Below are 60948 nucleotides of genomic sequence, written 5' to 3'. Positions count from 1 at the left end.
AATGAGTGTAGAGTCTACAATGTTATGAGACGGAACCCACTGCCTCTCCTCAGGACCATATCCTACCCAGTCCACCAGATACTGTTTACCTCGACCCCTGTTGCGAACCGCCAGCAACTGCTTGACCTTGTATACCGGACCGCCTTCAATCACTTCTGGGGGTGGCGTAGGGGTAGCGGCTGGAACCATTGAACTCTCCTTGACGGGCTTGACCCGGCTCACATGGAAGGTGGGGTGAACACGGAGGGATCGGGGCAGGCGAAGGCGAACTGCTGCAGGACCGATGAGCTTGATGATGGGAAACGGGCCCACGAACCGCGGCGCCAGCTTCTTGGAAGGGACTTTAAGGTGTAGATCTCTGGCGGAGAGCCACACTCTCTGTCCTGGCTGGTAGGCGGGGGCGGGTCGTCTCTTGCGGTCCACCGTTTTCTTCACTCTGTCCCCTTGGCGAATCAATACCTGCGTGGCGGCTGCCCAGATGCGGTGGCAGCGGCGAACCATGGCATGGGCGGAGGGCACAGACACCTCCAACTCGTTGTCTGCGAAAACAGGGGGCTGGTAACCAAATGCACACTTGAATGGTGACATACCTGTGGCCGAGGTGGGCAGTAGGTTGTGGGCATACTCGACCCAGACCAGGTGTTTACTCCATGTCGAGGGATTCTGGGAGACCAGACACCGGAGGCCGGTTTCAAGCTGCTGGTTTAGGCGTTCGGTCTGGCCGTTGGCCTCCGGGTGGTAACCCGAGGTCAGGCTGGCCTTAGCTCCGATGAGCCGGCAGAACTCCCTCCAGAACCGGGAGACGAACTGGGGACCCCGGTCTGAGACAATGTCTTTGGGAAATCCGTGAACCTTAAAAACATTGTTCATCATGATCTCCGCCGTTTCTTTGGCGGAGGGCAGTTTTGGCAGAGCGATGAATCGAACCATCTTGGAAAATCTGTCCACCACTGTGAGGACAGTGGTGTTACCTTGAGAGACCGGAAGCCCCGTGACGAAGTCTACCGAGATGTCGGACCACGGTCTGGAGGGGATGGGAAGTGGCTGCAAAAGACCCATGCGTGACCCGGAGGACGTCTTGTTTCGGGCACAGACCGAACAAGCCTCTACGTATTCCCGGACCTCCGGTTCCATGGAGGGCCACCAGAACCTCCGGGAGATAGCGAACATCGTTCTTCGAACTCCCGGATGGCAGGAAAGCAGCGTGGTGTGGGCCCAGTGGATCACCTGTGGGCGCAATTCAACTGGGACAAACAAACGATTATCTGGGCACCCACTAGGTGATGGGACCTCACCATTAGCCTGCTCAACCTCATTTTCTATCTGCCAAGTCAGTGCTCCAACCACACAGGTAAGTGGGAGGATCGTTTCTGGGTCCTTGGCAACAGGTTCAGGGTCGAAGAGACGAGACAGGGCGTCTGGCTTGACGTTCTTGGACCCCGGCCTGTATGAGAGAGAAAAAGAGAATCTGTTAAAAAATAGCGCCCACCTGGCCTGGCGAGAATTGAGTCTTTTGGCTTTCTTGATGTATTCCAGATTTTTATGATCAGTCCAGACAATGAATGGATGTTCAGCACCCTCGAGCCAGTGTCTCCACTCTTCCAGCGCGAGTTTGACCGCCAGCAACTCCCGGTTACCAACGTCGTAGTTCTGCTCCGCCTTGGATAGCCGCCGTGACAGGAAGGCACAAGGATGCACCTTACCATCCTGCTCTGACCGCTGGGAGAGGATGGCCCCGACTCCTTCGTTGGAGGCGTCCACCTCTACCACGAACTGTCGTTGAGGGTCAGGCAGGGTGAGGATGGGAGCCGAGGTAAAGCGGTGCTTGAGGATCCGAAACGCAGCATCAGCTTCAGGAGACCACTGGAACTGCACCTTTGTGGAGGTAAGAGCATGGAGAGGGGAAGCTATTGCGCTGAAGCCTCTGATGAACCGCCTGTAAAAGTTAGCAAACCCAAGGAACTGCTGAACCTTTTTGCGGCTATCAGGTGTAGGCCACTCGACCACAGCGCTAATTTTAGCCGGGTCCATCTGCACACTTCCAGGGGCTACGATGAAGCCCAGGAAGGAGACAGTGTCGGCATGGAATTCACTTTTTTCTGCTTTGACATATAGTTTATTTTCTAGCAGTCTTTTCAGTACCTGAGTTACATGGTCTTGGTGTTTTTTCAGGTCAGAGGAGTAGATAAGTATGTCATCTAAATAAACATACACGAAATGGTCAAGAAAGTCTCTTAACACGTCATTTATCATAGCCTGGAAAACAGCAGGAGCATTTGTGAGACCAAAAGGTAGGTCCAAGGGAACCAGAAGGTCTTGGATAGGAGCTGCCAGCCCCTTCAGGAACACGTCGTATAAGGCCGTTGTATTCCAGCCACTCTCCGCCGACAAAGTGCGGAAACGGATAGCGTAATCACAAACGGAGTCGCTGCCCTGTCTCAGCCCGCTCAGCTCCCCAGCTTTCTCCCTGTCGGTCGTTACCGGGTCGAAAGTTTTCTGCAGCGCCGCTTCAAAGTCTGTGAGGGATTGGCAAACTGGCGAATCCCGGGCCCACTCTGCCGAGGCCCATGCCTTGGCTCTTCCGGTAAGGTGGGAAATCATAAAGGCAATCTTGGCTCGGTTAGAAGGAAAAGCATTGGGGTTTAGTTCATAGTGTATGGAGCAGTCTATGAGAAATGTTTTGCATAATCCTAATTCACCAGCGAATCGTGCTGGTGGGGCTAACTTGCATCCCGCTCCAACGACTGGCACAGTCAGGACGGGAACCACGGGTGTAGCATCCGCTGCTACTGGAGGCTCGGGTGCTGTAATTGTCAGTTGCACCAGACAATCGTTCAGGCTCTGAAGTTGTGTCGAGAGAATCCCCATCTGGGATGCCATAGCGGTCTGGAATTCCTCCTGACGGGAGAGCCGGGCTTCTTGGGCTTGCAGGACTGCCGTGAGTTGTGTCATCCCTGCTGAGTCCCTACTGGCCGAAGTGTAATGTCAGGCCTGGACTGGAATGAGGACTCAGAAGCAGAGAATATCACGTACCAGCACACTTTATTGATTTCAGAACCTCAATGCAGAGTGACAAACAAGAAGGCTATGAAAATCTCACTAACTATATCTATATAATAATATAATACTTGGCAAGCAATAACTGGGGAAAAAGAACTTCCTAATAAATACAAAACATACACTAGAAAAAGAAAAAACTTTTAAACATAAACCACTCCCGAAGGAGGACAAACAAATGGAAAGAGCAAGAAATCAAAAGCGCTCCCGAAGGAGGAAAACCAAACTACTAATAAATGGGGCAAAAGAAAAGGCTCACCTAAACAGGAGGCTCAACAAACTAACTAAATCTCTCTTAACATAAATCGCTCCAAAAGGGAGGAAGAAAAACAGTTTACAAACAACACAAAACAAAGCTAAACTGGAAAACTTTAACAAACAAAAAATCACTCTCAAGGAGGAAACCGAAAACAACTTACGTGGCGTAGCAAGAAACTCTTTGGCAAAAACGACAATGACTGTGGGTAAGGCTTAAGTGCACGAACAAGAACGAAACACTTCGGCACAAGACAAAGGGGAGACGCAGACTACAAGCACATGAGGGTGAAGGGAACAGGTGGAAACAATCAGAGACAATCAGACCGGTGACACATGAGGAAAGGCAAGTGACCTGAAACGAGAGGAGAGTTAGGATTTCAAAATAAAACAGGAAGTTACGAGACAAAAACCCCAAGACAAGACAAACCTCACCGCGGTGTGACACCTCCAGCATTGGTTGAATGAAGATCTATCCTACCTACTATGCTTAACTCGAGCTACCCTCAGTCACATCCTCAATTGTTGTATAGGAAGTCTCTTCCAACTTATGTACACATGGAGACACAACCAATTACCGAAAAAGTCCAGGTGGGGAACAGGGAAAGAGGGCCTCCTCCTTTGACTAGGAGTGGTCAGTTGGAGCAAGCCCATGACTGAGAAATGCTGGTGGATGTAGTCCAGGGGCTTACATTCCTATCACAAACTGTCACTACCACCCAAAGACCAGGCCGGATATTCTGCTTCAACACCTTGCGTGTTGTTTACTTCGTAGAATTGAAAGTATCCTGGGAGGATGCTGTTGATGAAGTGAATGAGAGGAAGAGGCTGTGGTATACAGACATGGCATTTGAGGCAGAGCAACGTTGCTGTGGAGGTCGGTTGCAGGGTTTTTATCGCAACATCCACCGTCGGGTTGCTAATTGGACTAGGTGATGATGCTTAGGTACACATCTGATGATATGTCACTAATGTCCACTGATGGTCACTAATATCTGCTAGTGGTTGTCAACTTATCATCAAACTGATGCGGAAGACCTTCAAACGTTCAAGGGATATTCCCCATTTTATCCTATGTTCTAAAACAAATTGTCCACTTATGAACACGAAGGAGACAATGCTTGGACTATATACGAAACAGAGCAGGCTTTCATGACCAAGAATACATGTAAATAACCATTGAAAATATATTATGCAAACACATAATATATACAGTATACATGAATATATATACAAAAAAACTTAACATATATAGTAATTGTATAACTGCAAATATCCTCTGGCATAATTGCTGCTACAAATTTACGATTGAAGACTGAGATAAGATTTTGGACAGATTCCATCTGTCCAAAAGACTGGAGCCTGCAGAGCTACCATAATGATAGTACAAAAGACTGTTGAAATCTCAAATATATTCAGATGACAATGATAAAAAATACTTTTCAATTAACTGACTATCAAAATGCTCCCGGTAATTCTCACATTTAAGTCAGACTATTATTTATAATATAGGTTTCTGTTAGACAGATCAAATGATATAGGTTGTTTCAACATGTTCATCTTGTCAAATTTTTGTGTAATTATCATAGTGTTAATTAAGAAACAAAAACACAAAGGCCTCGGGTGGTTCTTTACACAATATTATTTTGTCAACATCTACATATATTGACTCTTACCAAACAGGAAAGCCATACATTCTCAGCGAGGATGCATTTCTATGTAGTAGAACAGGTATTGACATGCTGAGAATGTTAATAGATGGGTATAAACTCTTGATTGACGACAACCTGTCAGTGAGTTATGTCACTGAAGTCCCTCCTCTTTTTGTTATATCCCTGAAATACTCCTGTTTTTCTTGCTCTAACTCACATCGGTGTGTCCGGGCAAATATAGCTACTACTGCCTGTCTTGGCTCCAGTCTGATAATACAAGCAGAAAAATACCTTCACTTCAGGTAAGCAAATAAAACTATATATGTTAATGAGAATATCTGATAATCTTTTCTTTTTTTTCTATAAGTTGTACATTTATATTTGATGGTGATCTACTAGATTGTAATGAAAAGGATTTGCATATATACCAAGTCATCAGTGCCTTCTTTTTTGTTCCGTGTATTCCCACTGGACAGCCTGATGGGACATATAGTACATCTAGGTGTAATTAACCTGAACAACTTATATCTGATTCAACTCTTTTCCTGTTTTTTTGCCCTCCACCCTCTGTCGGTTTTCAGAGAATCATGGTGAGAATTTTATGCAAAACCATCATGAAGTTTATTATTCACACACTGAGAATGTTATCAGACAGGTGCTGATGTCTGATCATTGCTGGCATTAATAGCATGTCACTAAAGTCACTCCTCTTTTAGTTTTGTCGCTTAAATACCCACGCCCATACTGCTTGTGTCGTTTATATTGTCTCATCTGTTCGGTCACATATATGTTGCATGAGATCTCTCTTGAAAACCGTCTGATGTATGCAGCAGTCTGATTATACAAGCAGAAACTTTTTTACAGGTAAAAATGTTTTTATTATTTTCTTTCTTTCCTTCTTTCTTTTCAGCAATTATTGCAAACTCTTTGGCCTCTGTTGAAACCAAGTCAAAAGTACGTATATACTTTTGTCTCCAGTTGTAAGTTGAAATTGACATTGTAATTAGGGATGCACCAACATAGAAATTCTTAGCCGATACCGACCGATAACTCTTTTCCTGTTTTTCTGCCCTCCACCTTCTGTTGGTTTTCAGAGCATCAAACGTTCTCACCATGTCCAACCAGCCCATGCAAAACCACCATGAAGGGGCCTACATGTCTCTGATGAGAGGCTTGAAAGAGCTGGACATCCGTGGCCAAAGTGTTCCCAGCGAACTGGTTCTGACTGGAGACCATGCCTTGCCTTTGGCAATGAACAGCAAAGGCCAGGTCATGATTGCTGCGTCTCTGTACGGCAGTGGAAGGGTTGTAGTTCTGGGTCATGAGAGTTACCTGTGGAAGCTCCCAGCTCTTGTAGAGAATGCTCTGATCTGGCTGAAAGGAGATGGATCCGACAACCTGTCTGTAGGGGTCCATAAAAATGTCATGTTGGTCGCTGAGAACCTCAGCAAATCCAGCTTCCAAGCCAAAGTGGTGGGGGCCTTTAGTGATAATCTGGGGGTTGGTGTGTATGTGACAGATACCTACAGTGTGGGTGCACACAAGAAGGATCTAGTTGCATTTATGAAAGCTGGAGGAGGAGTGTTAATAGCAGGTCAGGCGTGGAGCTGGGCTGCAAGTCACCCAAAAGAGAACACACTGCTTCTGTTTGAAGGGAACAAGGTTTCTGGAGTGGCAGGGATCTACTTCTCTCATCATTACAGTGACGCAGAGTACCTGCCTGTCTATCCTAAAATTCCATCCTCCTGGAAGGCTGTAGTGTGAGTGAATACACTTATTGATTATTGCACATTTGGAAAGATTTCCCTTTGTAAACAGACAACTCTTATTTGAAAAGTTTCTGCACATTTATGAAATTTTTAACAATAATGAATATAACACTGAAGCTATCACTGAATTGTTTTCATTATATTATAATACCAATTTATATTAAAATATATTAATCATAGTAAATTAATATTATTCATCCTTCAACATTTTGGCAATAATTTTTAGATAGATTTGTGATAAAGACTAATTATATTTTTATAGAAACAATAAATTATTAAACATAATAATAATATTTTGAACTAATACTACAATAACTGGCTGTTTGTTAGGGTAATAATTATTTGTTAGGATGCTTACAGTGTAACTTTACCATTCCCTGGTTATTTTTGTCTTCAATGCATGTTACCATTTGTAAGAAAGATTACCTGGGGTATTGCACGATTAAAGATTACTTTTTTACTAAGTTAATTATATATTGTATTTGTGTATTTGATTGTACTCGATAGCACTGAACCAACATTTTGTTTAAAATAAACTAGGATTACCTGCAGTTCTGTCTCTGCCAACCAGTGAAATTTCAGTCAACATACATTTTCCAATCTAATTTGAGGTCAACGTGACCTTAACCTTAGACCACCTTCTCAATTCATGCTTGAGTTGAATTTAATGTTTGTACTAAATTTGAATAAATTTACAAGAATGGGTTGGATAACCCGAAAAACATAATTCCTCTGCCCCATGGCTGTTGTCGGCACAGATGCATAAAGAAGATGACACTTAGCAGGTTCTTTAATCCTATGATTTTCTGAATCTTTCATTTGCATATTGTCTTTCCCCTTTCAAATACAGAAACAGAGAGGATTTTGAGGATGACTTGGAGTTCTTACTCAAGGGGGTTTCAGAGTTCGACATCCAAGAGGGAGCGGCACTTTCAGAGGTTCTGGTCCATGGCTCTCTAGCCTTTCCCATTGGGACCACAGAGAATGGAGACGCGTTCCTGGCAGGAGCCTACTATGGACAGGGACGGGTCATTTTGATTTCACATGAAGCACTTCTTGCACGAGAGGTAAAGCCTACACTAATCATTTGACTTAGAACTGCCTTCTTAAGTCAAAATGAGAATATGATGAGAATTTTCTCAATTAGTGCAGGCATACAATTATCATGTGTAGATAGTATGATTATAGATAGAATGATAGAATTATTTTCCATTTCTATCTCGTGAAATGTTTCTGGGATGTCTAGGATGCGTATCAATGTTGATTAACTACAGTTACTATAATTCTTATAATTACAGCCAATGACGCAATTTTGGAGTAATGCCGTTCACTGGTTGGATGAAGGCCGGAATGGGGTCATTGGGGTATTGCACGATCAAGCCTTAGGAACCCTCAGCAAGTCAGGGTTAAAGTGTGAGAAGACAAACTTCAGGAAAGACCTGAGTGTATTCGTGTGCACAGCATACCGCGAAGATCACATGGAGGATATCCAGAACTTTGTGGCAGAGGGAGGAGGCCTTCTGATTGGTGGACATGCCTGGTACTGGGCACACACACACTGTGGACAAAACCCATTAACAGATTTCGTAGGTACGATAATGCACCAGCTGCACAGTTCAATATATAATAACACAATGCATCCTATCTATTGAAGGTACTGCTGTACAAATCTACATGGTGTTGTTTTAACTCATATCAGATGTTGTGCAATAATGCTTAAAAAGTGATACCATAGAATGGTGTGCCTTTTGGCATTCAATAAATTTGGTTATCAAAATAAAATATTAAACATTAATATTTAAAATATTTATATTAAATCATAACTTTAATTGGTTAAAGTTACCTCAGGGCACGACCCTTCAAAGGAAGGGAAAAGATAGCCAATTTATTGGGTAAGATCAGTCTCATTTGATCTAGTTCAAATAGAAATCTCAATATTTACTATTAAAGATTATATAATGAACAGTGAAGGTTATGGAGTTCTTGCCAGTGTAGCGGTTGGCAAAATTCACTTATGCAACATTAATGAAAGAACATTTGTGAAAGAAAAACATTTATTATAAAGTATAAAAACACAAATTACTAACAACGTATTAACTTAACAAAGATATGTATGTGAGTGTGGATGTAAATCAGGGTGTTCTCAAAATGGTGGCTTGATAAAGTTCATACTTTATGCATGCCTTAAAACTGGCCCCATAAGAAAGCAGCCCCCCCCCCCCTTCTTCTGAAGTTGCTTTACGACCGATAGCGGGAGAAGGTTTAACTAGGTGAAGTGATATGCGTGTGTCTGTGTAGGTGTTAAATCAGAGAATGCAAGAGTCAGAGGGATATGCGAAGAAAGCCTGTGAAGAGCATTACAAACTAACCTTACTTATAAACACAATATCACTACACATATCAAACCTATAAACACCACACAGAATAAACAAATAAACAGTCTTGCTTAGCTAAGTTTAATTATTAAGCCCAGTTTTGTTACCAGTCATTGAAAAGGGAGAAAGGAAGTTGCTGTTCAGTTCGCAGTTCTGTGAAGGCTTCTTGTTGGTCGTAGGATTTTTGCATTCGTGGTTCTGTTGAGCTTTGGGGGTCAGTTGCTGGTTCGAAGTTTTTACCTGCAGGACATCAAGTCGCTGCTAGGAGTTTGGTAGAGCCTGATTTGAGAGGAGGTTTCCTCGACTGAGTTCGAAAGGCTTTCTAAAAGGAAAAACCATGCTTGTTTTCAGGCTTTGACTACACATATAGGCTGAAGAGTAGGCCTTTAGTATCACAGAAACACTGTTCCAACACAAACACAACACAAAACTAATCCAATTACATCCTCCGATAATTGAGAGACACAATTGCAGCCCTTTTGACATAAGCAAACAAACACACACACACACACACACACACACACAACACACACACACACTTTGGGTGAGAGACAGGGTTTACCCTGGACAGGTTACCAGCCCATTGCAGGTCAGACACACCTATGGTAATTTATCTATGCATGTCTCAAGACTGTGGGAGGAAGCTGGAGAACCTGTAGAAAACACACACTGAAAAAAAACACTGATAGAACTCTGCTGGGGTAACAGCTCTGTGCCAGGCATTACATTGCTGCATATCAATTGTTGCAAGAACAGAGAGGCAGCACAGGTACAGCATACACAGAGAGGAGAGTCAACTTTCTGGATGCCTGCATGGTTACAAGCTTGATGTTCATCATAAGACATCACCTTCTTTAATAGAACATTGGACAGGTGCGAGCAAGGAGGTTTCAGAAGGTATACAGCCATTTAATAAGCATTTCTTAAATAAACTTATTGGGGCTATAACGTGTCAGCCAGCTGTTGGTTCAATGACAATATTGCAGTTTAATGCAGCAGAATATATTTAATGACAAGCCAAAGTCAAATGTGTATGTTTATTAACTCTCAAAGATGACAAGCCAATTACCCACAGAATCAATCGAATCAAGAAACCTGTGTTAACTTGAGGAAACTGTGGGCTTGGAGAAGAGTGGCTGGAAATGCACAAGGATCCTCACAACATTGCAAGGGAGCTGAATTGCTGCAGAGCAGAGACAGGAATGAGCTTGATACTGTTGGTTCAACATAGTAGAAGACCAGATGGCTGACTTGTAGCACTTTTAAACACAAAAAATAATACTCAGACAGACAAGGTATCTTTATTTTGCCAATGGACATGGATGTTTGTCTAATATCTGAGATAATCATGTATAATCTAACTGTAGAAGTTACTAAATATCACATCTAGAAACTGTTACAGAAGATTACATTTGCTCCAATGTTTTTCAGGGAACAAGATCTTGAACAAAATGGGCTTGAGCCTGTTGGGAGCAATAATCAGTGGTGGTGTATACAAGGCCCCTGTAGCCAGCCAGGCCATCAAAGACACCTACCACTTCCGCCACCTTCTACACCGCTTTGCTGGACATGTCAACAAAGGAGAACAACTTATCAAGCATGATGAGGAATGTCTGAGAAAGCTGAGCAGGGACTGTTCCACCTACTTGACCATGAACGATTATGACAGCTACTCCTATGCACAGGTCCTGTCCACCCTCACTGATATCATATTGAGGTCGGGCATGCCACAGGTGAGTAGACAAAACAGTGCTTATTTATAGAATTTTCCAATAGAGTAGCACAAATCTTTTTGGGCTTTATGGATATTGAACTTTGCCAAAGCATTATAATAGTAATCATATATGATGTATGTGATGGTTAAGGTACAGCTATCAAGCAGCCAGTTGATTAAGAACAACGTTTTGTACATTATTTATTGTCTTTCAAGGTGAGTGACAGATTTCCTGTGAAGAGCCCCAAAGACCACCTGCTCCTCAGTGTGGGGGCAGAGGTGTACAAAGTTTGCCCGGATCCCGATGCTCTCCTGCCCTACCTCATTAAGGATAATCCATTGATGCCAGTTATCTATCACCACAGGATCAAGCTTAATGTTAACACAGCAGGTCAGACTTGTATACAATATGCGCACACTTGTAGATATCTCACTGTTATTATATTTTTATCGTATTTAACTAAACCAAGAAAGCCTCATTAAAATCAGAAAACACAAATGGAGAATAAATTAAAAGAGCTTACTCTCAAGCATAGGGAACCCACATTTAAAGATTTCACGTTCGTAACCAGGAAAGTTAAGTTAAAAAAAAATTACACCTTATGGAATATGTCTCCACTTCTTCCTTTGTCAAATATCAGGTGATATGGGGTATTTTAGACCAGTATTCAATGACCTGTACAAGAGCACAGCACTGTAACAGTGTCATTAGCATTCAATCAAAATGAGTATAAGGCACATTTTGACCCAGAAATTGATTTAAACATGAATAAAGGTAAACCTACGGAGCTGTTTGGTACACCCTTTCTCATAATAACAAGAATGCTGAAATGTGTCTTGTATATTTTTTACATGCAAATACCACAGAATGTGACTCTCTCTCTCTCTCTCTCTCTCTCTCTCTCTCTCTCTCTCTCTCTCTCTCTCTCTCTCTCTCTCTCTCTCTCTCTCTCTCTCTCTCTCTCTCTCTCTCTCTCTCTCTCTGTGTGTGTGTGACTGTGTCTCAGAATTGGAGGAGTGGATCAGTACAGGTCTCTACCTCTCGCCTGGTATGAAGACCTACATGACCATACCAGCAGAAATAGTCAACAATGGATGGAAGGTAAAGTCTACAAAATGTAGTATAAAGTGGATATTAAAATGATAAAGCAAAACAAATCCTTCAAAGCTATCACATGAAGCAGGTGTGTCTTATTGGCAGTAGGACTGGTAACGAGTGTTAGCAGTCATGCATCAAACAATATAATTACTGCTCTACAGTCCTGTTTTCAAAGCAGCAAAACCTATTCCTTGTCTTCCTCAGATCCAGATAGGCTGTCAAACAGACAGGCTGAATCATGCAGAGTTGAAGAGAGCAGCAAGTGTTCATGAACAATTTCCTATAACCACAGAGATTATGCAGGTGTACAATCTCTGGGGTGGACTCCTCTATGTGGTGGCCCCACCCAAAGCACAAGTGGAGGGGGTACATGTCACAGTGCAGACTGGTGTACCTGTGCCATATTATAAATGTGGTGAGTGCGTGTTATTTGGAGCTATGCTATATGTTTGCTGATGTGTGTGTCTCCTATCGTGTGGGATAACGTAAGTTATGACCATAACTATGGATCTATGAGACCGACCGATGACCGTCACCACGGTCTTAACACGAATGATGTCCTCATCTCCCTATCCTCGAGACCAAATAACAACAATGTCACGTGAGTGACCTTAAGGGGGCTGGGCTCACCGCCCATAAAGCTCCCCGGTGAGCGCGGCCGCCTCCTCCTTGTCTGAACGCCTCAGCCCGTTCTGAGTGACAAAAGAGGGTGACGATCATCGGTCGGTCTCATAGATCCATAGTTATGGTCATAACTTACGATCTATTTCGACCTCCCTCAGACCGTCACCACGGTCTTAACACGGATGACTAGTATCATCAGGGTCGCGAAGAACGGAGGACTCTACCGCCTCACATCCTCGCCCAGCAGCTGAGAGCAGCACTGCGGAAGCCAATGGTGTGGGGGAAGCCACATTGACCCTGTAGAATCTAGAGAATGTGCAGGGAGCACGATCCAATGGGACAAACACTGTTTAGACACAGGGTGGCCGACTTTTTTACCCCCAAAACAGACAAATAACTGAGAGTATGAGCCCCTCAGAGACTTTGTGCGTGCAATATAAGCCTTCAGTGCCCTTACTGGGCACAACATAGGCAGGCCGGCTTCCTCCTGTAGTAGAGCCGGATCAGGTTGAAAAGTGCTGATCTCGATCACCTGATTTACCGTCTGATGGTTTATGACCTTAGGCAAAAACGAGGGGTTTGGCCAGAGAGACACACCTGAGTCACCTGCCCTCCATCTTAGACAATCGTCACTTATAGACAGAGCATGCAATTCACTCACCCTTTTGGCAGAGCATATAGCCAGGAGGAAAGCTGTTTTGTAAGATAGAGACTTAAGGCTGGATTGCCCTATGGGTTCAAAGGGAGACTGCATCAGGGACCGTAATACCAAGGGGAGTTGCCACGATGGAGCCCTGGGAGCCCTGCTTGGTCGCAGGCGGTGTGCTCCTTTAATGAACTGAGACACTAGAGGGTGTCTACCAACTGTAACATCTCCCACTGTCTCATGGAAGAAAGAGATTGCGGCAGTGTATACCTTAATGGTGCTAGGTGCCCTGTTAGAGTCCAAAAGTGACTGTAGGAAACGGAGAATCAGCTCAATAGGACAAGCGGCTGGATTTTCCTGTCTGTTGCGACACCATGTAGAAAACATACTCCATTTATGGCCATAGTTAGCCCGAGTGGAGGGAGCCCGGGCATTGTCTATGGTCCTCAGGACAGCCTCATCTAACCTTTGAGAGAGGTACTGAGAAGGGGCCAAGCCCAAAGCTGCAGGATGTCTGATCTGGGGTGCCATATCTGAGCTTCTGCCTGTGAGAGGAGGTCTGCCCTGACTGGCAGGGCCCATGGTTGACCGTGAACCAGGCGAAGGAGCGTTGGGAACCAATGCCTCCCTGGCCACCTGGGGGCTATTAACAGCACCTCGTAGTGGCCCGAGGCAACCCGGTTGAGTACCTCGGGAATCAGAGGGAATGGAGGAAAAGCGTACAACAACCCTTCCGGCCATTCTTGAGATAGTGCATCTAGGCCTAGGGGACCTCCCTGGTTTTTCAGAGAGAACCACATCCTGCAGTGGGTTGTCTCTGCTGATGCGAATAGATCGGCCTGAGCCGTGCCAAACCGACTCCATAGGAGGGATACAACCTCTGGATGAAGTCTCCATTCTCCTGGGAGAGGACCAGTCCTGGATAAGAGGTCTGCTGCTCGATTTACAATCCCTGGGATAAAGATTGCTTTGAGTGAAGCCAGATGCTGAAAAGCCCAAAACAGAAGTTTCTGTGCCACCTGGAGGCAACGCAGGGACCTTGTGCCTCCCTGGTGATTTATAAGATACACAGTTGAAGTGCTGTCTGTCCTTATCAAGACATGCCTGCCCTGGATGGAGGAAAGGAGAGCCTTCAGAGCAAGGTGAACCGCTCTCAACTCCAGAACATTGATGTGTTCGCCACCCCAAGGGGGTATCCACGGGCCACGCACCATTCTGCCTTCCCAGACTGCTCCCCAACCTGTGAGGGAAGCATCTGTCGTCACCACTGTCCTCCTCGAGGGAATGTTCCCAAGGGGGACTCCTTGGAGCAAGAGCACCCGGTCTGCTCATGGGCGTAAGGCTTGGAGACATGTGCGTGTCACACGAAGTTTCACGTGTCTGTCCAGCTTCGGGTCGAGCTTGAAGGCATTCAGCCACCTCTGAATTGGCCTGGCCCTGAGGAGGCCCAGAGGAACAACAGCTGCTGCGGCTGAAATCATCCCCAGCATCCTCTGAAAGCTGATAAATTGTAGCTGCCTGCCGAGACGGAATCGTTCCCGGAAGGCTAGAATCTTCCTCACCCTCTGAGATGTGAGGGATGCAGACATTGTAAGGGAATTCAAGCAAAGTCCCAGAAAAATCACCTGCTGCCTTGGCTCGAGGTTGCTTTTCGTCACATTTACCTTGAAACCCAAGGACCGTACATGCGACAACACCCTCTGGGTATCCTCTACAACTTGGCCAAGAGATGGAGCACAAATCAGCCAGTCGTCCAGGTAGGGAAGGATTTTTACTCCTGACAACTGGAGAGGAGACAAGGCCGCCCCAACCACTCTGGTGAACACCCTTGGTGAGAGGGAAAGGCCAAATGGCAGGACCTTGAACTGATAGGCTTGCCCCTGGAATGCAAACCGAAGAAAAGGTCTGTGGTTTGGACAGATGGGCACATGGAAGTACGCGTCTTCCAGGTCTATCGAGGTGAACCACTCTCCTCTTTCGATAGATTCTAAGATCTGACCCGTGGTCAGCATCTTGAAAGGAAGTACCTTTATGAAGGCGTTTAATCGCCTTAGGTCCAAGATGGGACGTATTCCTCCATCTTTTTTCGGCACGAGGAAATACGTGGAGTAGAAGCCAGTGAGCTGTTCGTCTGGATCGACTTTCATAATTGCATCCTTCTGCAGAAGGGTTAAAATTTCCTGTGCCAGGATTTGAGCCTGGACTGGGTCCGTGACAATCGTCATGCGGATCCTGGAGTAAGGGGGGGTCCGCCGCCGAAACTGAATTCTGTACCCCTTTGATACTGTAGCAAGCACCCATGGGTCTGACACAGTTTCTTCCCAGCTGTCCAGGCATAGCTGAGAATGAAGTTCGGCGGGTGTCCCCCCACCCCTAGGCTGTACCGCCCCGAGGTCCTGGACCTCTGGGGGGGCGCCTCCTCTGGGGAGCACCTCTAGTCGAAAAACGGGGATAGATGTCGACTTTGTGAAGGCTGTTTGGAGTCACCAGAGGCTGTGAATCCTGTAGCCTGTCGCCTGTCATTCACCCATGGCTCCTTACGGGCCCAGGATGATGATCGGTGGGGAGGCTGGGAGCCCCTAAGTTTATACCTGGTAGTCGCAGCCCCTCTGAAAGTGCGCTGTACTGACTCTCTGGTACGCCGAGACTGTTCAGCCTTATCTAACACACCCTGGGAGTCAGGATGAAAAACATGTGCCGGCACGACTGGCATATTGGTCAGTTCTTTCCTGATATTCTCGGGAAGAGTTGTCTGTGCCAACCAGATCTGCCTCCGAGCTATCATGGCAGATGACAGAGCTGCACCAATGTCCCTTGTTAGCTGGGAATGAGTGACCAGGGCAGAGTCTATCAGGCTCATGGTGTCCTGGTCCTCTGGGTTGGCTGTTCTCCTAAGAGCTGCCAATAAAATGGCGAGTGCATTGCCCGAGCGGGTTGCTCGTGTGGCTGCATTATAAGTCCGAGACACCAGTCGGTCTGACTTATCACACTCTTTCAGGGGACAGCGTGGATTGGTGGTTACCCGCTCTGGACCCAGAGATGTTAAGGCTGCCATCTCCCGCTCAACTGGAGGCATATCCCCCATACCTGTTTCAGGAGCATACTGATTCTTAGTCAGTCTCCGGCAACCTGCATTGAACTGAGGTGCCCCACTTGGGATGTTCCATGCTTTCCTGAGCATGTGCAAATAGTCACCAGCCACAGGTACAGTAACTGATTGCTGGGTCTGAGTGATGCCGGCCCAAATCCCATCCATTGGAGCAGGAGCCTCAGTTGGAACATTGAGCCCCACAATTTTTGCCGCACTTGAAACCTTTGAGATGACGTCCATGGGTGAAGGCTCACTTTCACCCATGTTGCTGAGGTTGGACGCCCCCTCACATTGTGTGGATTTAGGCTGTTTTAGCCCAGCAGCACCCTCAGACTGCCCATCACTTTCAAAAAGGGAATTTTGAGCATAGAGAGAGAGAATGTCAGGGTGAACCACATTCTCCTCCTGATAGGAGGGTAACCTGTCCGGGGAGGAGTGCCCATGCCTCGATGCCCTAGCTGTTGTGGCCGGGTACTGGGCCTCAACTCTACCCAACCTGTCTGACAGACCACGTATGGCCGCTAGGATTTGCAGCTGAGTGTCATCATGCTGACCAGCTGGGTTCTGTGAAGGTTTTGGAGCCTGTGTCTCTCTTGAGTCCCGCCTGCGAACAGGGGTGTGCTCATGCCCACGTTTTCGGGGGGCTTTCCTTGAGGTGTGTCCCCTTTCATTTAGTTTGGCTGGTAGAGGCTGCACGGCCCCAGCACGAACAGACTGCTCCACCCATCTGGCTCTTAACACGCTCCTCCACAGGCAGTTCCACTGCTGCCACACAGGGGTTCTCAATATCATCCATTAAATGTGCCATGCCCAAACAAGTCGGGCATTCACGGTGGCCATCTCGGGGATCCATGATACCCCGGCAATAATGGCACAAATGTGAGGACATTTCTGTGTTACTTTTGTGATTTAAGAATAAATATATAAACAATAGCGCCCAGCAGCTACGGATAGCTGGTAAAGGGGATCTTATAAACAGGCTAATCACAGCTGGCCAATATCACATAAAACGAAGGAAGGGGTGAAATAACTAATTCACCTGAAAATGCCCACTGTATGCCTGCAATGGCAGAAAACAAGGGGGGTGGGGTGGTGGAGAGAGAACAACATCCCAGCCACTGCGAACAGGGCTTTAAGGGAAACAAAATAGCACCTACAAAGGGTGATAACCAATAACCAACTGTATTTTATACAGGGAACACAGGTAAACAATCCCACCTGCTGCGCACAGAGGTGAAAAGGGGACACTACCTGGCCTCAAACACGGTTTATTTATTCATTTTTGAAAGGCAAATAAACGTGAAAAGGTTGGCTTTAACTCACCTCCACTCACTGTGTGCGAACGCACGAGGGGGAGTTGGAGAAACCCCACTCCCTGCGGACAGCGATCCAAATCAGTTTTAAGGGATAGATTATTTATTGATTAAGCTTCCCAACTTTTCTACTCACTCCTGTAAGAGAACAAACTCTGTATGGACACAAACAGCACGAGATAGACAACACTTACCCAAAGCTGTGAACATGAGTAGTTAGTACCAGGTGCAGCTAATTAAGCTGCCTGAAACAAAGAGCAGAGCTTAACACATGCAGTGTAGCCCTCTGCCTCACTTTTAGAGAAGGGGAAAACCACAAACAATCCTCAGGGACACAAGGCGCCTGCACAAAAGTGTCGGATTGATAAAAGTGGAGTCCCAAAATATCTTACTTACCTGTCGGTCTCGGATGAGGCGAGTGAAGAAAAGAGGAGGCGGCCGCGCTCACCGGGGAGCTTTATGGGCGGTGAGCCCAGCCCCCTTAAGGTCACTCACGTGACATTGTTGATATTTGGTCTCGAGGATAGGGAGATGAGGACATCATTCGTGTTAAGACCGTGGTGACGGTCTGAGGGAGGTCGAAATAGATCTATGGTGGTTCTGGGATTCAGGGCAACATAGAGTAAGATAATTTAATTTAAAATATTGTTCTTATTTTGTCCTTATAGTCCTTACATCTCTTGTTTGCTGGGACAATTCAAGTGTTATGACTTTGATCGAGCAAGTGTCCATTTAAATCATACCTCACCCTGCTTTGTGCTACGTTAACTCTTACAGGGGACATGGACTTGGGTCAAACGAACAATAAATACCCTTTTAAAATATCGGATCTGAACACAGCTCCTCCATTGTCCTCTCGTCATGTGGCTGTTTACTTAATAGATGCTCAAACTGATAGATTTATATCATTAGCCTCAGCTTTTCATGGACCTTTTTGCATTGTTTCATTATTGTTTTACTGGAGATTTATAGGTCTATGGACCATTACTGACAATCCCTTGATGTTTTCAAGCAGTCTAGAAAATCATGAACGGTCACTTTATAGATGTTACATAATGTTAATAATTCAAAACCAACGTTCAAATAGCACTACTTCCTTGTTTTCTTCAGGTGTGACAACAGCAGCAGAATGGTCCATGTTGCGCAATGCTCCCTCACCCTGGGCCGAGTTGGAGTTCGAAAACATCATCCTTACTGTGCCATCAAATGTGGTTCGAGACCTGGATCACCCTGACGAGTTGGCGGCGCTATGGAATAAAATTATGATGGCCATTGCTGACCTGGCTGCAAAACCACACAAATTTCCCCGCAAAGAACGCTTTGTAGCAGACGTGCAGATTTCCCATGGTAAGTGTATTTGAAATGGTAAAGGAATCTGTGAGAAATTTAACAAGTAACTACTCATGCTTGATAAAAGGCAGGGTACATCATGAACAGGTCACTAGTTTATCATGGTGCGAAAACTGTCCTTTTAAAAAATTGTAAAGATTCAAATAGAGTCAGTGTTAGACTAGTGAGTGTTAATTGTGTTAATTTGAGTTTTGTAACAGCCCATACTACAATTAGACATGTAGTTTGGTGTGACTGCATGCACAGTAAGTTGTACAGTGTTTATCTATCATACCTATGAAATCCATATTAGGATTAATACAAAACTCTGTGCTTTTTTTGATTTTCTCCTGCTCAGGTTGGATGCATGCAGGTTACCCTGTGATGATGCACAGCACTGTTGCGGCTGAACTGGTCAGTGTTGACCATATCAGGAATGTAGGAATATGGGGGCCCATCCATGAACTGGGACACAACCAGCAAAGAGGCTGCTGGGAGTTCCCACCCAACACCACTGAGTGTACATGCAACCTCTGGTCAGTGTATGTGCATGAAGAGGTGCTTGGGATCGACAGAGCAAAGGTGGAGTAGATCTGCTTTGTTATAGTGTTTTTATGATATATTTTATATTCATAGAAATAATTTTTATCTTACATTTAGAGAAGTATTAAGGTGTCCATGGATATTATATTGTTTCTTAATCACCTTTTTCATTGCAGGCTCACCCCCATATGAGTTTAGAAAACCGAAACCATCGAGCAGCAGAGTTTGCTGAGGGGGACAAGAAACTCATCAAATGGGACATGTGGGTGGCCCTGGAGACATATATGCAGGTAAGAGAGAATTATTTTTGTATTACCCCTATAAATACCATTTGAACAAAACCACACACACACAGGCCAAAGGCCAAAAATGTAAATAGGACTGAAAATCGCTAAGCCGAGTCAGCACGTTGAGGCGTCAACACTGCAATTTTCTAACATTACCCTCTACACTTTTCTCCGTGCGTGTAGCTCCAGGGTAAGTTTGGCTGGGATGCCTTTAAGAAGGTGTTTGCTGCCTACCACACGATGAGCGACTTTCCCAATGACAACAAAGGAAAGATGAACCTGTACGCTGAGACTTTCTCCCGGACAGTGGAGGTGAACCTGACTGGATTCTTCAAGAGCTGGGGTTGGCCCATCGAACCAGCCACAGAAGAGAAACTCTCCAACCTGCCCTCTTGGAGTGACAACCCCATGGTCCAGTATGACTGAGCTGCAGTATGATGCTGATTGAAGTGCAGAGAGATGGGTCCTAAGAGTATGAATCTTTGGGTATTTAGGAGGAAATATAATTAACTGACTTTGTTTTCTTTATTGTTTTTGATGTATTTGACCATGTCTCTTATAATTTTTTAAAAGAGGAAAGTTTTAAAGCTGACGATATATTTACAGCTTCTTTATTTAGTCGTTTTTGGGTGAATCAGTTTGGTTCATCTGAACCTCTTACTGTGTAACAATAAGTCAGTCTGACTAAATGAGATGGTCCTTCTCTCACACTGGATATTATGTAAAAAATTAACTTTTCAAGTTTATACAACTGTCTATTGGTGGCTGGGTCACTAAAATATATTTCTGATGTTATCGCTCAATTAGACAAATGCATAATAAGCCAACCCTTCTAAAGCAGCTTCATTAAGACAAATCTGTGTAAATGCAATAATTTCAGTTAACCAATTACTTGCTTCACATGTTGCTGTTAGTGAAATGGCTGTGCCAGTTGATTATTGATTGGACAATTGTTATTTGCTGGACATGTGATTTGATTATGTCAAAGGTATTAAATTGTGTACTAAATAATTTAATTTAGATATATTGTAAAAATAACCTTAATTTAAGGTATTGGATTTGTGATTACATATTAGGCTGATGCATTGGTTTGGTTCTTCTTTATGGTTTTAACTAAAGTTAAAATGCTGTGCAAACTGAAAGTGTGAGATAAATAAAGATGATTTGAAAGGTATTGATTGTTGACTATTATACGTATTATTGGTGTTAATAAGAGCTAAATGTGGCTAAACTTCACCAAAATGAGGATGGAACTGTTCACAACAGGCTGTAGTAGTGGTATTTTTTGTACTATCACCTACCCAACTCATTATGAGTCAATTCACACATCTGACCCACAAATATGTGTGATATCCTTTTATCGATTATCGACAGTCTGGGCCTTACTCTTCACGTATGCACCAGAGGGTGTCTCAGCTGTGGGACACAGAGCGAGACAGAAGGTGAAAGGTGGACTGTAATCATCATCTTTCTTAAAGTCATTTACAAATTACATCATAAATGATACTGGCCACAAGTGTTAAAAAGTGGATAAAGTATTGATGTTACTTCCAAAATATGTTTGAATAATGTTGCCTTCCCGCTTTTAATAATCATCTGCAATGCCTGGAGGTTAATTTTGGTTTACAGGATCTATTGCTAAAAAAGTTTCCCACAGACTGTATCTACGTAAAGTAGGGAATTTTTCTTCATCATCCGCTCCCATCAAATGTGGTACCCCTCAAGGTTCAATTTTAGGCCCACATTTATTCTCACTTTATTGGTGTCCTCGTTTAGCCTGGGTGCCAGACGAATTTAGCCCCGCCCTCAACATTTGTTGTTCGGGAAGTTCGGTCTGGAGTCGCTCCGTTGGGGAGAAACTATGCTCGTACAGAAGCTGCTCGATCCAATCAAATCGTCAGGGCGGGCTTTATACGATGATTGACAGATGATCTACAGTGACGTTATCAACCACGTCACCAGAGAGCGCTGCCTGCAGAGCTGAGATGTATGGCAAGCCGATTTGACATAAATTCGCAAGACTGGATATGTGTTGCAGATATCTGCAATTCAGTTTCGCCTAGTAAAAGAGAACATTTTGGATATCCGCAACTACATTCCTCCTATCCACAACTGTCATTTCAGATATCCACAAAGACATTCCTCCTAGGAGAAATGACGTCATTTTTGCCATTCATGTCTATGGGGTTTCTCATTACAGATATCTACAATTCAATTGCGGATATCCACTATGTGAATTACGGATATCTGCAACTGAATTGTAGATATCTGTAATTCCAGTTTGAGATATCTACAATTTGATTCTGACTAGTCATAATTCCAGTTCAAGATATCTTTAATTCACCTCAATTCAAGATATCTACATGTCCCTTTTCAGATATCTTAAATTAAGTTTTGACTAGGCGAAATTACATTGTAGATATCTCTAACTGGAGTTAAGACTAGTCAAAACGACGTTGTAGATATCTCAAACTGGAGTTAGGGATAGTCATAATTTAATTGTAGATATCTATTATCAGTTTATAGATATCTTGAAATTAATTTTGATTAGAGATATCTAAAGTTGTAGATATCTGTAACTTTCATTCCGCCTAGTCAAAATTGAATTACAGATATCTTAAATTAGAGTTTTGACTAGGCGAAATTACGTTTCAGATATCTGTAATGACAAATTATAGGACCGCCTCCCACTTTAGACGGGAGCGGAGCAGGTCGTTGTCGTTCATCATCATTCACACAATACACCTGTGTTCACTGATTACATCGGTCCACGGATCAGTTTAGTACCATGTCACAGCAGCCGGCAGTCGAGGGGGTCGGGGTTTTTAACCGTCTTTTTAACGCTGCAGCCCGTGCCAGGCAGGAGCTGGCAACGAGCAATGAGGTTTCCCGATTACTTTCTTCAACGAGAAGACTATTTCGCCGGGAAGTTCCACGAGTTCGGGGTAAGTTTGGCCATTTGCTAGCTAGCAGAATGTGCTAGCAGAAGTTCGGGGTAACGTTAGCTGTTAAATATGTTAACCTATCTTGTTTTTCCGGGTTGACTATCGTGCTTCGTTATCGTAATCAGAATTACGGCATGGCACCATTATAAAAGGTATACACTACAGTAAGCGGTAATATGGTGAGCCGTTCCAAGAGATCCGGCTCACTAAAAAGAGCCGAAATTCCCATCCCTAATTCCCTGGTTGTTTTTATCATTGGTGTGACCAGAATTTTTTTCAATATCGCCGTTTTTCAGAATACCCTGCTGCTATGTATAAACATGGCCTAACCATGACGCACTTTATAATAGAGCACCTTACCACCCACTGAATCACAGGGTCAGTCCCTCTCTGCCTGCATGCCATACACCCCTCAGTACATTCATGTGAACTCTTTATTTGTTTTATTTAGTATCTTATTGTCCATATTATTCATATAGATTTTAGCGAAGAGTGACTGACAGTTATGTATTTGTGTTTACAGGAGGATCTGGTGGCCGCAGGGAAAACCTTATTTGGCAAGCAAAGCTTTTCCTCCTTCCAGGGCCAGATAGTGATTTTCTGCCCCCAACAAAAACACTTGATGAACTTGCTAAACTTGGATTAGGTAATGTGAGATTGAAGCACATAAGAATTGAGTTTTATTTACTTTTACACCTTATTATCCAACCTTCTTGCCAAGAAAACTATGGAACAAGCTTTTTTAATTATAACTTGAGCCTGTCTGGTCCCATTTGTAAAACTGTGTATTGGGAGACATTTAATTATGTTAAAATACATTTAGCATTTGTTTTAAAGAAATATTGTAGAGCTGTTTACTCTTTAATGCATTTTCATAAAAGTTTCCATGTAGCCATTTTAATAAATACACCTATGCCCTTCCAACACTTTCTCATGCCAAGGCATCATTTTGAAAGTGTTGAGGAATATCTCCCAATGAATCATTTTGCATCAGCTATCTAAAGTTAGTCAATGGTGGTTATGGTTAGTGTGGGTTCTAGGTGGTGCATTCGGAGGCTCAGCTACACCATATATCATATGTTAATGTTCTTTCACATATTATGCTCAGAGGCTCAACTGTGTGATGCCCTTGGGAGTGAAACCAGGCTCCCTCATCTCAGTCATATACAAATTTTGTTTAGCTTTAAACTTTGTAGAAGCACAACTTATCATAGGTTAGCTGTGGCAGTCATACAGGTCTACTTTAGTGGTTGGCAACACTGATTATCTCTGAAAATATGACAACAGTTTGGAAGCCTTGATTTGTGGAATTTATCGTCTTTGAAACTGTCTTCGCGAACATTGTAGGAGTCTGGGCAAGATCTCTAAGGACAGTTTGCGAGGATTCCTGAAATATCGGGAATATAGTATTAGCAACTAATGGCTGAGTTACTTTGCCACTAGAAGCAGATTATACTGATGTTTACATTTCCATTTCCATTCCGCAAAATCCAGATATTGAATGTTAGTTCTGTGAGGGAACTAAAAACAGCTGTTGGCAAAAGCAGACTTTACATCGTGCCACGAGCCACTGTCTTGCAGGTATGGAATTATATACACAGGGATTTATATCATACTACAGTGCTGAAGTTAGTTTCACCTTTGTAACCTATTTTGAGGTTCTTAGAAATAGGCTGTTTATGTTTTTTTACTTTGACAGTTATAATAATAATAATGTACTACAATCAAATGTGGTAACTGTAATGTCTGCCTGTAACTGAAGTTACCCTCTCTGACCTCAGGAAACCTCACCACCCTCAGCCATGTCCCAGAATTCATTCCCACCACTCTCTGCAGCTCCAGCAGCAGATGAGACCTCACAGGTGGCTAAGGAAAATGTGGTTTCAGATCAGGTCCATATTGAAATGATTGCACATCTAAGATCAGTATGCACTTGATGAGTGGCAGATATAAACGGTGTTTTTGTCTTTTTCTAATATGTATTTATTATACTGTGATGTCTGAACATTCCCCAGGCAAACAGTTTTTGTACGTTTTGATTTTCTGTGTACTGCCAGGTGGCATCCACATCCTCTGCCATATCCATGGTTTCATTCCCACCACTCTCAATTGCTCCAGTACAAGATGAGACCGCCCCTTTGGCTGAGAGTACCCAAGCTCAAAGTGTGGTTGCAAATCGGGTAACAAATTTTGACATTAAAGAATCTATTATTTTAAGTATGTGTAGGCCTATTTGATGGTGATTGGTGAGAAATGCCATTTTTGATGTTTTACTTTAGGCTCTTCAAGAATGGCAAGCAATACGTGCCCAGCAAGACCAGGAATATAATGACAATTTGTTGGTGGATCAGGAGAAGGTAAAATTTCCAAGTTGTTATTTTGTATGTTTTACATGATATTACAGAATGCATAAATAATTTTAATGTGGTCTTTTAATAGGAGAGGAAGAAACTAGCCTATCAGGCCTGTGAGGAAAGGCGTCAAAAGGTTTGTTTGTAATATTCGTTTGAATGAACTAGCCGAAGATTAATTTGAATTTTCTTTTTAGTGAGAGCAATAACATTTCAGGCTATTGAAGCAAGACATCAGCGTCTATCTGCATGTGAGGTACCCTCTGATGGGGTGTTGATCAAATTTAAATATCCAGATGGACACCTCAACATGAGGAAATTCAGCTTGTGTGAGCCAATTCAGGTGATGTGTGTTCAGCTTGAGAAAATATCAAGTGTCGTCACAGTGGGTTGTCAAACGTCACTGGTGTAACACTGTTGTACCAATCTTTGTGGTACATGAAGCCACATCATCAAGATCAATTGAGAGCAGTTCCGCCGGGTCAATAATTGATCATGGCATAAAACCATCCTCAACTCTTTACGTACTTTGGTTTTCAAATCACCATGTACAGGTAAATGTATATTGCATTGTATTTCCTGTCTCAAATGAAAAATTGTTTTGTTTTGTGCAAGCTCATGTATTGTGTATGTTTGTCTTCAGGAAATTCTCTCAGGTCAACAAAATGATGGAGCTCATGCCCTAAACCATACATCTCCTGGTCAGTCGTCGCTGTCTGAGCCCTCAACCCAGCAAAGTCTCTCTGTGCCCTCTCTCCAGTCTGAGCCCTCAACCCAGCCAAGTCTCTCTGTGACCTCCACCCACTCACTGCTGTTTGAGCCCTCTCTCCAGCCTCTGCCATCTGAGAACTCTATCCAGCCATCGCTCACTCTGATCTCACAACCGCAAGAAATCCTGACTGATGAAGAACCATCACTCCCTCCTTCACCTGTCCAGGAACCAATCATTGATCTTGATGAACAAGAGGAGACGGTTTCACAAAATCAGTCTCCTGTATCAACACATCACCTTAGAGGACCTGTGGATGAGTATGCGTTTCTCATTAACTTGACATTGATGTTTTTGGTGTATGTAAATATTACATTTTCTATACCATAAAAAGGACTAGCACTAAACCAAAGTCAGTGTGATGCTTATATCCTGTAACATTTAAGCAGGTGGTTAAAACTTAGAAAACATGGTACATATTTGGCATATGAATAAAATGTATGAACTTCTTTGGTTGCAGGATTGATCTACAGACCATATTGAAAAAACTGGTCAGCAAAGTAGATGACTGCTTCTCTCCAACAAGCAACCAAATAAATGTGTGCAGGGACAATGTTTTACCATGTAGCCTGCGGGCGTTTAAACGGAAGTCCTTCGACCCTGAAGCAAGACTGGATGTTGTCTTTGTGGATGAAGATGACAATGGTGAAGGGGCAGTTGACGAAGGCGGCCCGACCAGAGAGTACCTAAGGCTGTTGATGAGGGCCGTCCACCAATCAAACATCTTCGATGGACATGAGAAAGACCGGCAGTTGCGTCTTGATACGCAAGGTAAGGAAGCCCAAATTCTTGGGGCTGTCTTCATTCAACTGGCATAATTCTAGAAATGTATACACGGAAACCTATTTAAATTATTGCACTCCCTTATTTCTCCTGTCTTGATTTATTGTGGTTTTTTTACGTGTTCATTTTAGCTTTACAGAGTAAACTGTACACCTGGGTGGGGAAAATGATAGCTGTGTGCATCATTCATGGAGGAGTTGGTCCGCATTTCTTCTCGGAAAGGCTTTTCCGGCAAATCTGTGGAATAGAAACGACCCCGGCCACGGTCGATGAAGTTGGCGACCATACTTTTAGGGAGCAGTTGATGAAAGTAAGAAGGAGAAAGGTGTTATACATTGAATGTACAGTCTACTGTGACATAGCCCTCCAGTTGCTTTCTATTAACTTTCTATTTATGAAATGCTTCCTTTCATAGTGTACAACTATTGACATGTAATTTATATAGGATAGGTGTCCTTGTAAGCCAAGTTTGGATTGTAGACTCCTGCACATTTTAATTATCCTTGTCTTTATGTGCCACTCACTATCTTTCATTCTGTCTTTTCTTTCTTTTTGTCTTTCTTTCTGTCGATTTGTCTTTTCTTTTTAGATACAGAATGCAACAACAGTCAGAGAGGCAAACAATGCAATAACAGAGGCAGCAGATAGTCTCAGTATTATAGGTGCCTTGAGACATGTGTCCAGCCTGGAAGAGAAGGACTCCCTTGCCCAGTCAGCTGCTGACTTCTTTGTCAACGGCAGATTGGCGACTGCCCTGGACCAGTAAGTAATTGCCTCACCTGTCTTGTCTGTCCGAGAAATTAAACTCACTAGCCCAGGACAACTCACACTGTCACATGTTTTCATAGGTTTGCTGATGGGTTAAAAACCCTTGGATTACTCAAAGAGATGAGGGAGAATCCGGCCGTGTTCTTCAACTTCTTTGTCAATGAGGAAATTCCCCTTCAGGCGAAGGACCTGTGCAAGTTATTTGTTCCAGACTTCTCAGCGCAGGGCAGCAACCGGAGAAACCGAGAAAATATGACAATCTGCTTCTGGCGTGACTGGTTGATTGACATAGAAGGTATACTAATTATTCTACCAGTAACAATATTGTATGTGAAAACATTTGATTTATTTTAAATGAACTTTTCTCCAATTCTATCAAGGTGTGAAAGGCATCACTTAATCACCGTTTCACACCACTTTCTTGTGTTACAGAAGGAGAATGCAGTCCAGTCACCCTTGAGAGGGTTTTGGAATTTTCATCTGGAGCCTCTGTAGTCCCTCCACTGGGATTTCCACACCCTCCTCAAATACAGTTCATTCATGAAGAGAACCGAATCTTCCTTGAAGCAAACACGTGTATTGTTACACTATGCCTGCCGCTGCACTCTTCTTATGAATGGTTTAAAAAACATATGATGGAGGGAATTTTGCAAGCGCCGACCTTTGGTCTTGCATAATGTTACCGTGTTTGTTTTTAAAATTGTTCAGTGCAGGTTGTTAGAGGGCATGCCTCTATTGTTCCCAATTGTTTTCTACATTCTAGTTTTACAAGTGCTCTTTAACTTGGCACTTGTTGTTCTAATCACAACCCCATCACCAGATTTGTGCCCACCCTCTGCCACTCTGCCAATGCTGGGCCCACGACACAGGCCACAATGCCTGTTAGTTGGGCATCAACCACAGCTGCCATCAAGTGCCAAGTGCACTTGCACCTTCACTTTTAATGATGTGGTACTCTGTTAATGTTATGTCCAATTTCATGCACTTTTAAATATTTTCTATGTCCAAATCTTACAAGTGCTCCTTGCCTCTGTGGCACTTGTTGTTCTCTTTACTGTGGTCATCCCCACTTGCTGCACTCTCAATAAAGTGGTCAGTACTACAATGATGCATTGTTGAGTGTATTTATATGCAGGGCCTATAATTTAACAAATCCTTTAAATCAGCATCCCAATAGCAGAAGGCCTAATAGACATAAGAATAAATGGCTTCTAGGCAGAATGGAAACATTCTCACACAAACATGGACTTTTGATCAATACTCGGACTAACAAGACTTTATCACTTTAGATCAAGCGTTTGCAATAATACACATTTGTTCCGTTTGTTTTGAAGACGTATGACCATGCATGATGCCAGCCTCTTGGGCACCTGTGGGCAGGACATGCAAATTAGTTAGACATCAAATGTATATTTATTTATTGTACAATGTTGACCAAGCACAATGGGAGCAGTAACGCAACTATACAGCCCATCCCCCTACACAACGTAGCCTAAACAGAGTCAGGCAGGGCGTGTCGGCGCTTGTCAACCAACAATAGGCCTACAATATGACATATGACAACACTTGTTGCTACTTCCAATGTCTTGACTGGCACACCCGGCATTAGCTACATCCTGGATAATGTATGCAACCAATAAAATGTCTCTGGGCTTGGAATTGGACTATACCTGATCAGTTTGCAAAATACTGACAATTGCAGTACAGCAAGCCTGATATTTAATCTTCAGATCAGAAAAGTGTTGGATTGCATTGTGCACAGATTTCTGTTGTTGCCGAGTGAGGATGAGTTGAGGTGGCTCTACCCTTACAGCTGGGAACTCTTCCTCGTCAAGTGTAGGCAGTGTTTGAATTCCGTACTGCGCTAGGATGGCCTCAATGTTTTGGTCGCTGTAGGGATTTTCCCCAAACACATTGTTGACAGCTGTGCTGTCTGTGGCAATATTTCTGAGCATGCCCTCTGTCCAGAGTTGAGTTGGTGTGCGATTATTTTCTGTTCTCAACGGATGGAGGTTCCAGGCCTGTCTAAACTGCTCCAGTCTTTTCTGGATCTCCGGAAGATAAACAATATGCAGTGATAGTCTGTGGACATCATTATCTGGGTTTAGAACCTCTGAATCCTCTAAGGAGTAGAACATATGGTAAAAGTGCTGCAACACATGCAAAAATACATCACGCCAAAGGCGTTCAATTCTCTGATTGTGAACTGATCGTCCGGTTATGAAACCTCTGTGTTCAAGTCCTTGAACTAGATGCATGAATAAAGCCACAAGGATGTTTTCACCACCATGGTCAGATCTAACTCTTGATGGTAGGGCGTAGAGGCAGGTTGCTTTCAAAAACTGAGAAAGCACTGTTGTGGAACGATTGTCTGTGCTGCAGCTGAGGTAAGTAATCAGATGGGAGTATCCATCAATTGCACCATGAGTGACAAAGCCCCATCTAGAAAGGTTGAAAAACAAATAAAATGATTACTTGAAATTATAATACTATTGACAGTAGTCTTGAAACAATATAGCTGTGAACTCCAGTTTTTCACTTGCTGAAGTTCTCTTCAAAATATAAAAGAATATATTGACAAGTCTGGTAGTAAGTATGACAAGTCTGGTAATAATAACCTTATCAGACGCATGTTCCCATCAATGTGCCACAAACTTTTGGGGTAAGGTACATGATAAACACGTCTTGCAACTGTCCGGCTCCATCTCCTTGCAGCAGCAGTAGGATTCACCCGTGTCAACATCTCACGCACTCTGGACCGTGTAACAAAGACACCCCGTGTGCGCAACAGGGCTCGAATAATCTGAAACACATTTAAGAAAAGATCTACATTTTCTTGATATTCAAAAAACAATGGCACACAAATGTGAATTAAATACAGGCTAAAAATAAAGACCACCAATTACCTCATTTCCAGAATTAGGATATTGGCCCTGAAGTTGCCTCACATGTTGTTCTAGTTCACCATCACCTATTGCAGGCCGCATACTTCTGACAGGTATACCCATCAACTTTGACTTCTTGTACAGAAATGATGAGGAACATCCAAGTATTTCAGCAGTTTTTGCAATTGTATTGCCTTGCGCCAGCAGAAATTCTATCTGTGCTCTGGTAACATCAATAGCTGGTCGGCCTGTTCTCCCTACAAAAAGAAAAAGTCAACAAGGTTAAAGTGTTGAGGCAGCATTGGACTGTTTATTAATTATAATTTAAAGTAGGCCTATATATCAGCATACCAATTCTCAAACATGCATTGAAATTGCATATTGTTAATGAATAGGCCGATAGGCTACCCTGGGTGTGGAGAGGCTTGAGGATTTGCAAAAATACTGTATTTATTGCTGTGACCAGTCAGTGGACATAACAGTAAGACCAATACATTTAATGATTGCTGAAATAAGCACATGGATCAGTGTGCGAAATACCCATCACTATTCGGGGGGTCCCCATCTCCCCCGATTGTTGCGCCATATCGATCTAAATTTTCTCATGCAGTAGGCCTATTACATTACAATATTTCATGGATGCAAGCCAAGATAATCAGTCTAATAGGCTACATGACAAACATATGCACACACTTAACAATTTTGCAATTTTGCAAACTGAAATAAACATTTGACAAAACTTCCTTTTACAACGGTGAAAAATCATTAAAAACACTGAACGGGAGCAAGTGTGCGGACTTTCCACTCTTTTTCATTTTGATAGTTATTTTTGTCCAGTAGCAATTGTTTTTTATTTCTTTAGTGTGACTTCTCAACATTACGTCTTCTGTTTGGCGCACATGGCTAATTTGCATACGCGCGCACAGGACTGGCTGGCTCCGCTTGGCAAAAAATAGAACATATTTGTGAATAAATGTTTAAAATTCTGAATACTGGACATGGTGAGCTTAAACACATTGAAATTACCATTAGTGACAATAATATACATATATATAATTTGAGACCCCTCTCAAATTTTGCTTTTGAGGCTTTCAGGGGGTCTCATAGGATAGGGGATAGTCGGGGGTGCCCAGCCCCCCCGTATTTCGCACACTCCATGTGGTAGGCTATGCCACTCGTTTTTTTGTTTGTTTATTTTTTATTGACCAATGTACAAAATCCATAACCACTCGGATCTATTTCGACCTCCCTCAGACCGTCACCACGGTCTTAACACGAATGATGACCTCATCTCCCTATCCTTGAGACCAAATATCAACAATGTCATGTGAGTGACCTTAAGGGGGCTGGGCTCACCGCCCATAAAGCTCCCCGGTGAGCGCGCCCGCCTCCTCTTTTCTTCACTCGCCTCATCCGAGACCGACAGGTAAGTAAAATATTTTGGGACTCCACTTTTATCAATCCCACACAATTTTGTGCAGGCGCCTTGTGTCCCTGAGGATTGTTTGTGGTTTTCCCCTTCTCTAAAAGTGAGAAAGAGGGCTACACTACATGTGTTAAGCTCTGCTCTTTGTTTCAGGCAGCTTAATTAGCTGCCCCTTGTACTAACTACTCATGTTCACAGCTTTGGGTAAGTGTTGTTTATCTCGTGCTGTTTGTGTCCATACAGAGTTTGTTCTCTTACAGGAGTGAGTAGAAAAGTTGGGAAGCTTAATCAATAAATAATCTATCCCTTAAAACTGATTTAGATCGGGGGTGCCCCCCCCCCCCTCCTCACCCCGTAACTCGCTGTCCGCAGGGAGTGGGGTTTCTCCAACTCCCCCTCGTGCGTTCGCGCACAGTGAGTGGAGGTGAGTTAAAGCCAACCTTTTCACGTTTATTTGCCTTTCAAAAATGATTAAATAAACCGTGTTTGAGGCCAGGTAGTTTCCCCTTTTCATCTCTGTGCGCAGCAGGTGGGATTGTTTACCTGTGTTTCCTGTATAAAATACAGTTGGTTATTGGTTATCACCCTTTGTAGGTGCTATTTTGTTTCCCTTAAAGCCCTGTTCGCAGTGGCTGGGATGTTGTTCTCTCTCCACCCCCCCACCTCCCTTGTTTTCTGCCATTGCAGGCATACAGTGGGCATTTTCAGGTGAATTAGTTATTTCACCCCTTCCTTCGTTTTATGTGATATTGGCCAGCTGTGATTAGCCTGTTTATAAGATCCCCTTTACCAGCTATCCGTAGCTGCTGGGCGCTATTGTTTATATATTTATTCTTAAATCACAAAAGTAACACAGAAATGTCCTCACATTTGTGCCATTATTGCCGGGGTCTCATGGATCCCCGAGATGGCCACCGTGAATGCCCGACTTGTTTGGGCATGGCACATTTAATGGATGATATTGAGAACCCCTGTGTGGCAGCAGTGGAACTGCCTGTGGAGGAGCGTGTTAAAAGAGCCAGAAGGGTGGAGCAGTCTGTTCGTGCTGGGGCCGTGCAGCCTCTACCAGCCAAACTAAATGAAAGGGGACACACCTCAAGGAAAGCCCCCCGAAAACATGGGCATGAGCACACCCCTGTTCGCAGGCGGGACTCAAGGGAGACACAGGCTCCAAAACCTTCACAGAACCCAGCTGGTCAGCATGATGACACTCAGCTGCAAATCCTAGCGGCCATACGGGGTCTGTCAGACAGGTTGGGTAGAGTTGAGGCCCAGTACCCGGCCACAACAGCTAGGGCATCGAGGCATGGGCACTCCTCCCCGGACAGGTTACCCTCCTATCAGGAGGAGAATGTGGTTCACCCTGACATTCTCTTTCTCTATGCTCAAAATTCCCTTTTTGAAAGTGATGGGCAGTCTGAGGGTGCTGCTGGGCTAAAACAGCCTAAATCCACACAATGTGAGGGGGCGTCCAACCTCAGCAACATGGGTGAAAGTGAGCCTTCACCCATGGACGTCATCTCAAAGGTTTCAAGTGCGGCAAAAATTGTGGGGCTCAATGTTCCAACTGAGGCTCCTGCTCCAATGGATGGGATTTGGGCCGGCATCACTCAGACCCAGCAATCAGTTACTGTACCTGTGGCTGGTGACTATTTGCACATGCTCAGGAAAGCATGGAACATCCCAAGTGGGGCACCTCAGTTCAATGCAGGTTGCCGGAGACTGACTAAGAATCTGTATGCTCCTGAAACAGGTATGGGGGATATGCCTCCAGTTGAGCGGGAGATGGCAGCCTTAACATCTCTGGGTCCAGAGCGGGTAACCACCAATCCACGCTGTCCCCTGAAAGAGTGTGATAAGTCAGACCGACTGGTGTCACGGACTTATAATGCAGCCACACGAGCAGCCCGCTCGGGCAATGCACTCGCCATTTTATTGGCAGCTCATAGGAGAACAGCCAACCCAGAGGACCAGGACACCATGAGCCTGATAGACTCTGCCCTTGTCACTCATTCCCAGCTAACAAGGGACATTGGTGCAGCTATGTCATCTGCCATGATAGCTCGGAGGCAGATCTGGTTGGCACAGACAACTCTTCCCGAGAATATCAGGAAAGAACTGACCAATATGCCAGTCGTGCCGGCACATGTTTTTCATCCTGACTCCCAGGGTGTGTTAGATAAGGCTGAACAGTCTCGGCGTACCAGAGAGTCAGTACAGCGCACTTTCAGAGGGGCTGCGACTACCAGGTATAAACTTAGGGGCTCCCGGCCTCCCCACCGATCATCATCCTGGGCCCGTAAGGAGCCATCGGTGAATGACAGGCGACAGGCTACAGGATTCACAGCCTCTGGTGACTCCAAACAGCCTTCACAAAGTCGACGTGGGTTCTATCCCCGTTTTTCGACTAGAGGTGCTCCCCAGAGGAGGCGCCCCCCCAGAGGTCCAGGACCTCGGGGCGGTACAGCCTAGGGGTGGGGGGACACCCGCCGAACTTCATTCTCAGCTATGCCTGGACAGCTGGGAAGAAACTGTGTAAGACCCATGGGTGCTTGCTACAGTATCAAAGGGGTACAGAATTCAGTTTCGGCGGCGGCCCCCCCCTTACTCCAGGATCCGCATGACGATTGTCACGGACCCAGTCCAGGCTCAAATCCTGGCACAGGAAATTTTAACCCTTCTGCAGAAGGATGCAATTATGAAAGTAGATCCAGACGAACAGCTCACTGGCTTCTACTCCACGTATTTCCTCGTGCCGAAAAAAGATGGCGGAATACGTCCCATCTTGGACCTAAGGCGATTAAACGCCTTCATAAAGGTACTTCCTTTCAAGATGCTGACCACGGGTCAGATCTTAGAATCTATCGAAAGAGGAGAGTGGTTCACCTCGATAGACCTGGAAGACGCGTACTTCCATGTGCCCATCTGTCCAAACCACAGACCTTTTCTTCGGTTTGCATTCCAGGGGCAAGCCTATCAGTTCAAGGTCCTGCCATTTGGCCTTTCCCTCTCACCAGGGGTGTTGACCAGAGTGGTTGGGGCGGCCTTGTCTCCTCTCCAGTTGTCAGGAGTAAAAATCCTTCCCTACCTGGACGACTGGCTGATTTGTGCTCCATCTCTTGGCCAAGTTGTAGAGGATACCCAGAGGGTGTTGTCGCATGTACGGTCCTTGGGTTTCAAGGTAAATGTGACGAAAAGCAACTTCGAGCCAAGGCAGCAGGTGATTTTTCTGGGACTTTGCTTGAATTCCCTTACAATGTCTGCATCCCTCACATCTCAGAGGGTGAGGAAGATTCTAGCCTTCCGGGAACGATTCCGTCTCGGCAGGCAGCTACAATTTATCAGCTTTCAGAGGATGCTGGGGATGATTTCAGCCGCAGCAGCTGTTGTTCCTCTGGGCCTCCTCGGGCCAGGCCAATTCAGAGGTGGCTGAATGCCTTCAAGCTCGACCCGAAGCTGGACAGACACGTGAAACTTCGTGTGACACGCACATGTCTCCAAGCCTTACGCCCATGGGCAGACCGGGTGCTCTTGCTCCAAGGAGTCCCCCTTGGGAACATTCCCTCGAGGAGGACAGTGGTGACGACAGATGCTTCCCTCACAGGTTGGGGAGCAGTCTGGGAAGGCAGAATGGTGCGTGGCCCGTGGATACCCCCTTGGGGTGGCGAACACATCAATGTTCTGGAGTTGAGAGCGGTTCACCTTGCTCTGAAGGTTCTCCTTTCCTCCATCCAGGGCAGGCATGTCTTGATAAGGACAGACAGCACTTCAACTGTGTATCATATAAATCACCAGGGAGGCACAAGGTCCCTGCGTTGCCTCCAGGTGGCACAGAAACTTCTGTTTTGGGCTTTTCAGCATCTGGCTTCACTCAAAGCAATCTTTATCCCAGGGATTGCAAATCGAGCAGCAGACCTCTTGTCCAGGACTGGTCCTCTCCCAGGAGAATGGAGACTTCATCCAGAGGTTGTATCCCTCCTATGGAGTCGGTTTGGCACGGCTCAGGCCGATCTATTCGCATCAGCAGAGACAACCCACTGCAGGATGTGGTTCTCTCTGAAAAACCAGGGAGGTCCCCTAGGCCTAGATGCACTATCTCAAGAATGGCCGGAAGGGTTGTTGTACGCTTTTCCTCCATTCCCTCTGATTCCCCAGGTACTCAACCGGGTTGCCTCGGGCCCCTACGAGGTGCTGTTAATAGCCCCCAGGTGGCCAGGGAGGCATTGGTTCCCAAAGCTCCTTCGCCTGGTTCACGGTCAACCATGGGCCCTGCCAGTCAGGGCAGACCTCCTCTCACAGGCAGAAGCTCAGATATGGCACCCCAGATCAGACATCCTGCAGCTTTGGGCTTGGCCCCTTCTCAGTACCTCTCTCAAAGGTTAGATGAGGCTGTCCTGAGGACCATAGACAATGCCCGGGCTCCCTCCACTCGGGCTAACTATGGCCATAAATGGAGTGTGTTTTCTACATGGTGTCGCAACAGACAGGAAAATCCAGCCGCTTGTCCTATTGAGCTGATTCTCCGTTTCCTTCAGTCACTTTTGGACTCTAACAGGGCATCTAGCACCTTTAAGGTATACACTGCCGCAATTTCTTTCTTCCATGAGACAGTGGGAGATGTTACAGTTGGTAGACACCCTCTAGTGTCTCAGTTCATTAAAGGAGCACACCGCCTGCGACCAAGCAGGGCTCCCAGGGCTCCATCGTGAGCAATCCAGCCTGAAGTCTCTATCCTACAAAACAGCTTTCCTCCTGGCTATATGCTCTGCCAAAAGGGTGAGTGAATTGCATGCTCTGTCTATAAGTGACGATTGTCTAAGATGGAGGGCAGGTGGCCAAACCCCTCGTTTTTGCCTAAGGTCATAAACCATCAGACGGTAAATCAGGTGATCGAGATCAGAACTTTTCAACCTGATCCGGCTCTACTACAGGAGGAAGCCGGCCTGCCTATGTTGTGCCCAGTAAGGGCACTGAAGGCTTATATTGCACGCACAAAGTCTCTGAGGGGCTCATGCTCTCAGTTATTTGTCTGTTTTGGGGGTAAAAAAGCCGGCCACCCTGTGTCTAAACAGTGTTTGTCCCATTGGATCGTTAATACTATCGCTGAGGCCTATTCTGGACAGAACATACCAGTCCCAGATTCCTTGGTAGCTCATTCCACCAGGAGTGTGGCCACTTCCTGGGCTGCTTTAAAGGGGGTCCCTCTTTCAGAAATATGTGCAGCAGCGACATGGAGTGCTCCCTGCACATTCTCTAGATTCTACAGGGTCAATGTGGCTTCCCCCACACCATTGGCTTCCGCAGTGCTGCTCTCAGCTGCTGGGCGAGGATGTGAGGCGGTAGAGTCCTCCGTTCTTCGCGACCCTGATGATACTGGTCATCCGTGTTAAGACTGTGGTGACGGTCTGAGGGAGGTCGAAATAGATCGTAAGTTATGACCATAACTATGGAGGTTGACTTTGCGTTCTTACTTCAGGAGATTTCATAGTTCGACCTCCAGGGTGATTTATTAGGTTAGAGGCTCTGGACTCTTCCCTTCAACCCCTCATGGTGACACTAGTTATCTTCATCAACTAGTTTATGTTTTCATTTGTGTTTTTTTTTCTTCTGCAGAAATTATTACTAGTTTATTTCCAATAGATATTGGGAAGAACCATTTAATTTTTGGTGGGAATCAAGATTGGGGGGAGGGGCGTTTGGGGCAGTCAGAGAATAATTCAGAGATCTCAATGAAAGAAATCTGGCATCCTTATGAGTGTTTTCACTTTGGTAACCTAGTGAAATTAAATATGATTTCATATGTGGACTGTTAGGCCTTGGCGGAGTTATGCATATCATCAACTTTATTTTTTATTTTTATTGTATATTTTGGCAAGTCTGTGGTAACATTGTTAAACAGAAGAGTGGATCAGTTGTAACAGGTTTCAGGAAACAAAATCCTTAACAAACTGAACCTGTTGAGGGAGATTAGTTAGAGTTGCTAGGCCATTAAAGACACCTTCCATTTCCTGGGAGGAACCCATTAAACAGGCCATGGATAAAGCCAGCTCTTCAGACATAGAGGTTAATGGCTGCTTCTCCTGCATACAGTGCTGTCCATCCTCACCGACATGCTGAAGAGGTGGGGCATGCCAGATGTCGGCTCATCTACCCCAGACTAAAAGGTGGAGGGGTCAGAGGTCTTGGTTCAGATAGCTTTGCCTGCTCCGTACATGAGTAGAAGCTGGTCATGAAGTGCTCTGCTGCTTGGTGTCTCTGCAATGTTCTTACATATTCACAGTTGTGTAAACTGATAGTCAGATTAACCTGATAGGGCTGATAAGAAATGCATTTGGGCCCCAATTGACCTTTTTAGTGACAACAAAACAAAAACACACAGATATTACCACTAGGGATGCACCAATATAAATTCTTGGCCGATATTGATGTTTAAAACAACAATCTAGCCGATAACCATTTTTGGTGTTATTCATTCACCCTTTTGTGCCAGAAAGATAATTAAATCATTATTTAAAAAGCTCTATTAATCTGATAGGGCTGATAAGAAATGTATTTGGGCCCCATTTGACCTTTTTAGTGACAACAAAACAAAAACACACAGATATTACCACGCTATTATTTTAGTTCATAAAACCACAGGGGTCCCTTCACAAGAGAGGGCCAATAATTAAACAAACAACATGTTTGTTGATGTGTACAGTTCAAACTGTCAACAATATTTGGCCTCACATCAAGTACTTAGACCCAACTGACATGCAGTGCAGCTGGGGCTAGAGGAGCCTTAAGTCTGTACCATAATTACATTCATAAGCACTATGTATTCATGAAGTCAGTCTGATCAAAAAACAATTTTTATATGAGGCCCTGTAAGGAGCAGCAAATTATATTTTAAGATGAAGCGAGACATGTTTCTCTGATTTAGCTTTTAGTATGTCCTTACTACGTTGTTAACATTTCCGTAACTACCTCTGTTTGCTTCTGAATAATAACTTAAGTGCTTCCTCATCACAAGTAAAATCCTTTCACATTACAACAATCTCAAGGATGTAAAAGAGAAGTTTCTTTGTGGCAAAACCTGGTCTATTAAAATATAAAAATAAAAATATAACACAGCTTCAAAGCTCATGGATGGAAAAACACTTCTATCTCAAAACCCTTCATATAGAAAACTTTATGCAACGTGCTTCTGCATTACACATTTGACATTGTCAATTTTAAATTGCTGGTTAGTTTTAAATGTCTTCCATCAACCATTCTACATGGAAAAGTTGTCATGAACTAAACTGACATTGCATTTGAATGTAGGCAGTTTATGTGGTTGAGCGGAGATTAGATTTATCTATAGAGGCAAATTAGGGTTGATGTTCACTGTGAGTAAGATAATCCACCTTGCTCTCTTCTTTAAAAGAACTACTTACCTCTGCCAACCACAAACAAATGAGGACAGCAGTTTTTGGCAATCAAATTTCATTGAACAAGAGGCAGTCAGCGCAACTTGGCATCATACCAAACGCTTTGGGCAGTTCTGTTGTTGTTTTCCCACATTCTGGGAAGTTGGCATTGTAGACTATCCCCTTAGAGCCAAGCAAAGCTATAAACAGCACTTTGACACAAATGTATTTAGCCCTTGACCTTATTGAATAATTCTAAAGTTAGCAGTGAAGAATTTTTATGCCACAATTTTAACTTCTCTGTTAAGGTATGGTACCACCAAAACCCAACTTTGTGATCATATTCACCATTTTCTGCCAGTGAGACTATGGGCAATAGGCAATAGATTTGGATATGGAGAGTTGGGACTTATCCCTATCAGATATAATGTATGTGGAGTGATTAGGAGCCTGTGGCTAACTGGTGATTATTCAATTATTCAAAAAGTTTTGTCAAATGAATGCACATTTCTGCCATGAAATAAGAAATACATTTAATTTATCAATTTATCAAAGTGCTTTCTGGATAGTCACCATTTGGGGTATGACTGGCAGTCTTATGATAATAGCAGCCTCCTGCAATCGTTTAACTGCACTCATCTGTAACATTATGTATTATTGTTTTGTTCATATTTCATTTTTAACTTTATACTACATTTTTCTTTATTTCTTTCTCTCTTTTTTTATTCTTTCGTTTCCTTCACTTCTATTGATAAATGATTGACTGACATTGAAGCTGTTTTTCATTTGCTTTTATCATTATATCTTGTGAAAGCACTTTGAAACTTTTGTTTTGAAAATGATTTAGATTATTATTATTTAGAAAACAGTTAGTGATTCAGGGTCTTTTAAGAAAACAACACTTGATTTTTTTGTGGCAAAACCTGGTCTATTTAAAAATAAAAATAAAAATATAACGACGCTTCAAAGATCATGGATGGAAAAGCACTTAAATCTCAAAACTCTACATCCGGAAAACTTTATGCAACGTGCTTCTGCATTACACATTTGAAATTGTCAATTTTAAATTGCTGTTTAGTTTTAAATGTCTTCCATCAACCATTCCACATGGAAAAGTTGTCAAGAACTAAAATGACATTGCATTTGAATGTAGGCAGTTTATTTGGTTGAGCGGAGATTAGATTTGTCCTAGAAGTAAATGAGGAGGCAAATTAGGGTTGATGTTCACTATCCTGTGGCTGTGGGAAAGATAACACACCTTGCTCTCTTCTTTAAAAGAAGTACTTACCTCTGCCAACCACAAACAAATGAGGACAGCAGTTTTTGGCAATCAAATTTCATCGGAAAATGAGGCAGTCACCTCAACTTGGCATAATTTCAAAAGCTTTGGGAAGTTGTATTGCTGTTCTCCCACATTCTGGGAAGTTGGCATTGTAGACTATCCCCTTTGAGCCAAGCAAAGCTATAAACAACACTTTGACACAAATCTATTTAGCCCTTGACCTTAAAATATTGAATAATTCTAAAGTAAGCAGTGAAGAATTTTTATGCCAGAATTAGTCCAGAATTCTTTAAATTTTTCTCTTAAGGTATGGCACCACCAAAACCCAACTTTTTGCACATATTCACCATTTTCTGCCAGTGAGACTATGGGCAATAGGCAATAGATTTGGATATGGAGAGTTAGGACTTATCCCTATCAGATATAATGAATGTGGAGTGATAAGAAGGCTGTGGCTTACTGGTGATTATACAATTATTTAAAAAGTTTTGTAAAATTTCTGCCATGAAATAAGAAATAAATGTAATTTATCAATTTATCAAAGTGTTTTCTGGATAGTCACCCTTTTGGGTATGACTGGCAGTCTTATGATAATAGCAGCCTCCTGCAATCGTTTAACTGCACTCATCTGTAACATTATTTATTATTGTTTTGTTCATATTTCATTTTTAACTTTATATTGTATTTTTCTTTCTTTCTCTCTATTTCTTTTATTCTTTTGTTTACTTCAGTTCTATTGATAAATGATTGATTGACATTGAAGCTGTTTTATATTTGCGTTTATCAATATATCTTGTGAAAGCACTTTGAAACTTTTGTTTTGAAAATTACTTAGATTATTATTATTTAGAAAACAGTTTATGATTCAGGGTCTTTTAATAAAGCAGACACTTGATATTTTTTTCACTAGCTTATATTGATATTTTTCTTTATTATTAATAAAAACACAACAATAAACAGTCACTTCGTCCTTCTGTAACAACTTTTATTTATTGATTGTGGATGTGTTAGTGTTGCTGTTAAACGATAAGATACACCATGTTACCACAATAAAATCAATACCAAAAACAGCATTGGGCAATAATACAAATCTATTGTAGAGATTAATGGGAAATGGCACCTTTAGTTCTCTTCTCATCATCCCTTCTTTCATGCCCTGCAATTATTGTAAAACAGCTCCCCTATTGGCTGATTGGAGGACTGCTGGAGGAATTCTCCCAGCCCATCCAGAGAGAGATTCTCCACCCAGTTCTCCTCTGTGTTCCTCGCTGTGGCAGCACCGCTCTGCAGGGGCATCCCATTGTTGTCAACACAGCAGTAGGCGTTCCACAGGTAGTCTGGGATGTTCACACGCTTTATGTTGTTTTTCACAATCCAGTTGTCTGCTGAGGGAACAGCACCCACCAGCACATAGGCCTTAGAGCACTTGCTGCGGAAAAGGTCGTTGAGCTTGGACTCGTGGATCCTCCAGGCGTTCTGGTTCAGCTTGGGGTTCTGGGGAACCACATTGGTCAGGGTGAAAGTGGCGTTGCGTCCAGGGACTGTAAAAGAGAGGGACGAGAGTTCCAGTTGATTATGCAAGAAGAAGAGTGAAAGATCTATCTCATTCATCAAGGATACATCTTAAATGAATGCTGATTGGGAAATAATTTGATGTTGAAAAATATTCCTTTTGAAAAAAAAAACCTACACAATAATTATTTATAATTTCACTGCGAAAAACATACAGTTATTTATACAGCGTGCTCCCACCCATGATTAAACAATAATAAAAGGCCAGCCTGTGGAGTATGTTGTAAATTATAAATATCTTGGGACAGTCATTGATTCTGAACTAACCTTTAGTAACGACTGTGAGGCACTTTGAAAAAAGGCCACCAGCATTTGTCTTGCCATAGAAAATGTTCCTGTTTTAACATTGACGTAACCATACTGAACCTCTTTTGTCGAGCTTTCATGGAATCTGTGTTATGTTTTCCCCTTGTGTCTTGGATTGGTAACCTGTGTCTGCAGGACAAATAAACCAAATAATAAAGTGCTCTAGTAGGCTTATAGGCGAGTCTCAACGCCACCTCCTGGCGCTTTACTCCACTCAGATTAAACACAATGCCAACTCCTTTTTTTGGTATGATTTTCACCCTTTAAATAGCGAGTTCCAGCTCCTCCGCTCTGGCCATAGTTATGTGGCTCCTAAGGATCGAAGCAAGCGCTGCAGAGAGAGCTTTGTACCTGCAGCGATTGTGCTTCTTAACAAATAGGTACAGGGGATGCACCTCATCCTTAGCACTTTTAGCACTCCAGGCTGCTGTAGGAGCAGTGGGTGGCTATGGGGAGAGGGTGGTTAAGCACTTGTCGTGACTCGTTGCTGTTACAAGTTCAGTGCTGTCTGCTGTATTGTGTTGATGTCTGTTGTGATGTGTTTTATTTTTATGAATTGATATGGTTCTGATGTCCTCTTTTTAACTAATGTTGTATTGTGGTCGGTTTCCATGGATTTCTGTTCCCTGTATGCACAAGTCATGTATCCTTGGGTACTAATAAAGAAACCTAACCTGACCTAACAGGTATTACCTTGCAGAGGATATAAAGCAGCAGTAGGTATGATTAAGTATCTGCAAATGTCTTCTGGCATAGTAGCTGCTCTATATTTATTCTTTTGTGAAACAGGAGCTACGTTAAACTGTGAAGATTAAGTTAAGATACATCGGAATAATATTACACATTTGCCATTGCCAGTAGAATCAGATAAAAACACAGTGTATTTTGGGCAAGTTTAGGGTCACATATGTCGTTACGCACATGGCTTTGTATCATGCAAGATGATTTAAGTATAGAGGTCAAGGTCACTGCGAACATGCAGCTGTGCTAACATAATTTTATTGCCTCTTTAGTGAAGTATGTCCTTCTAAGAAACCATTCAAACCTTTTATGATCAAAGTTAGAAGTGTTGCAGATCCATGGCGAGGAGTAAATACTTCATGTGTGTTGCTCTTTCTCTGTTGACCCTTCTCGCAGCATGTGGAGACATTAACCGTCTCACTGGCTAAAGTCAACTTTCCTCATTGAGACGCATCCACTCCATCATTTCAGGAAATGACCCCACTCATAACCATCTCACAGTAAACAGTATTACTTATGAACGAATATCTACACCAAGAGGGTATTGGCTGCAGGCCATGCTGACGTTGGGAGGATTACTGAAAATTTTTACTTGACATCATTTAGCAAATCACATGATAAGCATGATGGATTTAAAGCAGGGGTCTCAAACTCAAATTACCTTGGGGCCGCTGGAGGCAGTATCTGGGTGAGGCTGGGCCGCATCAGGTATTCCACAAAAAAAAAAAAAATTTGCTAAAAAAATCCAAACTTCTCTAATGTCATTACTAACAGTTATTTAACTTCAATGGGTTCTTCTGAACATGAATAGAATATTGAAGAACACGAACAGTTCTTGTAAACATGGCTTCTCTTGCCTACTTCTTGCTGCCAGAGACCTGGCAGCGCTTCCTCTCACATAGCTGAGCCACATTTGGCTTGAGGGAGGAAGCAGTTGAGACCCTCAGTATGGCTTGAAGATGATCATCAGTAAGCCTGGACCTGTACCTTGACTTATTGAAGTTCAAGGTGGAGAAGAGCTTTTCACACAAATATGTGCTCCAAAAAAGGCACATGGTCCGCTTGAACATTCGGGAAAGCTCAAGGAAGCTGGGGTTCAATTCTCACAAAAATTGCCCAAGCTTGTCTTCCTTTCCACTCACCTCCCTGAACTTGGCTTTGAGGTCAGAGTTGCACTGCAGGCCAATGAGCTCCATTTGAAGCACAGGAGGGGCATCTTGCACATCAAAGGAGAAGGGATCCGCAAAATTTTTGTAAAAGTCGCTGTGTGCGTCTTGAAGTCTGCAAATCTATGATCAAATTCCTCCTGTAGCCTCACATTTTTCTATACATTTTTGTGCTTACTTTGTGCCTGCGTGTTGGCTTGCCTGCGTTCTGGGACTTATTTGAGCAGATCCGGTACCTCTCATATCGAAAAAAATATGAACATTAAAAAAAGTTTTTTAAGAAATGATTAAAATAAAATATAACAATATAATGTAATCACTAGAAAATTACGGAGCCCCTGTTGACATCGGTGGATGAATTACTAATTTGTGGCCACGCAATAACAAGATAATCTAATAAATTATATATAAAGCTTTCTTAACAACAGCATCACAATTTCATAAAATAATAACAAATGCAGACTTCTAAGATGAACCAAAATAACTAGCACATCGTCATGTACAGTCCGTGGCTCGGTGCGTAAATGTCACCACCAGAGGATGAGGGAATTTAAATCATTAAAATTCATCCACACATATCAGGTGTAAATAATAATGTAAAACAGCCCAGACTGTAAAATGTAGATATTAGCTCAATGACGTGTTATAAACTGCTGCGGTTTAGAATAATCTGTCTGCGTAAAGAAGCTCCCGTGTGTGTGTGTGTATGTGTGTGTGTTCCGTTCCGCTGGACACAGAAGTCGCCTTTGCTCAAGACGCCACTTTATTAATCACTGACATAAAGACTGATACCGTCACTGCAGTATAGCCTAAATAAGTCCCACTGCATTGTAAGTGGCACGTGTGTGCTGTTTTAAGCGGCGTTTTATGTGCGTTCCGGGACCTGTGCTCGTCGTACCTGCGCTGTGATATGTACTTAGCGTTCCGGCACCTTGTGATTTATAAATGAAGCACTGGATACATCATGACCTGCGCGAAAGAGGGCGGAAAACTATTAATTTCACCCTCCTGCACTGCACATCCAAAGCCACTCTTTTCTCTCCCGGCTCTCTCACTCACTCACTCTCACACGTACACACACACACACGACCCCGCCCCCCATGTCACTCACTTGCATGCTGCGTTCACTGGTCAGGCACACAGTAGGAAACCAGAACATCATAACATTGTCCCACACAGCAGCTAACAGCGGAGCTGCTACAATGTTTGTGCGGGCCGCACTAACATTAAACTTTCATATTAAGGTGGGGGCCACAAAATATCGTCCCGCGGGCCGCAATTGGCCCGCGGGCCGCGAGTTTGAGACCCCTGATTTAAAGTAATATAGAAACACTTTTGTCAAAGTTCTCAATAAACACTGTTGCTTAACATTTTTGGTGTTCCAAACAAACCCCTCCTACCTGCATGGTGTCCGTTGGGGTTAAGGTGACCTCGGTCGAAGCCAGAGTGTGTGTAGTCCTCATTCAGAGCCTGTCTCTCTCCCAGGTAGACCCCAGGGTGGTCCCTCCCCAGCCAGTAGCCATCCTTCATCTCGGCTTGCCAGGACGAGTTAACCAGCTGAAAGGCAAAAACGAACCTTTAAACACACCAATTGCCAAATGCAAGCACAGTTTCTGTACAATATCCTTGTACAAAAAATATAGATTCTTTATTTATGCATGTATGTTTATGTATATACTCCATACTTAATATGTATAACAAATTGTGGTGATGATGAATTTTGAACACATCAGTAGATTCACACAAAGTATGAACACACCAACCTGAGGCTCTACAAACCACCTCTTCTCCCTGCCTCCTCCATTGCTGGGCTGGAACTGATAGGCAGCGTAGACACCAATGCGATGGTTGGTGTCATAGAGTGTGGCAAAGTGGTACCTGATGGAGAGAGATGAAGACGATAATTAAGACAATAGATGCATCGCTATAGAAAATGAGAGCCAAAGAAACATTTACACTAAAAATATCCACTGACAAGATTTTAGCAAATGTCCAAGATTCAAATGATCAGTTGAAAGTGAATGAAAAGATGAATTAGACAAGAAACCAAGCATATGCACATCTTCCTGAGCAAAGTCAAGTTGTGTATATGTTGTGTTTTACTGTAGTGTAATTTCTTAGTTCCCCTGCCCAACCCTTATTTACCTGTGTTTGTATGTTAATATAGGCAAAGCCATTTAATTTAAGCAATTACTAATTTTGATGATACAACTTAAACTAACCATGTAAGAGATAATAATATTATATTGAACAATCTAGTTTTACTTGCTCAAGCATTTAACCAATATTCCTCCTCAGTCTGCTCTGCCTCTTCAACTGAATCTTTCTGTGGTCGTTTTAAACAAAGAATTGTCTTTTCGACAGCTCCTTCAGAAGTATAACACCTGTTGAGGTACAGGGAACCATTAATGATCTAAAAGTGGGCCGGGATCCTGGGTTAGATGGGATTGGAAATACCCATATTGGTATGTACCCTCTCTGTGAAGTCTTTCATATGTCATTGTCCAGTTGTGAAATACCTGTCATATGGAAATGTTCATGCATAAGTCCCTTGCATAAAGGTGGGGATGTACTCAATAACTATAGATCAATTTCAATCCAAACATTTTTGAGAAGCTAATTTATAATGAACTATCAAACTGTCTAATTCAGGGGTGTCCAAACTTTTTATCCCGAGGGCCACACACAGAAAAAATACGAAGGTCTGGGCCACTGACGCCACGCACCCCTGCCCTGGAGCGGACTGTATACAGTGCACCTCAATCGCGTCGCTCAGGGGAGGGGGGTGTGGCGGCGTTCTGAGGGACAGCTGGCAGGTCAGGGTGAGTTTGGCGCTACCTAGTGTCTTAACTGAGAAGTGCAATACAGTGGGCCATAGTCCATTACATTTCATGTAGCTGACGCTTTTATCCAAAGCGACTTACAATAAGTGAATTCAACCCCGAGGGTACAAACCCAGAACAGCAAGAATCAAGAAAGTAAAATGTCTTCAAAAATAAAGCAAAACTACAAAGTGCTATAAGTAAGTGCCATTTAAGTGCTACTAAACTGTTAGTTTCCACATTTTTTAGTACTTTAAAAAAAAACATTATAAATACGGGCTGTAGTTTGGACACCCCTGGTCTAATTCATAATAACAATTTATCACCTTTTCAATCTGGTTTTTGATCAAATAACTCCACAACTACAGCTTTGCTAAAACTTACTAATTATATTATTTCTCAATATTAATAATTAAACTAACAGGAGCAATCTTCCTCGATTTGAAGAAAGCATTTGATCAGGTCAACCACTACCTTCTTTTAGACAGATTTATAGTCGGATTTTACGCAGGCACACAAGCACGCGTCAAAGCTATAACGCTAACTATACGACAAAGCTACGCAAGCGTCAGGCAGCCCGCAAGGCTGTGATTGGTCTGCTAACTGCATCCTTTCCGGAGTCGCATTTCCGGTTTTATGCCCGATAATACTGGCAGAAACCACGGAAGATTTAGAAGAACGAATATGGATCAAATAGAAGAGCGTTTGGCAGAAGAGATCCGAAAGTTTGACCCCTTGTATAACCCGTCACTGACTGGCAGATTTGTCCGCCAGAAAAAGGCTATGAGGAGCCGCCGTGGCGATGTAAATAAACAGTCCACGACGACTGCCACACACAAAGAAGGCGTCTCTAAGGCCGTCTTCGACAAAACACGTTACTCCGCCTAGTGTTCTGGCGGGGAATTGCTTTGCAACACTCGGAAACCTTGGGGAACTATAAAACCAAAACGAGTCCGTCGATGCAACTGCGTGCCAGCCGCAGTTGCAGTCCCAGTACTATATTGACAAGTTACACATGAAAGGACGGTAGAAAGGAAAAGAAAGATAGCGATTCAGGTAGAGAAAACCAAGGGAGAGGTACAGACGACTGAGCCGGAGAAAGTGGAGAAACAGGACTGAAACAGAGAAAGTGGAGATACAGGAGTGAGCTGGAGAAAGTGGAGAAACAGGAGTGAGACGGTGAAAGTGGAGAAACAGGAGTGAGACGGTGAAAGTGGAGAAACAGGAGTGTGACGGAGAAAGTGGAGAAACAAAGGAGTGAGATGGAGAAAGTGGAGAAACAGGAGTGAGCCCGAGAAAGTGGAGAAACAAAGGAGTGAGATGGAGAAAGTGGAGAAACAGGAGTGAGACGGTGAAAGTGGAGAAACAGGAGTGAGACGGTGAAAGTGGAGAAACAAAGGAGTGAGATGGAGAAAGTGGAGAAACAGGGGTGAGACAGAGAAAGTGGAGAAACAGGAGTGAGATGGAGAAAGTGGAGAAACAGGAGTGAGACAGAAAAAGTGGAGAAACAGGATTGAGACGGTGAAAGTGGAGAAACAGGAGTGAGACGGTGAAAGTGGAGAAACAAAGGAGTGAGATGGAGAAAGTGGAGAAACAGGAGTGAGACAGAGAAAGGGCGAGAAACAAAGGGATGAGACGGAGAAAGTGGAGAAACAGGAGTGAGACGGAGAAAGTGGAGAAACAGGAGTGAGACGGAGAAAGTGGAGAAACAGGAGTGAGACAGAGAAAGGGCGGGAAACAGACGAGGGGATGTGGGATATAAGAGGGGAAGAAAGTGATTCTAAAACTGTTCAATTGTTAAGATGTGTTTAATTATCTGTAAGATTGGTGGATAAGTTAAGCCCTTTATTTGAGCATGCACAATTTTTATTTTTTGAAATGCAGCCCTACTTTTATTTAGTCAATGAGAGAACATTATACATATCTGCAATCATACATATATGTTCAGTTCTATATTAGGTGACAATAAATATTGTCAAAAAGTTTTTGAATCGTACTGAATTAATTTGATTCGACAGTCAGGTGGTGAGTACATGCAGATGTTTATACAACTACTAAACGGCTACTTAAATATATGTCACACCAAATAGTTAGACATTATGATCTTCCGGACCTTTGCTTCCAGAAATTTTCTCTAACTGGACCTCTTTTTTTGTTGAATACCCCTGCTTTACACTGTTGGTCTGTCTCAAAATGTTATACTATGTTTCAGCTCTTATCATCATAGCAGGAAACAATCTTTTGTTATACAGTGAAACAGATCTGATAAATAAATAAATAAACATAAATAGATGTATTTGTTATCTGGGGATAGCTTTTTTTTCTAAACTCCAAACATATTGTTTATAGATGTAAGTTTGACTTAAACCTATCATGTAAAATAAGTTTATTTACCTGTTGACAAAGCGATGACACAGACGGGCCGCCCCAGGAGTAGAAGCCCCCAACTCTGGCACCTTCTCTTTGTAGAAGTACTTCATACATTCTGGTTCATCCTGGGTCAGAATGACAAAATTAGACAAGCCCCTGATTGAATCACCAACACAACACACACGTATGGACGCAAATGTGTGTCCAATAAATAAACTGAAGTCACCAACCTCAAACTGTCCCACAACATCAGCCCGGACAGAGAGGAGGAAGAGGAGGAGAGCACACAAAGGTTCCCAGCTCTGCATTGTGGATACAACTTTAGGTATCAGGGATTCTGGACTGCTCCCTTGAGTCAAATGAAACAAAAAAGAACAAATTCATGTTACATTGCGTTGTCAACAACTACAGCCTGAAGGCTCTCTCATGGAAGGGGGGTCCGTTTGTTTGCAGTGTATGTTTGCATGTGTGTATTTCCACTCACCTGCCGGTGCACCAGTCTGCTTCCACACGCTGCCCTGAGTAGGAAGGGGCTTTTATATGTGACTTCTCCTCACCTTTCACCTTATTTGTCCGCTGCTTTTATCTGCACGCCTGTATGCCGACATGTGACATTTGCGCTGGATGACCCTTAATCAGGTGTGGATGAAGATGACCAAGAGTGAGAGTGTAAAGAGTGTAAAATTTGTGCTTTGAATGTGGAAGAGCGAGCGGAATATGTGATTGATGTGAGACAATATCCTGTTTATGAAGTCCGATACTGTTCTTAAGTACAAATTTAGATTTAACTGTGTATTTTCATTTTCAGCTTCTTTATAAATCTACTACACAAAAAATCGGAGGCAAGTGTTGTGTTTCTAACTCCACGACAGTTATTTGATTACTGTAGTTACTCTTTACATTCCATAGTCAGATTAATAATATAATATAATGTAATATAATATAATATATTCTTTGTCTTATTTCTTATTATTTAATTTAGTTTATCATTATTATTATTATTGTTATTATTCTAAATATTATATATAATAATATATAAACTATATATTTAAAAGAGATATGATATAAACTATAAGAAACTAAGATATGCCTTTTGATTAGTATATGATATATTGAAAAATGCACAGATTAATGCATTATAGCTATAATCCAAAAATATAGTATACATTATTCTGTAAACAAAACATTAGTACACACACAGTCATTTGATGCAAATTTTCTTCTTTTCTAAAATTTAGATCACATGATAATAATAATAATAATAATATTTCTACACGGTGGTATTGATACTTATAAGATTTGATATTTCTGCCACCAGTAGTTTCTGTAAATTTGTGTTTGACTCACAGTGTATATCGAGGAACTGTCTATTTCATGTCTGTTTCCTTTTGCACAGTCACTGTAAGTCAGACCTTAGGAAGCAACAGCATAAACAGTGTTTGCATCAGTGACTTCAAATGCGGCATGTTGAGAACATGTGCAACTGGCACCCTGAGTCACAACCCCATTTTCCTCAGGTAACACTGAGATATGGGTTCATGTGCTGTTTTTCCCACGATCAAGGTAAACACTGTGTGTGTAAACCTAACATATCGGCTTCTCCCACTTTCTAGGTTACACTCCCATAACCTGCCCCCTCACCTCTCCTCTCCTCTCTCCCCCCATTCTCACCTCTCACCCAAACCGGTCGAGGCAGATGGCCGCCCACACAAAGTCTGGTTCACGAAGCTTCCTTCTGTTATGGGGGATTTTTTTTCTCTCCAATGTCGACAAGTGTTTGCTTGAACTCTATAATACTGTCTGGTTTCAGCCTTACTATGTAAAGTGCTTTGAGATTATGTATGTCTTGAATTGACATTATGCAAGAAAAATTGAATTAAATAAATTGAATTGAATTGAATTTTTGATGTCCTTATCTACAGTCCAAACAATTGGAATGACACTTTTACGAATGTTTTAATTTGTTTAAGAATTTGCAATATTTACTCTGGGAGAATACAGAAATCTACCAGGGAAATATAAGTGACTTTGATTACAAAACCCCCCAAAATGTCTCTTAACCAACATTTTTATATTTTCATAAAACCATCCAGCTCAAAATAGCTTACAAAGCGGGGGATTCTATTGTTACTACCATTTCTATACTAAGTTCAAAGTGTCCCATGTGTACATCAAGAACTCCTTTTCTTTGACGGAGATTATTTAATTCTAGAGAAATTCAAGGGTGAAGTACAGGTACAGTGAAAATCAACCGAACAGAATGGGTAATTATATTTATGTATAAAAGCATTGAAAATGTTCTCTAATTATTCAAATTAAAAGTATCTTTACTGCAGAAAAATAGCCTTATTGAATATAATATAATATAATATAATGTTTGATTTTACATTAAATTATATTTCTTACAGAAAATAAATAATTTAAAAAAGTAGTCCAATCGGATAAAGCGGAATAAATGTAAATACAGATACAAGTACCTCAAAAAAATTGTGGAGCACAGTACAAACAAATGAGTAAATGTACTCAGTTATTTTGCACCACTTTACGTGGTGCATAACATCCTTGAAGAAATGACTGCACTCAAACATGATGTGGAAGTTCAAATGTGAAAACATCTAATCACATAAAAATAAATACTCAATTTCTTGAGAGTCGACAGGGAAAGCATAACATTATACTGTGAAAAAGTGCTTTTGAAGAATGTTTTGGATAATTTCTGAGATGTTTGTGTCTTTGATCAAATTTAAATGGTTCATCCTTAATATTTGATTAATGATTATGATCAACGATATTTAGTTGGTTTGTTGTGAGACAAGATTTCAGCAACACTTGACTTTAACATTTAATTGAGTTGTGTCAGCTCTGTTGCCCTGACACTTAAGTAAGTTCACTCTGGAAATAAAAAGTGATTGCTATCATAACCTTGCAATAAATCGATTCAGCGTTTAAATCAGTCTGAGAAGGTAAGTTCTTGTAAATTCAGTTAAATCACTGTCATAAGCTGCAGCTACACTGAGGCTGCCGTCTAAAAAGCCAACTCAAGTAAAAATCAGATTACAGGTTCACTCATCGATTAAGTTGACTTAATTTAAACACTTGTAGTTTAAAATCCTTAAAGTCAAATAGAGGAATCTAAAGGTTGAATAAAACTGACTTGGAAAAGAGTCACGGAGGCTGGTGGATGCCAGAGAACACATTGAAAACATCAGGAATAAGATAAAGACTCAGGCTTTATTTAATCAGCCTTGTGTTTTCCCATTAGTCTGCCGGCACTCATTTTTCACATTAGCAAAACATGTAAATCTCACAGCAGTACATGAACTGGAAGACACTACACAGTGTTATAATTGTGTTGGCCTAGTGTAATTGCTTTATTGTTAAGGGAAATAAACAAATGCAGCTGTTAATGAGCCGTAGTGTTTGGCTTTCTATCTAATTTAAGATGTAAATAGTGTAAACACATAGCGAGGGAAGAAAGGACAAAGTATGGAGTCAGATGATCATTATTAAACGGGCGGAAGTTTTTGATAGACAAGCTAGTATAATTTATCATTGAAAGTGTGCAAATTCAAACAAAAAATATAAATAAAATCAGAGTCTAGATTACATTTTTAGAAAATGAACTCCTCTCCTTGACTCCTCTCCAGGACTTGAGGTGGGCGGAGAACATCACCTCCATCATCAAAAAGGCCCAGCAGGGGATGTTCTCCCTGCGGCAACTGAGGAAATTCAACATGCCGCGGAAAGTGATGGTTGAGTTTTACACAGCCATCATTGAGTCCATCCTCACCTCATCAATTACCGTCTGGTTCGCTGCCTCCACTGCCAAGGACAAGGGCAGACTGCAGCGGATCATAAGGTCAGCTGAGAAGGTCATCGGCTGTGACCTGCCGGCTCTCCTACACCTGTTCCATTCCAGGACCAGTAAGAGAGCAGGCAAGATCATTGCTGATCCTTCACATCCCGGTCACCACCTGTTCCAGAGACTTCCCTCCGGAAAAAGGTTCCGGGCTATCAGGACCAAAACGTCTCGCCATCTGAACAGTTTTTTCCCCGTGGCAGTGGGGCTCACAAACAAGCCCCCTGCACCACACTGACTCTGCATCACACTGACTCTTCCCCCCACCAGCCCCCCCCCTGCACATAATTTATAATTTATAACTTATATATTACTGGCACTATCACCAATCTCTGCACCTTCGCACAGCACGTGCCCATAACTCTTTTACTCTGTTACTGTATATATGTATATACTTTATTCTACTTTATTCTACTTTATTCTATTTTATTTTATTCTATTTCTTATATATTGTTGTTTTTCTTATATTGTTGTTTTTATGTTCAGTGCACCAACGACACCAAGTCAATTTCCTATATGTGCAAACATACCTGGCAAATAAAAGAATTCTGATTCTGATTCTGATTCTCTATTTTACATTTGATTGATTTTTGCAGCAAAAATCAGCAGATGTTGTTGCATTAGTCTGCCTCTAGGTTGCAGTGTTGATTTATGATTTCAAGTTCACCTGTCTCCTTGAATACTGTTGCACTGCAGAACCACCTGGAAAATATCCGCCATGCAAACTGACGACCATCGATAGGTTGTCGTCAAAAATAAACTTAACAAGTAAATTACGCTTTCGGCTTCAAAGCCGTAAAACACAAAAGTGCAAATTGTGGCAGATAATCATTAAAGAAGACAGTAAATTACATAAAAATGTGATGGATTTTAACCGACGACTTTGGTGTGGTTTTGAATTTGGCCCAGAAGTTAATATGAGTGGAAATCTTTAATTGACTTGAATGGAGCTTTGTGGAGTCGGGTTCCCCATACACAGATTTAGACTAATCCCTGCCTCCAAAGCATATTCACTCCCTGTCTGTCAGCGAGAGAGAACTGAGTGTGGTTCAGCAGGAAAACCGTAGAGCACAAAACTAAAATCACTGCTTCCATGTTGAATTAGACATGTGAGCAATTTTCTCAATTCGCCTATTGTACACAAACCCTTTCTGACTCCACATGCTTTGATTAACATTGGTCCTGGTCACTTGATTTACTGGCTAATTAATTAATTTGATTTGATTGTCAATTGCCTTTGGGCTCTCAGGTTACACATATCCAACATGGATAATGAAGGTTATGATGTGATTATGTGAAGTAGTCAGCTTTTGAATTTGTCTGTGAAAGGTTTTAGGACATTTTTATTCCACCATGGAGGTTATCGTCTGCATTTGTCTGATAGTTAGCAGGGTTACAAAAAAAACACTGGAGTGATTATCACTTATCTTGGTGGAAGGACATGGTTTGGGTGAAGGAAAAACTCATAAAATATTGGTGCGGATCCAGGATTTATTTTTCATTATCTTCACTCATTTCTCTGAGAATAATTCATGAATCATCATGAAAAAAATGATTAATGTTTAGGGGAGTGATATTTATTATTTGGTGCTATTTGGGGCAGATCAAATAAAAATCCAGATCTAGTGAGATGTGTTTTCATAAGGAGACTGTTAGGCTTTGGCGGAGTGGTCTCTCAGTGCCCTTCTAGTTTTGTTATTTGGATTAACACTAGGTATCTTGAAGCTATCGCTTTATCAACTCAAAAAAAACAATTAACTTGATTTATTAATATTAAAACTTAATGTAGAAATTTAGCTAATTCTTCGGAATTGCATATGAACATGATTTTGAATTGACAAAATATATCAGGATAGTGTTTCTCGTTTTTGGGCTCTCAGTGACCCTGCAAAACATGTTTAAATAAATGTTCACATGCACTGTGACATCGACAATATTTGATACAACACTTTCCTTCAGAACCCCTACAGTTCCAATCTGGGTGTTGATGAGGTGAACATTGAGGTTTAATTTCTGTTTCAGATATTGACCATGAAAACAAAGGTACACAAACAATGTCGAGGTCCAAGGTCCACTTGGTGGCTGCTCTGGAGCTTTTGATCATATCAGATGTTCTTCCTCATTACATTGAGTTGATAATTTGTGATTATTTTGTAGTTTGAGTTTGTCTTGGGTCATTAAAGAACTTTTTGTTCTCATTGACTGAGAAGTAAACATCATATCTGCTAAGGAAGATCATGTAAAAGATTGAAAACCTACTAAATGTAACTAGAAAGGAGAACAACACCATTGTATTCTTATGTCTCAGTCTTTTCCTTTTTGTATTTTTTGAGGATTACTGGGCAATTTTAGAGTAATTCAAATAAAACAGATGAACATGTGACAAACAGTGAAAAGGACACAAATGTCCTTCATTTTAAGGGGTAACAAGCAAAGAACAGTTGTCTAATTGACCTCAAACATAAGTTATGGCAACATACTGTAATTATTTGTATATGAAGACTCATTTGGCAGAATAAATGTATCACCCATATATAACATTAACAAACAAACAAAAAAACATATTTATGCCTTTTGGTCAATTCCACCGTTTGTCACTTTTATGAAAGGAGTTACTACCTCATTGCCTCGCTAAATTTTGAGTCAAATGAGGTTAGAAGAAAAGAGAAACTTAATGTCCCCCAGCAGAGCACATACCTCCACCAATGCCCATCAGCCCGCTTAAATTCAATCAAGCTGCACCAAATTTCACACTTGCAGATATCAGTCCCCTAAATATACTTGATTCTTTCATCAAGATCCATCACTTATTACCTGAGGAATCAGTGAAAACGTCAAAAAGTGCTATTCCACAATTCTCGTTTCATGGTTATCCGTTGACTATTCTATTTTTTCTAAATGCAGCCAACTAAAAGACAAGCAAACGCACAGTGGTGAATACACAATGTCTATGTTGAATGTAACAAGTGTTTGGATCAATGCAGGAAAGCTAATGTCACCACAACGTAAGGATTAATAATTAAACTGTTCCATTTTCACTTTTTTTAAATTTTTTTACAAAAAGGAATTTGTCATCCTGCGCTGACATGAAACCTGGAGTCTCCTTCTAATTGGGTTTAACACTGCTCATGGCAAACTCATCAAGTTGTCAAAACATGCACGTTTGTAAGATTCCATGGGACTTATTGCCGTGCATGATCTCAGCCCTCACATGACCGTTGGAGTTGGAGCAGCATTTTAAGAGTAGGTTGAAACACTGAGGTGGTTCTGCTACAGACTGACTGCAGTGCTGCTGAAAATGCAAAAAGGTGAGACTGCAACATTCCACACACTTACCTCTCCATCTTCTCCAAGGACAGATGGCCAGACGCCCATCTCAGACAGAGATGAGAGGAATTCAATTCGCCAACCATCGTTTATAACGACCCCCCCCCTCTTCCCCCACTTCCCCTTTATCATTTTCTCTCCTTCTTTTTCTCCATCTTTTTAAGTCGCCTAATTTCAGATGCATTCATACATTTTCAATATCTTTATGTATGAGTCTCTCTCCCCCTTCCATCCTCCTCCACACCTCCCCTGGTCGCCTCCCTTCCCCCCTCCCCTTAATTTTCTCTCTTTCTCTCTCGCTGTTCCTTTCTTCCTCCCATTGTCACCACCTCCTTTACCTTCCTCAGTCCTCCCTCTTTCCTTCTTCCCATTCTTCCTCCTTCCTTCCTTACCTCCCTCCATCCTATTACTGTAATCCATCACTCTTCCATCAGCCACCATACAAACAGGCCTCCTGGTTTCCATAGCAACCGCCTCCGGCCCAGCAGTGCGCAGCCCCTCTCTGATTGGCTGGCAGGGCCCAGGCAGTCTCAGTCTGTCTGGTAGATGTGGTAATTGGCTGGGAAGTCATACACACACATGGACACGCACGCACGCACACACACACGCGCACACACACACACACACAAACATACAGTACAGTATTCAAACACTGTCATACAGTACACACGTTCATGCCCAACCACACAAATGCACAAACATAAACACACCACACATATACATACATATATTTTAATGGGTATTGAAACACACACACACACACACACACACACACACACACACACACACACACACAAACATACATGTAAGGGAGACTGGGGTCAGAGTAATGAAGCCCATAAGAAGATGGGGGCTGCAGGCTATGTATGTGTGTGTGTGTGCATGCAGCCTACAGTATTTGTGTAAACGTGCCTGTAGTGTATGTTATGTGCATGCATGTGTGTGTGTGTGTGTGTGTCTCTGTGTGTGTGTGTGTGTGTGTGTGTGTGTGTGTGTTTGTGTGCGTGTGTGTGTGTGTTTGTTTGTGTGTGTGTGTGTGTGTGTGTTTGTGTGTGCAGGATTTTGGATAAGGTTGGAGTTCTGCCAAAGGATGGATTGAGGAAGTGTGTGTGTGTTTTTTGAGCATATTGTTAAAAATACCTATATCTCCCCAAGGAGCAACGTGTGCACTGGTTTTTGGTTTTCTGGCGTCTGGAAGGAAGCAGGAAAAAATGGAATTGTTGATCAGCTTGACTTCACCCTGCTGCTGTTGCTCAGCCAGGTCTGGCCAACACAGCAGCTATGATGAATGCCTCATCTCCAGGAATACATCACAAATAGCAAAAACTGTACCTGCCCTGAATAGCAAAGTGTATTCTTCTGCAGTGTTGTTCAGAAACAATTGTGGACAATGGGCCTCCATTGTCCTCCTACCGCCCCCCATTCCCAATTTTCCAAGGCAGCTAAAGGAGCAGAACAATACCGTCCCTTAATCTTTTGGAAATTCTTTGTCAATTTGTTCTTTTATTCAAATGAAATGTATGTTTACGGAGTGCAAGGTAAAAAAGAAAACAGACGGATTCTGATAGACGTGTTTCAACTGCAAAGTGCAAAATTTGAAATGATAATTGGTAATTCAGAGGTTTGAAAACTGATTTTGAACACGTTGCTTTGATAGGTTGTTATCTGCACAGCAAAAAGAGGAAACAATGGCTGGTGTTGGTCTGCAAATACAACTGAATGTGTGGGAAGGATTGTGTGGGCTAGAATGTCCTGCAATTTTTTTTTAACTGACTGGTAAACTAGCCTAGTTGGCAACGATTCAGACAAGCAGACGAGCAGACAGACAGACTGACTGCTGTCCAAAAAAATACACAAATATTCAGTGATTTATACCACAGGGACTAGAACAAATGCATGCACACTTGCAGACACACACACGCACACACACACACACACACACACACACACACACACACACACACACAATGACACATAACACAAAGGTAGAGGTCATTTTTCAATCTCATCTTTTTAATGGAAAAAAATGAGTCGAGGGAAGAGAGAAAAAACGGGGTAAATCGAGAAAGCTGTATGAATTCACAGAGAATGACTGACAGCAGTGATGACAGCAATGCGGTCACAGTCCACATTTCAAAGCATTCCCAGGTACCACTACCAGACAAAGAGAGAGAGAGAGAGAGAGAGAGAGAGAGAGAGAGAGAGAGAGAGAGAGAGAGAGAGAGAGAGAGAGAGAGAGAGACAGAGAGTGAGGAGTGGGGAAGGGGGTTAAAAAATGTCCAGGAAGATTTTATCTTCCTCTCGAGGTAAAAAATACAAATTATAAATTCATCTTTATCCGGTGTTGTTTACAACAGACAATCACGTTGAAAAAAATGCAAAGATTGAAAAATAAAAAGAGCACCCACACTCGCACTCACACACACGTACAGTAAGTTTCTTATTTTTGGAGAATAAAAAAAAAAAAAAGTGCAAGCAAAGATCACAGAACGACAATTTACAAGAGAGGCCGACTCTCAACCCTCTGACCGAGCCACCCCAACAGCACTAAAGTGGGAGGAGATGGTTGTTGTAGGCGTCAACTTAAACCGGAAGGTTCCTGCTGCGGCTTAGTTTGACCCACCCACCTCATCACCACATTGGTTTGTCCATTTATACAAAGGGAAGGCTCAAGTTTCATTGAATAATCACACACATCTTCCAAAACCCCAACATGGCTTCCCCACCCTCCTCAGATAGAACAATCAAAATTGGTTTGACTCCACCATGCTTCTCCTATCAGGTGCAGGAAGGCTCCAATTATAAAGTCTTTTCAGTTGTCATCGTCCTTCCACTCAAACATGTCCCTTATATTCAGACATCATCAACATCCATTTTATTGTTAAACCTGTTACTATTAAAACAAATATAAGATCTGATTGATGAATGAGAATAAACATTTGTTTTGATTGAACACTACTTGTTTTGGTGGCAAATAGAGCACTAGTACTACATGTATACCTGTTTTTACAGAGGTAAAAACAGGTATACAGAGGTAAAAACAGGTAAACGTCTCGATCCAAGTGGATTGTGTTAATGTTATGCATTCATGCACATGCTTTTGTTGTAACCTGCACTAACCATTACAATCTCCTAGCAGTACAAAGTGGTTCCACTGAAAAGAAAATATCTGCAAAATAAAACGATTTCACTATTTTGGTTTGGTTTGCTTCTCTCTGACCTTCCAGTATTCATAAGTGATTAGACACACACACACACACACACACACACACACACACAGAGCCAATGCAGCCACGCTGTGCAAAATTTGAAAAAACACAGATTACAAAACCAAACACTGAAACAGGAAATAAAGAGGAACCAACAGCAGTTTAAGGTTTTTTCCTTTTTGTTATTAAAAAAATCAATACTGACAACATCAAAATATGAAATCAGAAACATTTCAGGTGTCATTCATGCATCAGTGGAGTTACACTGAATCAAGGGGTACCACAGTATTTGCACCTAATGTCCTCCTGTGTTAGATGACAAACACGATTGCAGGTCAGGTACATTTTCACAGCTCACCCGATCTTGGGACTTTCCTTTTAGAGATGTGATGCAGCGTTAAAATGAGATGGTCATTCAAAAAACCCACAACCAGCTGAATTTGACCTGTTTCATACTTTGATATGTACACAAGAATATTAAATACTGTATGAAAAAGGCCAGTTGTTGCCCTTAATTCAATCCCCTATTTACAGCTATTGTCTCCAAGCTTAAAGCTCTTACATCGCTGGATGAATGTCCTCTCTTGACCATATGAATAAAACAAAACATCCTACTAATTCAGCACTTCGACCTCTGTTACCTTGCAATCCACCCATTAAAGTTGTCTTGAGACTTACAATTAAACTGGTTGAGGATAATATAATAGGCCGTTTGGCTTAAAAGAAAAAAAATGTTATTTTCAGTGCAATCTCAAATAATAAATGCTGGCTGGCTGGCTGGCTGGCTGGCAAGATCAATCACTTTATAAAAATCTCAGTCTCAACATTTCAGCTTGGTCTTCAAGCGCTGATCTGTTATACTGGCTTCTAATGTGCAGAGCAGACTGACAGGTAGCAAGATTTAAAACCTTTTTTTCCGTCAATTTTTCATCTCACAAAACAGGTGGCCTCGAGTTTTGAAAGACACATAGATGACAAAAAAAAACAGCTATTATGAGCTGGCAACCTAACCGACGAATACATCCTGCCATCAAACTTTTCCAGCACCAATATCTTGTGAGTTTAATTCGCATGTTTGATATCTTCATCTTCAAAGATCGCAAAATCTTTATTAAAGGTTTCGTCACTGAGGGTCAAACAGAAGCAGCATATTTGGCCATACTTGGTGACACTGTGACTGTTTAGAACATAGACTGTAAATAAAGATGGATGATGTGTCTCC

General features: G+C 42.5%; 3 protein-coding genes and 1 long non-coding RNA gene across 4 annotated transcripts; 3 read left to right on the top strand and 1 right to left on the bottom strand.

Annotated features, from left to right (window-relative positions):
• Positions 1-6077: 6077 nt before the first annotated feature.
• LOC133003166 (TRPM8 channel-associated factor homolog) lies at positions 6078-20245 on the top strand. Its single transcript, XM_061072801.1, has 11 exons — positions 6078-6724; positions 7584-7800; positions 8032-8323; positions 10540-10841; positions 11039-11213; positions 11830-11924; positions 12126-12336; positions 18706-18942; positions 19283-19506; positions 19644-19757; positions 19938-20245. The coding sequence occupies exons 1-11, from the start codon at positions 6078-6080 to the stop codon at positions 20178-20180; spliced, it is 2757 nt and encodes a 918-aa protein (XP_060928784.1). The 3' UTR covers positions 20181-20245.
• A 2388-nt stretch (positions 20246-22633) lies between these two features.
• On the top strand, positions 22634-27038 carry LOC133003633 (uncharacterized). The gene is made up of 12 exons (XM_061073418.1): positions 22634-22699; positions 24194-24280; positions 24481-24591; positions 24757-24879; positions 24979-25056; positions 25139-25186; positions 25268-25393; positions 25437-25604; positions 25694-26079; positions 26280-26590; positions 26734-26912; positions 27018-27038. The coding sequence occupies exons 1-12, from the start codon at positions 22634-22636 to the stop codon at positions 27036-27038; spliced, it is 1704 nt and encodes a 567-aa protein (XP_060929401.1).
• Positions 27039-27311: 273 nt separating this feature from the next.
• On the top strand, positions 27312-27833 carry LOC133002883 (uncharacterized). The gene is made up of 3 exons (XR_009678268.1): positions 27312-27364; positions 27451-27665; positions 27803-27833. It is a non-coding gene; the product is annotated as an uncharacterized LOC133002883 (long non-coding RNA).
• A 13502-nt stretch (positions 27834-41335) lies between these two features.
• Positions 41336-49830, bottom strand: si:dkey-243k1.3 (endonuclease domain-containing 1 protein-like). The gene is made up of 6 exons (XM_061073696.1): positions 49816-49830; positions 49562-49680; positions 49356-49456; positions 45903-46017; positions 45540-45696; positions 41336-41895 (listed from the first exon to the last, which is right to left on the bottom strand). The coding sequence occupies exons 2-6, from the start codon at positions 49637-49639 to the stop codon at positions 41504-41506; spliced, it is 843 nt and encodes a 280-aa protein (XP_060929679.1). The 5' UTR covers positions 49640-49680; positions 49816-49830; the 3' UTR covers positions 41336-41503.
• Between the last annotated feature and the right edge of the window lie 11118 nt (positions 49831-60948).

Source organism: Limanda limanda, chromosome 6 (genome assembly GCF_963576545.1).
Source record: "Limanda limanda chromosome 6, fLimLim1.1, whole genome shotgun sequence".
Lineage (NCBI taxonomy): Eukaryota > Metazoa > Chordata > Actinopteri > Pleuronectiformes > Pleuronectidae > Limanda > Limanda limanda.
The sequence above is the reverse complement of the archived record's forward strand: the minus strand, read 5'-3'. Positions and strand labels throughout refer to the sequence as shown.

Bases quoted from the DNA above. Each gene is read 5' to 3' on its own strand.
- LOC133003166 (XM_061072801.1), top strand. From the start codon at position 6,078: ATGTCCAACCAGCCCATGCAAAACCACCATGAAGGGGCCTACATGTCT. The intron at 10,842-11,038 runs GTGAGTAGACAA...TTGTCTTTCAAG, and splicing joins TGAGGTCGGGCATGCCACAG to GTGAGTGACAGATTTCCTGT. The intron at 11,925-12,125 runs GTAAAGTCTACA...TGTCTTCCTCAG, and splicing joins TAGTCAACAATGGATGGAAG to ATCCAGATAGGCTGTCAAAC.
- LOC133003633 (XM_061073418.1), top strand. From the start codon at position 22,634: ATGAGGTTTCCCGATTACTTTCTTCAACGAGAAGACTATTTCGCCGGG. The intron at 25,605-25,693 runs GTAAATGTATAT...GTTTGTCTTCAG, and splicing joins TTTCAAATCACCATGTACAG to GAAATTCTCTCAGGTCAACA. The intron at 26,591-26,733 runs GTAAGGAAGCCC...TGTTCATTTTAG, and splicing joins GTTGCGTCTTGATACGCAAG to CTTTACAGAGTAAACTGTAC.
- si:dkey-243k1.3 (XM_061073696.1), bottom strand. From the start codon at position 49,639: ATGCAGAGCTGGGAACCTTTGTGTGCTCTCCTCCTCTTCCTCCTCTCT. The intron at 45,697-45,902 runs GTTGGTGTGTTC...TTTGCCTTTCAG, and splicing joins GGTGGTTTGTAGAGCCTCAG to CTGGTTAACTCGTCCTGGCA. The intron at 41,896-45,539 runs GTAGGAGGGGTT...TCTCTTTTACAG, and splicing joins CCCCAACGGACACCATGCAG to TCCCTGGACGCAACGCCACT.